The 60948-nt window shown below is 38.3% G+C and overlaps 2 protein-coding genes across 3 annotated transcripts; one reads left to right on the top strand and one right to left on the bottom strand.

Moving 5' to 3' along the window:
• Positions 1–9961: 9961 nt before the first annotated feature.
• On the bottom strand, positions 9962–14828 carry LOC134497677 (microtubule nucleation factor SSNA1-like). 2 transcript variants are annotated; one of them, XM_063303492.1, is made up of 3 exons: positions 14669–14828; positions 13960–14058; positions 9962–10539 (listed from the first exon to the last, which is right to left on the bottom strand). In XM_063303492.1, the coding sequence occupies exons 2-3, from the start codon at positions 13983–13985 to the stop codon at positions 10119–10121; spliced, it is 447 nt and encodes a 148-aa protein (XP_063159562.1). In that variant the 5' UTR covers positions 13986–14058; positions 14669–14828; the 3' UTR covers positions 9962–10118. The 2 variants fall into 2 exon arrangements, with proteins under 2 accessions (XP_063159562.1, XP_063159563.1); XM_063303493.1 differs by having other exon boundaries at positions 14674–14828.
• On the top strand, positions 14225–55108 carry WAC (WW domain containing adaptor with coiled-coil). Its single transcript, XM_063303487.1, has 14 exons — positions 14225–14568; positions 14707–14743; positions 16404–16599; positions 30996–31102; positions 32463–32578; positions 32665–32777; positions 33346–33663; positions 39321–39566; positions 40917–41036; positions 45679–45827; positions 47341–47459; positions 49546–49720; positions 53545–53672; positions 54088–55108. The coding sequence occupies exons 1-14, from the start codon at positions 14528–14530 to the stop codon at positions 54155–54157; spliced, it is 1935 nt and encodes a 644-aa protein (XP_063159557.1). The 5' UTR covers positions 14225–14527; the 3' UTR covers positions 54158–55108.
• The last annotated feature ends 5840 nt before the right edge of the window (positions 55109–60948 follow it).

Here is a 60948-nt window from a genome sequence, read left to right as displayed (position 1 = left end):
TGTTTTCATCCAGGAGCTAAACCTAATTATCTCATGTGCCATTTATAAGCTGTTTAAATGGGATAACCCACAGAGATCACCCAAACCATGCATTACACAAACACAAATAATGAAGCAACATCTATGGTAAGCCACAAGGGTCTGGTTTCTGTCAGCTAAGATGAGACTCATCTGCTTCCAGATCCCTCCAGCTTTGTACCTACTGGCTACTGCAGGGTATATTCCAGTTTTATTCTTTGTTTCTTGCACACTGGGTGTGATTTTTTTGCCTTACATTTTGGTCTGCCTTACCTTTTAATAGATTGCCACATAATCTTCATGTGGGCTCAGCATCACACGAAAAGTTGCTTTTCAAAGACTAAACCACAGGAAAATATTAATGAGAATGCAGGTACCAACATCTTTTTCCTCATCATGCCCAACTTGTTAATCAGCATTGGAGGCTCCTCTGAAAGTTAATGTGTCATCTGTACACGGAGTGGTGACAATTTTGAATGTGTAGAAACTGAACTTGTCATAGATTTTACCTATCGCTTTTGCAAATACGAAATGGAGGCTACCCAAATGTCTTTGGGCTTAACATCTTATGCGTGTACAAGTTTAGGATTGCTTGTGACAAATGTTGTTGGTGGGAGCTGCTGAGAATTGTAGATCAACTTTTCTGGAGAAGGCTAGAGTGGAGGGACATAATAAGAGAGCCAGAATAAGAGAGCCAGTGGGAAGTATTGGCTAAGATGCTGGACTAGGAACAGGCAAACCCAGGTTCTAGTCCTCCCTTTGGCATGGAAGCTGGTTGGGTGACTTTGGGCTAGTTACTTTTTCTCAGCTCTAGACTGGAAGTCAAAATACATTCTGACCAGTGTGGTAGTTTATGGTCCATAACATTCAACAAAGAGGTCTTTATCCTGCAGTAGATTGATTCAGGGTGGTGATGGTGATGAATGGTGATAATGCAGAATATCTTATGAGTCTCTCCCTAGAATCATGAAGCATTTGTCAGTCTTTCATGCCATCCAGAATTAGCTACTTGAGGCATCCATCTAATTCTGCTTATGAATATGGCCAGAGTTGTGTTTATTTCTTTCCTCTATAGTTCTGTAGCCCCTTGGATCAGATCTCTTTTGTATATTGTACAGAACAGCCTCTCTGAATTTTACTGAAGTTTGATCTAAAGAATTCTGTCCAATAATAACAATAACAATAATAATAATAGCTCCAATTCACATATCAACTCTAAAATATTGTGTAAGATGTACCAAAAAAACCCTCCCAAAAGAGACTGATCAATTATGTGCCATCAAGTTGGTGTTGACACTTAGTGACCACACAGCTAGGTTTTCTCCATGTCGATCTGTCCCTAACTTGGTCCTACACGTCTTCCAACAACAACCAAACAATTTCTTCTGTATTTTAACATTGGTAAGTCAATTGAACAAAATTCCAGCTCCTGATCACATTCACTCAAAATGCAAAACTCCAGCAATATGGTACCAGTGTGATTTTCCTCCGCCTCTTCGTTTTTTTGGGAGAAGGAATTCCAGCAGCTGTTTCTTTCCTTCGGATCCTCGTCTGCAAGCCAGCAAGAGCTGAGCTGCAGTAACTGCCAGAGGAATTAGTTTGATATATGAGAAGAGGAAAAGAAAGGAACAGTACATTTCAGCAGTGCTTAGCATTGGAGCCTATGGACTGACCTCACCCAAGTGTCAACTCTGAAGGGACAGGCCAGGATGTCATCATGAACTTCTGACGCAGCAGTACAGTATGCAACAATACTGGAGTGATCATCCCTGTCTAATTAAGCATCCATTCATTTCATTGGGAAAATGTTACGGTTGTGCCTCTCTTGTTTAAATTGGAAAAGAATGTCTCCCTCCTCTCTCCCTTCATTTTGCCCAACAAGCCATCAGCACTGAGTGGTTGCTACTCCCATCCTAAATAAATACTGCTTATTGCTTATTGTTAACTGTACTCCGTAATATACTGCTGATTTCCATCTACAGACTAAAAATCAGCCCAGAACAACCTTGGCTGATTTTTTTGGAACATCACTTTCTGATACAAATACCAGAACACTAAGAATCATGCAGTAACAAAACAGGCTCTACTTTTAAACACTGGTATTTGTATCAGTAATCAGGGCCTTTCTGTACAATCGTATTTTCAGCATAAACTGCACTTATTCTCATGTGGTTGCAATACCATGACTTAACTGAAGTTGCATTTCAAACATGTAGCTGTCAGCACAGCCTGATTCGGTCATGCATGAATAGCATTCACAGAAGATCAATAGCGTCTATCTTTTTTCACAGAATCCAGTCGCAGAATTTGTGGGAAAGAAGGGATCCTAGTTCACTGGCAGAACTGATGATGCATGTGGTAGAAGATTGCTGCTATCTCCAGGCTGGGCTGAGAAAAGCTGAAAAGTTTGCTTAGACCAGTGTTTCTCACCCTCAGCAGCTTTAAGATGTGTGGACTTCGACTCCCAGAATCCCCCAGTCAGCATGGCTGGCTGGGGAATTCTGGGAGTCAAAGTCCACACATCTTAAGGTTGCTGAGGGTGAGAAACACTGGCTTAGCTAATATTGAGCTGAATAGGTCATGAGTTTGATTCACGCTTCAAACATGTTAAGCCATAAAAGCTGAGCTTATTATATCATATGAAGCAGAAAACAAAGAAATAATCTCTATAGCACAAATGCACACCCTGAAGCCCCAGGGCCATATTTATCTCTGAAAGCCTTGTTATGGTCTGTGAAGTCCTCTAAAAGTTGTTCCTGAAAATTTAATACAGTAGATGGGAAAACACTAAAATACATGATTGGAGAATAGTAATGTTATCTATTATCAATTTACATTTAAAAGAATGACATTCAATTCAGTTTTTATCTCGGCTACACTCTTTGCTTTTTGGAATGCAATCTGTATTTGCCATTCGAAGGTCAAGAGTAGCTCTTAGACTGGAAAAATGTGAACATCCTGAGTTGGGATGTGAGAACCAGCCTTAGAGTAAGAAGTTCTCATAGGAGCCATGCAATCATTCTGACAGTTCTGTGGTTTCCTTGTTCCCACGTTTCTAAGAGGTTGCAGAGTTGGCCCTACCATTAGGCAGAGCAAAGCACTGGCCCCAGATAGTAGGTATTGGTGGGTGGGGGTAGGAAAATAATGCAGCCTTCTAGTTATGTATTCTGAATGCTGTCCCCCCTTTACATACCCTTTATCAGAGCATAGAATTGTGCGCGCAATACTATGTCAACCTTGTCACCCAACCTACTCTTATCAAAATAGGCCAGCTTCTCCTAAGGTGCAGTGAACAATGTTTTCTGTTGCCACTTGCAAAGATTCAGTGGCCAGAGGGCCTAGATTCGTATTCTCAGGCAACAAAATGTTTTGAAAAGGGCTGCAATGTCCTCTTCCATTCTAATAAGTTTGCTGTGTGCCCTGGATAAACTCTGCACCATCATACTCTTATGAAAAAATGACATTGTGACCATTCCTTTATACAGTAGTTGTCTGAAAACTTTTGGATTTGATGCCTTATTGTCAGTTTTCCCAAAGCTGATGTCCTCCAGATGTGCTGGAATTCTACAAGCTGAACGACAACAACAGAATGAACGGTTTTCAAAAGAGGAATTTTATTTTGAGCACAGTAGCTGTTTGAGCCACAGTTGAACAATCCCTATAGTATAGATGGGGAGGAATAGGTTTATTCCATGATTGTATTATTCCAACAGAGGAATATATAGGCAGCAAGGAAAATCTTAATACTCCCCATTTTCCTGAATAGGAAGATGTTCCAGGATTCCTTTTTACTTGTGTGGAAAGATGATGCATATCACATTTACTTTTTTCCAGTAACTTTCTAGAGAGCCTTAATCCAATGGAACATGACTCTGTCCCTGAATAATAAGCCCAATTCATGTGTGTTGTCAAAGTTCCCTGTCACTCTCTTACAATCTGATCTCATACCGACCATATTTCCCACATCAACTTCTGCACTTCCTCCCCTCCTTTCTTTTTTTTTCTAATCTACTTGCCTATTGAAGAATCCCTGATGCTCAAAAGCTTCTGGGGATTTTGTACAACCGAATTTGGTTTAATAAAGATACTGCTTTGAAATCTGGATTTTTTTCCCAACTTGTAGTCAACTGTTGCTTTTGTATGGTGCACAGCATCCAATAACGTCGAAGCCATATTTGAGCAGAAGATAGATCAGACATTCCTAGTTTTGGTTTGGTTATTTTGGGTCTGCAAGAATCTCTGATTCTTGTTTGTGCAATAATATCTGCAACCGAAAGGTCCCCACCATTTATATTAGGTTATATATTATATTTATATTAGCTTTCTGAAATGAAGACAAAAGGCAGGGAGAAGTGCGCTGTAGACAAGGGCAGGACCATGGCTGAGTGCTAAGTAATTTTAGGTCACAGATTGCAGGGCTTTGGTGAGAGTTGTCTCTGAATGCCCATGGGCTTTCCTTGGGAACGAACACCATTTGTTGCTTTTGAGCATCTGTTTCTGTCTGCCCTTCTGACTGCCCATCCCTCTCTCTGAATGCTAGGTCCTCAGGGTATCCCAGAAAGCAAACCGAAACAAAACAGCTTTCAGGGGCCTGAGAATTTATATCCCACAATAAATGTGTCAAGTCCTTGAAGAAATACAGGACTCTTATTTTTGTGATAACAGACAAATATGACAAGCCTTTGGAAATTACGATCATTTTAAAAATCTGGTTTCTTATAAATGTAACTGTTAATACAAGGGAATGCCAGCCCCTTCATTTGCTTCCTATTTCCAAAGTTCAGACTCTGAGCATCGCAGTTTATGGAGCTAAATTGGCACCTCTGACACATTCCATCTGCAGATTTGAGGGAATGCCTGCAGAAGTACAGAAATTCATGTACTGCAAGAGACAGGAAAAAAAAAACCCTGAAAAAGACTCAATGTTTATTTACTGCATTAGTTATTTATCCCTTTTGTATGGGAGCCCAAGGCGCTCTCTCCTGTTTTTCCCAACAACAACCCTGAGAGGTACGTTGGGCTAGGAGAAAGTCACCCAGTGAGCTTCTGTGGCTGAGGGTGGACCAGAACCTGTGCCTCCCCATGCTTTAACCACTGTACCACACTGGCTCATTGAAACAACAACGTTGGTTGTTTTACTCCAGCAGCTAGTCCAGTTAAAGCCCCCAACATTAAATGCACCGGAAAGAATGCAAGGGCAGAAAAAAAAAAGATCTTTTACAAGAACTCACATTCCTTACAAGATATACACACAATCGTTTCTGATTCTCAGAGACTGCTTGGGAAAGTCCCTGCAGTTTTCTTGGCAAGGTTTTTCAGAAGTGATTTGCCATTGGCCCCTTCCAAGGGCTGAGAGAAGGTGACTGGCCCAAGGTCACCCAGCTGGCTTTGTGCCTAAGGCAGGACTAGAACTCACAGTCTCCCCATTTTTAGCCTCATGCCTTAACCACTACACCAGACTGACTCTAAAACAAGGTATGTATGTATGCCTGCAATTGTTAACTACCTGGACTAGCTAAGATGTGGTAAAGGCAACAGGACTTTGCGGCCTACTATGATCAGAACAGGATTCATCCTGGACATGTCTTTATCAGTGACTCAGAGAGACGCCTTCAGGGCATCAGTGCCACAAATGCTCCAGTTCTATAAATCAACATTCTCTAACCTAGATCCCCCCTCAATGTTGCAGCTGTTGTAATTCCCAGCCAGCATTACGTGATCATTACCTGATACTTTTAATCTCTGGAGGCGGTTTTCAGCACTAACAAGGCTAAGCTGGACATCCCGGCCACAAGACTCAGGGATTTCTTGTTTTTGAGGACCTCGCCTTCTGACCCTACTTTCTGTCTCCCTAGCTTGTTTGCTTCTTCAGTTGAGAAAAAGATCCACCAGAACAACACTGCTGAAGTCCTCTCCCAATATGCACTATAACTTTGGTACATGTCCCATTGATATTGGGCAAAGCAGGGCATTCCAGAGGCATGTTAGGGATAGCCAAAGGTCTCGCATGCTGGCTAGGGAATTCTGGGAGTTGAAGTCCACACATCTTATAGTGGCCAAAGTTGAGAAATACTGGTCTAGAAGATGCAAAGCCCTCTCGGTTCCTTGTAAGAGAAAGATAGATCTCCTTGGAAGGAGCTCAACTTCTGGTGACTTCAGGAAGATGGACATGTAGTTTTCTTGGTTCTAAAGGAAAATGGTTTACCACTGCCTTTTTCTGACAAGTTTTTTTTTTTCAACTTCCCAGTGTGGCTAAAATCCAAGGATTTCCTGGTGGTCTCCCATCCAAGTACTACCCAGGTTGTTTTTTAAAGATCAGCCAAGGGCTGCCCTAACATGCTCACAGTCTGCTCCATAATGGCATAGTTCTCTCTCTCCCACTGGAGACACACTTAGGGCCTTCCATCTCCTTCTCTGGCCATGGCAAGCAAGCAGGGCTATGTATTTGATTCATCCTACCCTACAGAACCTCCTGCTTTTTGACCCAAAATAGGGCTGCACAACCTGATCATTTTGTTTTGTAGCATACGCACAAACACTGAAACAATGTGAGAAGGACATTAAAATCTGAATCACTGGAACTGTTCATTCCCCAAAATTCTTAATCATTCTGGATTCTTTCAGAAAATGGTTGATATTGGACAGGAAAACAGTTTGATTTATAATCTCTCCATGTCCGACAGAATCATTATTCAAGCTAAATGTTGTCTTCAGGTTTCAAGGTCATTCTAGTGTAATAATTTAAAGTTTCAAAAATAGTTCTTCCTGATCTGCATAGAGGATTTATGATTAGTTCTTTCAGTATCTCAAATTCTACCTAAACTAGAGAAGCTGTTTGGGTAGAATTTACTACCTGCCCATCTCAGCTCTGGGCAGCTCACAACAATAATACCAAGAAACAATAAAAGTCATAAATCAAACCCCCAAAAACTGGCACCTCAGCCATCCTCCTTGGATGCCTCCAACAAAGCCACCCACAGGCTCCCATCAGAGCCTGGGGGAAGAGCCATCTCTTTACAACCTTCTGCAGGCAGGTCGTAAAGGATGGATGCCTGTCAGATCCCCAGCAGATGGGTGTTCCACAGGGCAGGGGCTGCCACGGAAAAGGCACCATCTCATTAGCTGGTAACATTTAAAGGAAGGGACCTGGAGCATGCCTGCTTTGACCAACCTGGTGGGATGGGCAAATACCTTCAGAGGTGTTCCTGCAAATAACCTGGTCCCATGCCATGAAGGGCCTTAAAGGTTACTTGTAAGTTATTTTGTCTTATTCATTTCAGCACATTGCACTTTCCCCTACTAAACTTTGCTATTTATATCCTAGCAATTCTATAATGCATGGATTGGGACTAGGATTTTTTTTAAAAAACATCTCTTTTACGTTGAAGTGCCATAATCCACCATGTTACCCCTGCACAAGCGGAAGCCAGAAACAGAGCCTAATTCCTGAGCAAGAAAACTTTGCAAAAATTAGCATATACTTGGGGAAATGTGTTAACTATTAAAACAAAGTTAGAGTCAATTTGTATTTAAATAGAATATATCTAAGGGAAGTCTCAAAAGATACCACATTAAGGAAGATTTTTATTTTTTAAAAAAATCCTAGGATAGTCTTATATATTACATAGAAAAATATACAGTTGCAGGAAAACCATACAAAACTTGCAGAACTAATGGACATTAAAAACGGTTAAAGCAATTAGCTGGAACAATACTATATGGAGGTATAAGCAGCATGCATGTAGAATCGTTTCCACTGATCTTTATATTCCCTATAAGAACCTACTTGGTCATTAAGATCTATAGAAGAAGCCCTTCTGAAGATGTTCCTGCTCACTGAGATCTGGCCTGGGGAAAGAGCCTTATCCTGTATTATTCCCAGGCTATGGAATGTACCTGGTCTGTGCAAAAAGTGGTCTTTCGCAATGTGTGGGACTGTGAACAAAGCATCTCTTTGGACTATTAAAGCAACTGCACCTTTTTAAGGGTACATAACTCTTTCCAAAGCTGATCCCAGCTGTCTCCTGCAATAATTGTATTTTTTTAAACTTTATAATTATTTGGGCCTATGTTGTTTTAACTGCAAGTTGCACAGAGTGTTCTTTCCCCCAGAAAGGTGGCATGTAAATCTCCTATGTACAGATGCACATTCTTATGCGCGAAGGAAAAGAACTGTGAAAAAAAGGGAAATACTTTCAGGTAATATTCTAAAATCCACGACTGCAATATAATCCCTTCCTATTTAAAAGCAGACTTCATTTAACACAACAGGGACATCATTCCAAGAAGTGGACCTCAGAACAGCTGCCAGTTAGGTCTGCTGAAATAACCTTTCTTCTTTTGAATCTGGCCACTCTATTGCTAATTAAACATATACAGATCAAAACATTTGTCTTTGAAAAGAGCTGTGATGGGAAATACACATTCATAATCTATTAAAAAACATTTTTTCAAGAAGTGAGGGAATAGCAGTTGTATGGAAACTTTCCTCTCCGGACGTTCAAGGGATGTTCAACAGCTGCTATAATCAAATGAAGCGACTTCTACATGACCTTGTTTTGTTGATAAATTAACCCAATTTTTCCAGACTTCCAGAAGAGAGCACCAGAATACTTCTGAGTAAGCACATTTTATTCCCCAGAGTTATATAAACAGCATATTCTGAGAGTGTATTTACAGTATGGACAAATTTGGCTTAACCACTTTTGCACCTTCCTTCAAATAATATCTGGAATTATCACATTCGTTTTATAAGCTGATACGAGTGAAACTGACAGATTTAAATCCTAAAGGCTCGGATGCTTTAATATTATTCTAAAATGCAGCTCAAGCAACCATTTTCAGATTGGCGTTACAGGATTCTTAATTATGTGCTACGGCATTTTGTTGTAAGCAGAGTTTTAGAAATGGAAAATAAAATAAAGTTATTTTCATTTGTAAACCGCCCAGAGTTGTTGCTACGAGGTGGGTGGTAAAGAAATACGAGAAACAAATAAATAAATATTTAACGGCTTCATTTTATCTCTACAGTAAGTTGGTGTTTCGAAGGCAAAAGAGTCAGACTGGTGTAGGGGTTAAGTCCTGGACTAGAAATGGGGAGCCTGTGAGTTTTAGTCCTCCCTTAGGCACAAAAGCCAGCCAAGTAGGAGTTGTACAAAATAAAGGCAGGATATAAATCTAACAAATAAATAAAATGTGTTTTACTTATTAAACTGTTGCACATCCAGGCACTGACCATATTCACACATTACAGTAAACCATTAACTATGGCTTACAACTAGAAACAGCTTAGTTCACATAACACACTAAACAAAACCTAATTGGCCACAGTGAACACACTTAGACAACACACTAAACATGGCCTTGCATTATCCAAACTAAGAAAGTTACCTTCCCAGTCCTGCTTTGCCAACCCTTCTCTACAAGCCAGCCAGCATTTGGGGTTTTCTTTTTCATAGTACAAAAAGTCAGCAGTGATCCACCAAAGGTAAGATAAATCAAATGTGGAAAGAGAAAAATGGGGTGCTCTCCCACTTCCTCTACATTCTCAGTTTACACCTCTGCACGTTTACTGGGAACAAGTGGGGGAAGGCTGACCATAAAAGGGTTAAATACCTTGCCTCTTCCTGGGGAACTATTGAGGAAGACTTCTGGCACATCATCCCTCAAAAGCAATCCTATGGGAACGACAAGCCTTTATACACTAAATGCTGCTTTCACTTCCAAAAACTGGGTTGGATATCCCCAAACTACTGTCTTCCCCAAACTACTTTCCAGAATTAATGCAGTAATTCATAGCATTAGCACCTGAATTACATCTTATTTTAACTAAAATAAAAACATTTGGGCTTCACCTTTTTATTTGGTTTTGTTAGCACAACAAATAATAGATTCTAGAACTTCGGATTTGAAGACTTTAATTTTCAGTAGCTTGTCCTTAGCAAGTTCTCAGAAGCTTTATTTCTACTTATTACTTTAAGAAGTACTTTCCATTCACATGGATAAACATCATTTAGTAAAGCAACTAATAGAAAAACAGAAGATGGCATTTCTCATATAATTTTGTGCCAACTCTAATGTTGGTTTAGAGTCCAAATATCTCATGGTAATTCACTGCACTGCTTTTTCAGTGCTATCATTTTGTCTAAATTATCTGTTTCTGTTTTCAAAACACTCAGCAACATTCTAGAACTGTCCAAAATCTTTTCATATGCGAGTCCTGTTTCAGCAAGAATTTTATCAAGCCTCTTTTGTGTGGCATTTTTCCAAGCCAAACTTTTACATACATATTCCAGTTGTTTGGATAACATCTCAATTTCATCCTGAATCTTAGTCTTGTCTTCTACCAGTTGTCCAATTTGCTGGTCTACTTCTTCTCTCTGAACGCATAAGTCCTCCATATACTTCACAAGTTCATTATTGTAGCCCTGGAGAACAGCTCCCTGGTGGGTCATCCTGTGGACTCTGCCCTCCTGGGGAGACAGTGTCCTTTCTTCTACTGGCTGTATCCTCACCAATTTCCTATATTCATTTAAGGAAGGAAGGAAAGAAAAACTGCTAACTATCTTTTAGCAACCCTACATTGTACACATAAGTTTAATGTGAAGACAAATAATCCAGAGAACTAAAAGATGATTAATGAAATCAGGTTTAGGAATTTCCAAGGATCCCATTTCTGCTTTAAGTCTGACATCCAAGATGTTTCCACAACTTAATTTAGTAATTCATATTATTTTAAGTCTGCAATCTGAACTGTTACAAGTGTACAAATAACTGATTCTGCATGAGAAAAAGAATGCAATTAAGTGCTTGTTGACATGCAATAGAGAAACTAACATAGAAGATAATTTAAACAGGCAAAGCAATGAAAATATACATTTTCTCCCATTATTTGCTCTCTTGCCCCATAAAGCCCCTATGAGTTTTCATGAAGTCACCCATCTCTGCAGATTAATATGGTCACTAAGTCGTTCTGTAGCTTTATACAGGCTATTAAATACAACCATGCCCTCAAATCTCTGGAAAACAAATTTAGTTTGAAACCAAACTATACACCATAAACCTGAGACTCCCAGGCAGGGCAGGCCTGGGAAGTTTGAGTGGTGGGAGGCAGCAGGACATGACACGTTGGTAGATGTTGAGGGGAAGAGGTGAGAGATCCACACCATCGTACCCTACTTAAAACTGCCTGGCTTTTATTTCACTTAAACCCCCAATAGCCAAAATAGTCCAAGGTTCATGGCCAGTCTAAAGCAGCACAGCAGAATGTCCCAAAGAAAGTGATTTGTTCTGGGGTTAAACAATTTCCCCCCACCTATAGTGTGCACACCTATAGTGCCTGGGGAACTGAGTCTTTCAAAGCCATCTTTTCCCATCAAGCGCTCTCCAGGTGGTTGATATGGCTGGCCAATAGGTTCCCCGAGATTCAAACAGCCCCCATCCTCTACAGCGCTGGTGTTTCCAAGGGCCCTGAAGATGCGGCTCTTTGTCCAGGCCTTTGGTGAGTGCGAATGAAGCCCCTTTTCTTTGTTCCCATCTGGGTATGTTTTCTCTGCCATTTCTGCTTCTTTGGCTGGGTTGCTTTTGCATTTTTCGTGTTTTTTTTTTAAAAAGTTTTTAAAATGTTTTTAACAATTTGTAAACTACCCAAGGTCACTGGCAGTTGGGGGGGGGGGTATATAAATTTAATAAATTATTATTGTTGCTATGGAAGATTGGTCTAAGCCTCTGCTTCTGTATCCTCACAACACCAGTCTATCTCTACAGATATACATGAGGTAAACAACTTTAAAATTACAATCCAAAACATGCTTCCTAGCAACTCAACTGAACTTTACTTCTGACGTTTCATAAACTTCACAAGTTTATGTTTGTTAGCCTCCAGTGTGCTAATCTAAAGGGAAACAAGAATAGAATGGGAAATAAATTTGTACTCTGGCTTCTGGCCCAACGTTTCAGCTACTTGGACTAGAAGACCAAAGAATGCTGTGCTGTCTACAGCACAAAAAAGACGGCACTTTTCCTTACATCTACACCCTGTACAATAGCCAATGAGACTAGCAGATGAATCAGGTCATAGCTTTGCCCATGGCAACTGACTGCAGAAAGGCAGCATTAAAAACCCAAGCCAGACCAAGTGGCAGATACAGTTCTGCTCTTCAGTATCTTAATGTTGCTCTCTGCCATCTGAGGCAGTTGCTCTCTAAATAGATGGGCAGTGAACCTGAGATGGCCAGACACTATTGAACTACAACTCCCAGCATCCCACACCATTGCCATGCTGGCTGAGGTTTCTGGGAGTATTAGTTCAACAAAACTAAAGAGCTACACAACTCACCTGAGCTAGAATCGTATTGTCCACAGCTTCAGGTATTGAAGTATTGTCCACATCTTGAGGTATTGCTACTTTTAAAATAAAAGCCTAATATTTGCCATGCTTTTACTGAACTGCCACGGAGGAGCCACTTTTAATTTTGCCTATTTTTCTGACTTATTTATTTCTGAGGCAAGGAGAAGCAAACGGGGGGGGAAAAAAGGGTTGGGCTTTGGGAGGCGCAGTCAATTTGGCAAGTTCAGGAGAACTTCATGAGAAATGTCATGTCTCTTCTTTTCCGGCCACTGACAAAAGTGAGGAAGGGCCCGCAAGCACCCTTTCCCCTTTTTCCTCTCTGCCAAGACAGCCAAAGGCAGACATGGGGCACGATGTTGCAGTCAGCCGCAAATGCCCACAAGGCCGAGCCGCCGCCTCCGCGCTCTTGGACCCAGAAGACGCCGCCGGCCTCCCAAAACAGCCTGGTTTCCAGCCTCGGGGGCGGCGCTGCGGCGGATCCTTCGGAGGCGCCTCCCGAACTGGCCACTGGGCACTTCGGGGGCAGGGAGAGAGGCCTCGCGCGAGCATCGGTGCCAAGCGCGGCTCGGAAACTCCGTCTCCGCGCCTGCGCCCTGCTGAAACTGACGGCGCCGCGAACTTTTGGGGGCGCCGCTTTTTCCCCAAGCAAACCCCCAGCAAGCCGGACCCAGCAGTTTTCGGAGCGAGGTGCACGGTTCACCCCCCACACTCCCACCCCTTATGCGCGGGGCGGCCAGCGTACAGCGCCACCTTATGGGCGTTTGGCCAGAAGCCCCGCTGGAATTCAGGAGCGCCGATGCTTGAAATATTCGTGCATCGAAGGCTCCTTCCAGACGGGCTGGATTACAACTCCCACCTGCACAGACATCCAGGTGGCTCAGGATAATGAGCTGCAGTCCAACGAGTGAAAAGCGCGCAGAGTTATGACCCACTTTTCGAACAGGACTGCGCTGTAGCGGGCATCGTTTATTTCAATTCAATCTGTATAGACCCCCCATCTCAAGCCAGTGACTCTGGGCGGCGAACAATCATAAATGAATCGTCCCGGACTCCGTTTTAGTCTCGTCCCAGACGGCTTTCGCAGAGGCTACAAAAGGGTGAGAACCGACCGCAGAGAAGCGGTCCTGGGTTAGAACGAACGAGAAAATAAATAAAGCCAGATTCATACCAAAGGCGTCACTGCTTTGCCATCCTCAGCCCTGCTGCAAGTGTCTCTGGCCCCGGTAAGTGCCGCCTTTACCCTCGAGAGAAGGCAGCGCGTTTGAGTTAGGGAGCGAACGAGAGAAAAAGCTTCCTCAGCCAATCAGTGGGCCGGGATTGCTCTACCTCTACTGCCCGCCGCTCTCGGAGCATTCTTGGGAATTGGTTTTAGAAGAGTCACGAAAATTGCCGATCGGAGCCGCGATCCTCGTTTCACTTACGGAAACAACCGAAGCATCAGCGGATACGGAGGCCCGGCGGGAAACACGCAGCGTCGGGGAATACCGACGTCGCCTCAAAGCGAGGGCTGTCGGCCTGACGGAAATCGCCGATGTGTTCCGAAGGCGCGGTCTCTGAGTCGGGAACCGAGGGAGCGAGCGCGCAGGCTTTACCTTTCACGACAGGGGATTTCCGGCATTGAACGGAAACGGCCGATGCCTTTCGAAAGAGAGGCTCTCAGAATCTGGAGTGGAGGTAGGCGGGGCCTAGGCCTAAGAAAGAGGAAGGAGGTTGTTATTAAAAAAAAAATCAAAGGGGAGGAGTTTGGTCGGAAAGAGCCGACCACAGCCGACGTTAAGCGAAGGCGGTGGCGTCCCAGTTTCCCGGATGTAATCGGACGGCGGTAGTGTTGGGAGCAGTGGCTGAGGGAGGGGGGGGAGGCAGCGGCGGGCGAGCGAAGGCGGACCGCGGAGGCGGCGGGGACGTCGTCGTCTTCCGCGCTCCTCTGTGTGCGTGTTCTGCGGCGCTGCCTCTCCTCCTCGCGGGTGCGGAGAGGAGATGGGCCCGTGAGCGCCGCTTCCTCTCACAGCCGAGCTGCCTGAGCCGCCCCTCCTCCCTCCCTTCCCCTCCTCTTCCCCGTCCCCGGTCGGAGCGCTGCTTCCCCCTCCCCCCTCGGCGGCGCCCGTGGCCCGGCCGCGCCCTCCTGGTCCCCTCAGTCTCTCACACACAGGCCGGGCATTGATGGTAATGTATGCGAGGAAACAGCAAAGACTCAATGATGGGTAAATACCCCTTTCGCGTCCCGCCCTCCCCGACTGCGCCTCTGTCGCTCTCCCCCCCCCGCCCCTCGATGCCAACCGCCAGTAACGGTCGCTCGCTAACGTTACGTTTCTGTCCGTCTCTCTCTTTTTCTCTTCCAGCTGTCACGACCGCAAGGGGGACTCGCAGCCCTACCAGGTACCGACTTCTTCGCCCGCCGCAGTCCCCATATTGAGAGGCCCTGCGGCGGCAAAAACTAGAGTGTGGGAGGGCGAGCTAAACTACTCGAGCGCAGGCCTCGGCCGCCGCTGCAGGCCGCGCACGAGCCGCCCCTTCCCCTCGCTTCGCTTCGCCCCGCGCGCGGCCGGCCGGGGGAGGAGGGAGAGGGGGCGGCTGCGGCTGCGGCTGGTTTCCTTCACCGAGCGCGGCGCGCCTGAGGAGGCAGCCTGGCGGAGCAGGGAAACGAGGCCTAGGCCCGATGCGGGGCGGGAGGACGGCATTGTTTTTTTCTCCGGAGGAATCCGGTGGGATGGCGGTAAGGCAGCTCCGGTGGAGTCTAAAGAGGGCGGCTGTTTATAGCAACTCTTCCCTAAAACAATAAAGGGCCCTGGGCCCCTGACGCGCAGCGAATAAAGCCCGTGGGGAATTCTAGGCCTTCAAACCCCCTATTCGTACAGACCCTGTAAATTGGGGGTGGTGGAGGTATTCAGGCAGATGTTGGAGACTCCTAGGAGAGTGTGCCCCAACTTTAGCTTGTACTTGCCTTTTCTTGCCACTCTTACTCAACCCACTAACAGAGAATGGGAAGAATGGGATGAAAATAGATTACTTGACCCTTATGGTACTGTCAGGTATCAAGCAGTTCTTAATATTTGGAGGCTGTACTGGCTGACAGCCTACCCTGTGTAAACATCCACTAGGCAAAAGGTGTATACTCCAAAATAATTCAGATGAAGAACTGCTAACCAAGGCTTTCTGTGTTGTATTTGGTACACCACAAAGTGGTTTTGCTGTGAAAGTACAGGTGCAGCAGTTGCTACTTACCTACACTGTATTGCTTTCATAGTCTTCAAGAATGTATTGAATCTCTAGTCTCTCTGAATAAATTCCATTTTTGTAAGCTATATAACTGCTGTCTTCACAAATGAGATCTTATTGATTAAAATTAAGTATTTTTGTAGTTTGGGTAAACTATATAAATAAGCTTTTGATAGAGACAACTTATCTTAAAACCACCATGAAATGCCTCTTATCTTACTGCGGTATCATCTAGGATTTTTCTATAGCAATGAACAGTTATTTGTTAAACAGAGGTTTGTGTTGTAAGGGAAAGATCATGAATATATATTATATTTGTGTTACTGAAGTTTGCTCTCTTAAACAGCTAGATATACTCCAATGTGTTACTCTCTGTTAAAGAGGATGGCATACAGATTACTGTCTGATTTTATTAAGAATCAGAATTTTAAATGCATTATTTTGAATAGATCCCATTGATCAGTGATGGAGCTCATTCTCAATAGAAATAAGAATCAAACATCCAAAATCACTTGCTATGAAATTTTTAAAGCAGTCAAGTATTGGGTCACATTCTGGATAACTTGTTAAGTAGATCTACAGATTATTTTGGACAGCTGCAAGGCAAACTATTTTTGAATTGTTTTGAATTGAGTTGTTTGAAAAAGAAATTGCGATACAGTGTAGAGATTGTGTGTCAAATAATACTAACCTAGAATATGCCTACTTATATACTTTCAATGTCAGATAATACATTAAAAATCTGGATAATAAAAGCATCCATTCTAAATTCTAGGTATAATCCCACAATTTAGAAATCTCTTCTTGTCGTTTCTTACAGGCTCTTAAATACACATCGAAGAGTCACCCCAGTGGTGGTGATCACCGGCATGACAAGATGCGAGACGCCACAGACCCTTCACCGCCAAATAAAATGTTGCGGCGATCCGATAGTCCTGAAAACAAATACAGTGACAGTACTGGACACAATAAAGCTAAAACCATTCATACTCACAGAGTTAGAGAAAGGGATGGTGGTGAGTTCCTTTAACTTTTATTTAAATATTATAATAGTTGAATCAATTTGCCTCACCATTATTTCACCTTGGCACACCACCACATAAAATACATATGCACTACATAAAAATGACCGTTTTTTTAATAGGTTTTTCATGGTATTTTTATTTTCTTCATCTTTATCATAAGCAGATAATTGGCTTTTTATATATTAGAAATGTATGGTCTGGCAAGCTGAGGTGTTCCCTGTGACGTCTCCATCTTATTTTGTGTGTGTATGTTTAATGTTTTTAAGTTATTACTTTTATAGAATTCCTTTGACAATAAATTCAATAGCAAGATATATTAGCACATTACAGCTAATACCAGCCAATACGTAAAATAGCACTGGCTATCTGAAAAGCATAGCTTTTGACAGTGGAAGAGAATTCAGAAAGCATGCTCACCATTATTTTGGGAGCTATTTAAAAGTGTCCAATATTCTGATATTTTCCACTATAAAAGCAGGCTAGAGAGTTGCTAATTGCAGGTATGCTGCCTGAGAAATATGGTACATCCATTACATAGGATAGAATGGGCTCTTACCCTGATCAGTTCAGGCCTGCTGCTTTAACTGTTTGGAAGTAAATAAGGAGAAGTTTAACTACAGAGTTCTTTTAATCATTGGGCTTGGTTTAGTGTGTAGATATAAAGCAGCATTCTGTGCTGTATGCAGCAATCTGTGAATAGGGGGTTTTGTACTTAGTAGCAATCTCTTGGGTCATAAGCACTGGTAAAATCAGAAGATTTTTTTGAATTCTTCAGTAGATCTTTTAATTGCTATTTCTTAAACTTTACTTGCTGCTTCATTAAATCATTTATGCTATTTTATGCCTAAAGAAGCAATTTTCAACTCAAGTTGCTCATAGTATGTCATAAAATGCAGCTATTCACTGTTAATCAGAAAATTAGAAATATTTTACGTATACTTCATTTTATTATAATCTGTTGGCAATCTAAGATTTTGCTAATTTACTCTTAGAAAAAAATTGGTTAAATCTGAAATATTTTCAAATCTGCCTCAGTTCCCGTTTAAGATTACTGTAAAAATTGTATATACTATGAAAATACCTTGTACCATGTAAGATCAGCAATTGTTCTGAGTTAGGTAATAAGAGAGGAGGGCTGAGTTTGGGACTCTGTAAAGTAGTGGCTTTCGACTGGTGGTTGATCACTTAAACTAACGTGCGCTTAAGGTAACACAATTTTCCCTGTTTGTGTAAATAACTTTTTTTCCCCAGAGTAGGGAGAATTATGGATATGAATGAAGAGCAGGAAAATAAGAGTGAAAAAAAAAGCATATAGTTTTTTAATGAGTCTTATGTTGTAGGTTAGAATTTAAAATAGGTTCTAGGATTTAGGAACTCGAAGATGCTTTCAGTGGTATAAAATTAGATATTTTGCTATACAGTCTTCCTTGGAAATATTACTTTTTATTTATGTTTCTATTAGAAATATAAATAAAATCACACTTGTCAAAGAATGTGAATAGATTCCTACCCTGAGAGTTTTAGAACCTAGAAAATAAATACAAAGGCAACAAATTATAATAGGGAATTGAAATTGACTCAGGGTAGATTGGGCTGAGTATGAAGTTATTTATTACATGTATTTAGGCTGCACATAATATGGTATGGATTGTGCCTGAGACTTCATGAGAATAGTGTAATCAATGAAATATTTGATTTACATTTGGATTCTTTACACTGTTCAAATGAAAATTGAATAATTATCTTTGGGTTTGTTTGTTTATTTAGGTTGACCCACAGTAAGTAATGCACATCATAGGTAGCTTAATGAATCAATTTATGAAAATCAAAAATGTATTTCTATTTGTACTTTAAGTGGAGGCCACCTATCTTACATGAGAACATTTTGGGAAATCTCAGTTACAGAAATTCAACTGATGCTTGCTTCCATTCTGTGTCATCTACCACAGTAATATTGGAAAGGAATGAAATAAAATTTCATAGCTTCCAGGAAGGACTTAACATGCTGTACTTTTGTTTAAGTAATGTGAATTGTGGGGCACTGTTAACATTTGTTGTTGCAACTGCCTAATACATCTTCCTCCCCAGAAAAATTAGGAAAGACTTACTCAAGAGATCATGTAGTGTAGCTGAGAGGATATTGAAACTAGAGAGATTTGGTCTCAAAAACCCCACTCAGCCTTGAAGGAATTTATCTCATCTATATCCAAACATTCAGAGGTCTAGAGACATTAAGAATGGAGTTACATTGTCGCATGCTATATAGTGGGCTTTTATAAATTGGATAAATTAAAACAATCTTACACATTGGCTTGTTGGCATAGTTATTTGTGCTTTACAAATACAGAAATATTTCCACGAAGCCTTTGTTTATATACATAAATTTTTAGTTGTAATTTGATTATAGGGGTTCTTTTGCAATTGGGTTTGATGAGTATATTCTACATGTATTCAGGTAAGGGATATTTCAGATTATTTGTATTGTAAATAATTTGCAAAGATTGTAATATAGTTTGAGATTTAAAAGATATAGTTTGAACATACTCCCCAGGGATGGGATAAGCAATAGTTCGTTTGTGATCAGATGAGTTGGGTAAAAACAACCTGGGAAGTAACTGCTCACACTTTTCTGAAGACCCTGAAAATGCTGTGTGACTTAAAAACACAAGAACAACTAACTGAATGGCTGTCTAAAAAGAGAAAATAAACAAAATGTGTTGGTATTGTCTTTAGAGCATGGGTACCATCAAATGCATGGTGAAGTGCTACAAGAGGAAAAATCTTAAATAAGAATTTTTGTACAACTTTGCATAACCTAATTACTTTAATAAAAGCATTCCTTCCAGTGTCCTAAATAAATTTTTCACTAGTAGACAGCAATTTTAATATTGTATTAAATGTAATTATTTAAATAAGATAAATCAGGACATTTTTAATTGATAAGTCCTTTAGCTGGATAGCAGAACCTTTGTAATGATAATTTTAAGTATAAGTATGAACTAAAGTTGTAACCCTATACCTGACAAGCAACACTAGGATTTACCTGTCTAATTGAACCCTCATCAAAGCCAGGGTAAAAAGATAGTCGGGCTACCCATACATCTAGCACCTAGGTTGCAGATAGTAGTTAAATGATATTATCAGAGTTAATGCTGCTATTCATACTTTGTTTATGCAAGTTATACTGTGTGCTTATTGTTATACTCTGCCTCTAGTTTTTGAATCAATATCAGTGTTTTTCAATTCAGAAAGAAACCACATAATCTGTTAACCAATAAGTGCAAACTTTTGCTATTGTTTGAAATGAGCCTTGCTAAAAAATGAAGTGTTTAACTTGTCAGTTCAGCTAACCATAAGAATATTTCTGTTTTCCTTTACCATTTACCTTAACAATAGGAAGGGGCATATTTGAGTTTTTCTTCAAAGTTTTTTATGCATTCCCTCAGTTAACCTTTTGGGTGTTACATAGTGGGCATGGCTGAAGCAAGTAATGGATTGAATCAGAGATAACAGAGAGTGGGAATGCTCTTCTTCTCTTTTGGAACCCTCAGCGTCTTTCCCAGTCAGCACTCTACTGGGATAGGGACAGATACCTGTAATAATGTATTGTATGTGGTGTTGAATTTAGTCCAAAGGATACATGTACTTTATTTGTTTATTTATCATATTTATACCTCACCCTCTTTGTACTCTTCTATAGTTAGAAGTTGCTACTCTGTTTTGAAGTTAAAAACTTAAGTTACAGAACTTAAATATATTCAGCATTATAACACTTTCTTTAGTCATTAATATAGAGTATGTATACATTAAAATAGAAGTAAATGCTTAGTGACTTTTGAAAATTAAGTAATAACTTCTACAATGCCTTTCCTTAAACTGGGCTCCTCCAAATATGCCGGAATTCAATACTACGTGAATATGTCCTTACTTACTGGGGATAATGGAAATTTTAATTAATATCTTCCCTGTACTAAGTTTGGGAGGGCTATTCTAGAAGTTCAGGGCTGACTTGATAAAAGTGGATTGTCTGAGGTTTTAACGTAAGAGATACTGTATTGGAAGAGGATTTTAAAGGTCAAAAGGCACAATGCTGCAAATGTGTTTTTTAAACCCTAAAAAACTGCTTATAAAGCAGAGAGGTAACGGGCTCACTCTGAATCAGTAAAAGTTGTTAGAGGAAGGAGTCAGGGAATTTTGGCATCTGTTGTGAATTATTCCCATTGACATCAAGGGAGCAGTAGTAGTCCCTTGTTTAAAATATCAATCAGTTTAACATCACACTTTTCTCTGGGGAAAAGTTCTAGAAAACAAAGTGGTTGTATCCCAATTCCAGACAGTAACTAAAGAAATTATTGTTTTGATACATTACAATTCCCATTTTGATCTGGCTTCAGGAAAGAAATGCTTTGGAGTATTGTAGTAGAGGACTTTAATTGGAGGAGTATAGTCCTAATGGACATGCTGTGTTTTCAGGGACTCAAGAACAGAAGTGGACAATAGACTAGAGAAATAAAGTGATTAATATAATGGAGGACAGCAATGACTAATTTAGACAAAATCATGAAAAATAAGGATGTTCCAATTGCAAGAAAAAAATCAAAATAGTTTTCCCAGTGGTAATTTACAGCTGTGAAAGCTGGATATTGAGAAAAGTGAGAAAAAGAAGATAAGCACCTTCAAGTTAGAGTGGAGAAAGTATGACATGGGTTGTAAGAAGAACCAACCAGTTCCAGAGGGAAAAAAAAAGACTGATTGCTCCCTTGAGGTTGATGATCAGCAAGCAGAAACTCACATATTTTGGAAGTGTGAGACAAGAGATTAGGAACTGAAAATAGTTAGTTTGGCAGTGTTAAAGAAAGTTTTAAAAAATGCACAGATAAGGTATATAGCCAAATAGGGTTTTGGAATCTTCTTGGAAAAGCTATGGATTGTTACTGGAGGAAGATTGGGATGGCAAGCATTTGTCCTTGAGTTGAGCCCTGCTAGACTTCACTGAAATAATAGTGTAATTCTGGATTACTTATTCAGGTTTGGCTTAAAAGCCTTGTGTCTCAGTGGATCAGGCTTTGACAGGATTGGTCCACAAGGTGTTGCTGGTGATGTTTTATTTCACTTCTTCACTTTTAGAAAATGCCTTCAGGTTTCTATTTCTCTCCAGTGTTGTTTAGCAGCTACTGAAAACACTGGGGGAAGTTATGTGGAGATTTGTACTATTAATGTAACCTCAATGAAGGCCCCAGATCATGTAGGTTGCTTTGTTTTCCACATATTGTGGAATTTGGCGAACACTGAAACAATTTGGAGAACACTGAAATTTTAAATAGGTGTCCAGGGGTGGTTTGGAGATGCATAAAAATTAAGATCACGCAAGGATGCATTGGATTGTAAAGCTAGCTGATCAGGATGAAACTTTTGGTCCTCAGTGAAATTACATTCCCCTTGAAACGCTAGGTTTGCAATGATTATCTGTTTTGGTGCTTAGGAATCTTTTTTATTAGCTTAGATTTTTTTAGTTCTGCTTCTGCATAGAACTTGTTTTTGATGTGCTTGTTGAATCTGTACTTGATTGCATTAGATCCTGTTGCTGGGGCAGGGGAATATGACTATTATGTGGATAGCAGGAGACAGAACTTTAGTTTTAGATGTAGCATTAAATAAATCTTCCCCAATAGTTTTGGACTGCAAATCCATCATCTTTGATCTCTGACCATGTTAATTTTGGCCTATGGAAACTGTAGATAAAAATAATATAAAGAGAAAATACATCTCAAACTCATGGATTTCTTTTGCATGTATCTAACACTGATTTAAGCTAGCCAGAATTTATAGTAGCATCTAAATTGGGAGATCTCTAATTAATTTATTATGTAGCTTACTAATTCAGAAGAATATATGGATTGCTCAGTTCTGATTGGTAGAAAAAAGGTCCTTTAGGGCAGCCTTTCTCAACCTTTTGACCCTGGAGGAATCCTTGAAATATTTTTCAGGCCTTGGGGAACTCCTGCACATTCAGGCTCAAATATAGGCCAGAAGTTACAAAATTTACTATATTTGTTTCATATGTAGGCCTGTATATATGCATTAACAGTGTTCTTAAACTAAAAATAAAGAGTGAAACTTACCTCTTTAATGTGAAGTCCAAATCTGAAATAATTCTTTAAATAAATCATGATCTTCCAGGGAACCCCTAGTGACCTCTCGTGGAACCCTAGGCTTCCACAGAACTCTGTTTGAGAAACCCTGCTTTAGGGTGATGTGAAAGAGAAATGGCCTATATAAAGATTGAGATTGAGCTAGAATAAACTTGCAGAAAGTAGAAGCATGGGATATTTAGTTGTGGAAGTGGTTAATCTGAAATACTTGAAAACAAGTGGTGCCATATATTCTATTAGTCCCTTACAAAAGTGCATTGTCAAATGGAATACAAGGAGCATAAAACTATATGGATACTTGGAAAACATGCTCCTTGGCTTCTCTGACCTTAATATGTATGTTTCATATGCATGTGATTAAAGCACTAATTAAAATTCAGACACAGAATGGGTAAACATTTGTTCAAGTTCAATTCTGTGAATATTTAAGTAAATATATATTGGAAATCTGATCTCTGAAACAAAGAGATGGTTTTGACTGTCAATATGAGGGTTCCTGGGCCCTCTTATCTTACATGATAGAATTATTCTCAGAATTTGAAAATGATATGATGAAGCATTGGCCGAAACACAAGTGATGGAGAACTTAGCTAGATCCTCACATAGCCTTGAGCTTGTTTATGTGTTTATGGCAGTGATAGTGAAATGAGAAAAAAAAAAAATCCGTAGCAATCATTATTACTTGACAATAACACCGAGCTATGGTGTTCTGAGCTTCATATGATCTATGCATCTGGATAGTACCAGTTTGTTTTAAGTTTACTATAGCATACTATTTTTGTTGTAATTGTTTACAACAGATTAAGAGTTGAATAGTGCTTCAGATCTCAAGGCATGAAGGTGCTTCAAAGCGTGTGGTGTGTGAATATAATACCAGTGGTATCTCCTTAAAACAGCTGCATCTTTTTCCTACAAGTACTTCCTGCATATTCCTAGCACATCCAGAATGTTGATTAGCCCTGATACAAGTTTCAATTGAATTTTTTTAGCTTTCTGTTCTTCGTTGGTTGGTTTCTAATCCCTTTTTTATAACCTGTGCTTCCTATAAACATGTACAGACTAAAAAATGGGCAGCAGCTCTTGTAGCAGGAAGCTTCCTGTGTCCTCAAACAGCCATTTTGATTTTATTCTGTGTTCCGGAATAAAAGGTAACCTGATGCTCAGATAACTGTCATAGCATGGAAGCAGCACTATGGCTACCTGATATAGAACTTGAATATATACTGTGACTTCTCCCACAATAGTTCATCACTTTGGTATCAGCTCTTTGAAAAATGTGATTGATGTTGGGTGGGGGTTAGAAAACCTGGACTTTGAGGTATTAATAGCCCTACAAGAAGAGATGGTGCTGCTGTTGCTGCGTAAGTAATACATGCACAGTTTGATTGATTACATGCCATCAAGTCATTGTTGACTCCTAGCAACCACATAGATAGATTTTCTCCATGACGATCTGTCCCTAACCTTGTCCTCCATGTCTTCCAACAGTGTACTCATCCCCCCTGAAACTGAGTCCATCCACATTGCTGCTGGTCATCCTCTTTCCTTCACCTTTCCCAGTGTTAGATCTTCTGTAGAGGGCTAGGTCTTTGCATAATGTGTCTGAAGTTGGATAATTTGAGCCTGGTCATTTGTGCCTCAAGTGAAAACCCTGGGCTGATTTGTATGTTGATCCATTTGTTCATTTTCTTCGCTGAATAAGTGGCATTCTGTGTGGACAGATAAGCCTGAATTTAGTTGTACACTCATTCTCTGTCATGGAGTATACATCTGGGAGAGAGATGGCAGCCATAGTATTAAATGAAACACATCATTGTTGAGCTTGCACGTTTTTCCAAGAGAAAGTACTTGTATATAAATAATGTTATGGTTATCTTTATTCACTACTATTAACCTAAGCAAAAAGGAAAAGCAGTCCTTCAGGTTTCCATCTTTAATATTTTTTTCCATTTTAAAGCAGGTTAGTATTGATATCAGAATATTTTCAAGAGAATTCTTCATTAGTTTTGGCATTCTTGAGATGAATCAGTTGGACAGCTCTCATTCCTTTTACTAGGGTGCTCAGATGCTTGTTTCATAGTGTAAAAAACACAGCAGAATGGTCAGCAATGCAGCCCCTCTCCAGATGTCTTATATCTGATCCCAAAATTAAATGTTCTTTTTAATGTTAAACCCTTATCTCAAATCTTACGTTGTCAGAATCTCATGAGGTGTAGAAGAGAATTCTGAAATTTTGTGAGATTTGTCAGTCTCACAAATTTTCAGCTATTTTAAAATATTTTAGGAGGTTCTTGTACTATCTTGTACTATCACTTCTGGAATGTGTCAACTTCTGCAGTTTAAATTATGAGATAGAAATAAAATTAAAACTGAATAACTGAATTAATTTGTGAGATAAAACTGATAGTTTTACTCCAACTGCTATCATCTGACATTTTTAAACATTGATTTATATAACACATCTACAAAATATTCTTAATTTCAATCTCAGTACGAGTTGGAAGCTGAATAAGAGCAAAAAATACAGACAATACAAATAAATGCAAATAGCCATAACTGGAATATGAGCCTGAGTTTGTATTGGCTAACCAACATTCAGAATTGGATGGTGATATTTTAGTTGTTTGTATCACTTGACTGCTTTTGAAAACATTAACCATGGTATTTTTCTGGCCTGCCTTGCAGGGTTGGGGCAGATACTGCATAATATATTGATTGTTCTGGTCCGTTCTGTTGGGTTGCACCCATAAACAGATATAACAAGATCAGAAATAATCATTACCAAATCAGGGCTATCTTCTTTACATGAGAAGTTCATCCAGCTGAGAGTTAACCAGTACATTTAGGCAGTAATCTTTTGCCAGGATCTGTTCTGTCCCTTATGTTTATTAATTACATGAAATCATTGGGATGGGCCATCAGGACTTTTAGAGTGAGGTGTCAGTAATATGTTAATGACACTTGTTTCTCTTGCTCCAGTAGAGTCACCCATTGGCTGAGGAAGTGGCCAGTATTTTTCAGTATTATTAGTAATTGCTCCAATGTTTATGATATGATTGTTGGGTTCTTCTTAAATTTAAAGTGTACTGCTTTAATGGTTACATTTTTAGTAGAATCTGAGAACCCACATTTCATAAAAGCTCTTCCTGTTATCTATAATGGTTCTCAGACTTTGCTCATTTCAGGGTTGGTGCAAACAGAATTGCCTTGTGAATAAAATAATGCAAGTCTTTATTCTTGAAAGAAAAAAAGTTGATAGTAATCTATGAGGAATAACCTGGTTCTATACTGCGAATTAGAATTTAGCAACTTCAGCCAGATTCATACTTGGCAGTTTTAGGGCTAGTTATATTAGTATGGAAGTTGCTTGAGATGAATTCTGTCTGTAGTCAATTTTTTTGTGCCTGCAGTTTGATGATTTTGAAGAATTTGAGTGAGTGATCAAGACATCACATTCTAGGTTATAGAGAGTTCTACTTTTTCCTGAATACTGGAATTTTGAGCATATGCTCTTCAGGTAGAAGTGTGGTAACTGTTTACATAAAGGCTGTGCTTTTCCAGGCAGATCTCAGATACTAGATTTTATACTCCAAAGGAAAAGTTAAATGGGAAATGTTACTACTTGATGAAATTTGATACTATTTTACAAGGCTGATTTAATGCAGATGAAGCAGTGTTCTGTAGATAGTGGTTTTTAAATGTTTAAATCAGTGCTTCCCAAACTTTTTCCTTTATTATCCAAACTGCTTATCAGAAAGTTCTTTTACCCAATGTAGGTAAAACGCTCTAAGTCAATTTAAATGGTTCGTATGTTGTTACCCAAAGAAAAAACGCTTTTACCTAATTTTGGGTAATATACTCAGGTCTGGGAAGCACTGGCTTAAATGAATATGCCTGGCAAAGTTCTTTCCCAGTGCCTGGAGGCTGTGGATTTGGATGGGGGATAACAGGCTTCGGCTCAACCCTCCCAAAACAAAGTGGCTGTGGGTTTTGAGACATCCCCCCCCCCAAAAAAAACGTGGAGATTTTCTGTTTTTCATTCTACATGGGGCTACACTTCCCCAGGCAGAGTCAGTGCACAATGTGGGGGTCCTTCTGGACTCTCAACTCCTGCTGAAAGAGCAGGTAGCAGCCATGGCTAGGAAGACTTTTGAAAAGATTTGTCTTGTACAACAATTGTGCCTGTTCCTGGACCAAGAAGCTTTTCCCATGGTGACTTATGCCTCCTGTCTGGATTACTCTAAAGCACTTTACATGGGACTGCCCTTGAAGAGCATTTGGAAGCTGCAGCGCATTTGGAAGGCAGTGGCATGGGCAATTCTTGCGTTCCAAGCTATGCTCATGTAACATTGCTGCTCTTTGAGCTGCTCTGGCTCCCAGTGGGCTTCTAGATGCGATTCAGGGTGCTGGTTATCACCTCTAAAGCTGTACATAGGATTGGATCAAACTATTTTCAGAACTGCCTGCCTTTGCTTCCCCACCAGAACTGATAGGGTATGCTCTGCATCCCTTCTATCAAGCAGTGTCATCTTGCTGGACCCAGGAGTCATGCCTTCTCTGTTACAGTGCATGCTCTGTGGATCAGAATACCTTTAAAGATCTGAATAGGCCTATTAGCCTTTTGTAAGGCTTTAACAATGTGGCTGCTCCCCCAGGCATTTGGTCTCTGCTGGTTAGTTGGTCTTTATTCTTTTTTTGTAATTGGATTTTTTTCTGTGATCTTGGAAATTTGTTACTTGGATTGTTGATTTTTCTTGTTTTTAATCCTTGTATGCCACCCCAGTCATTGCCATGAGATGGGCAGCTACAAAAATTGTACAAATAAGTATGTACATAAATAATAGAAACACTAGAGAACAATATACCTGATGGAGAGTAATGTCATTGTGAGATTAAAATATTGCGGGACATATTCATACTAGTAGCAAACTAACATTATATTCAACTTGTGTTTAAATAGCGTGTTGCTGTTAAGCAGGACTCTTCCTTAATAGTCATGTTCCAAAAAAAACTTGATGCTTGTCCTTCAATCAGTGATTTCAGAATTGGTTGTTCAGAAGAGCTGTAAAATTGCATTTAGGATTAACTAGTGGCAAGAAAGTTCATAGTAATAAGATTTCTGAAAAGGAATGGGTTCTTTGGTATTCAAGGATTTTAATTCTAGATAAATCTATGATAAAAATCTATTTAAGGTGCCCAAGTACAATATATATTTAAAATCAAATCTAATTAAAATTGATCAATACCACAAGAAATAACTATCAAAACATTAGAAAATAAAATCTTGAACTCCGTAAGAGAAACTGTATTCGAATTATACTTTAGTATTTTGAAGAAATAATTCAGGATTAATTCTTAAATATGCTATAGAATTATGACAATTTTATTTACATATATATATATATATATATATATATAGTGTGTGTGTGTGTGTGTATAATTATGCAAACAGTAATATTAAAGTTAGTTTCAAACAATTCAAGATTCAGAAAAATTCATTGCTACTTGCTACTTCTCTATCTATCTATCTATCAGATTTTCTATCAACCGCCCATCTTTCCCAAAAAGGGGACTCTGGGCAGTTACCTAATCTTTATGTAACCACGTTGGTAGGTTCTGCCATCTTCTGCTTTTTCCTCATTGGAATGGTGTAAGTTGTGCTTTTGCTTTCTCTGTTGTTTAGGAATTCCCATCTATCATGAGCTTTTTTTTTTTTTACTTTAGCTTTTTTTGCCATGGAATGCTAGTTATTATAGTGAGTGCTGTTCTGGGTTGTCTCGTTTACTTTTTCTACTGAATGCCCAGATTCTGTTTCTTCTGCAAGACCTTTGAGTTTTTTTTCTGATTTCCAGCAGAGCAAAATATCTTCTGTATTGCTTTTTGGATGTCACTTTCATCTATTGGCCTTTCCTCTTTATCATCTTTATGTAGAGTTACTTTCCATATCATGTCATATTGTAGATCTCCTTTTGTCCAAATGGTAACTTTTCATCCTTTCTTGAGAGTGAATTGTGATTCCTTGCTGCTCTAGTTCTCTTGAGTTGTTTCTTCAAACACTGTTATGGGCTTGCACTTGCTACAGACATATGCAAGAATGTTTTCAAGCAAGAATACCAGTGCACCACGAACACTGCAAACACAACTGAGTTATATCCATGCATCTTTATTTCTGTTCCTTAAAGCACCAGCAATAGGAAGGCTTTTATTTCTCCAGTTAGCTGAGTATATATTATCTACTTACTGGAAGCATTTAATAGGGACATCCCCCTTACATTCCTGCCAAATGTTGCTGCCAAACTATTGTTATTGCTCTCTGACATTTGGGGCTTTGTCCCTGCCTCTGCTTTGTATTCAGTTCTTAGCCAAGTTTCTTATAACTAAATTTTATCCACTTCTGTGAATTGGATGCTGAAGCTGAAAATTATAGAGTCATGTATGGCTCTCAGACCATTTTTTGTGGGTCTGTGTGTGTGTGTGTTTTGTGTGCAGTTTTATTTGTCTTTTCTTCCTCCTCTTCCTCTTCCTCCTCCATCTCCTGTGTTTATTAACCATGCCAGCCATTTTGTGAATAAACAAGACTTCCATAGTGACATCCAGCAGCCAAAATAGTTGACAATTTCTATGCTTGGGAAAAGAATGTAGATACTTGCTTTATGCTGCAGAAACAAAAACAACTTGTGTTTTGAGAAAAAGTTTTAAAAATGAGCAACTTATATTTATAGTATATCTAAATAAAAACAATAAATGTAGATGTGCTACTCTGTCCTAGTAAATTCTATACTGAATGTCACAAACCTAAATTTAAGGTTTTTATTGTGGCAGAATGAATGCCTAGAAACTTCTATAACTCTTCCTATTACGAAATTGGATAAACAGATCCCTACAAAGATATAAACAGATATTAACTGCTATTTTAAGATCTCTGTTGAGAAAAAACGGAATGGGAGGCAGGTTGAAAGCAATTGAAACATAGAGGGTGGCCATATGGTTAGGGAAGTACCTGCCTTGAAGTTAAAAAACAAAAACTTTCAAGTCACATGGGCATGTTATAAGGAGCCAGGAGAGGCTAAAATGCAAGTTTAGTATTTTTCTTCATCTAAGACCTGGATGCAGTTATAGCACTTTATATCTTGGGTGGTTGGGAATCTCAGTAGAGCAACAGGAAAATAGGTTATTTTTCTATCTCCAATCTTCCTCTATTCTTGAAAATCCTGGCGACCATTATATGATTATGTGGGTATCTTGGTGACTAAAGTGTTTCACATTTTTTCTGGGAAGGATGCCAACTGGATCTAGTGTTGTAAGCAAGGTGTTTGAAGTTGTTGTGCCTGAGTAAATGGACAGGATTCTCTGCAGAATAAGCACTGCAACCTGTGTCTAGAACCCATGTCCTTCTTGACTCATTCAGGCAGCCAGGCAGGGTGTGGTGTTTGGATCAGGAAAATTGTCACTGCTTTTCTGAGGGATGGAATAGTTTAAAAGTGGATAGTTGTGTTCCCCGTCTTGAAGAAACTTCCTCTGGATCCAGCTGTTTTTGATAGTCTCCAACTTTTCCTTTTCTGGGAATGTTGTTGAGAAAGGGATGGTGATTCAACTTCAGAGAGTGCTAGAGGACACAGATTATCTAGATCTCTGCCAGTCAAGATTTAAATTAAATTTAAATAGGATGAAATGGCATTGGTCACTTCGGTGGATTATTTTCCTCAGGACCTGAGTGGGAGTAGTCGTCTCCTAATCTTAATAGGACCTCTCAGCAATTATCAATACCATCAAACATGGTATCTCATTGGACTGCCTGTGAGGGCTGGGAGTTGGGAGGGAGGGAGGGATGGATAGAAACTTTCACTGTGAACTTCATGGCTCTGTTATACTTTGGCATAGTTCTCAAATAATCTTTTAAAATGCTAGTTTTATTCACGTGGTAGAAATTTTGAACTCTGTTCTGACTGAACTTTTTTACTGGGGCAGTAAGCTAAACATTTTGCTAAACATTTTTTTACATACATAATATTTTATCAAATTGATCAATTTATATTTCAGTTCAAAAACTATTTTTTTCTTTAGAACATTCATAGCTGTATTTGTTTAGTGGAAAATTGGTGTTAAATAGTGTGTGCGTATGTGTGTATGCAAGAGAGCAAGAGAGAGATGGTGGGTTGGTCTATCTGAATCAAGATAAATCAAAGTATCTTGAACTTCAATAATTGAGAAATAATACAAACCATTGTTTTCTAGGGACCAGTTATTCTCCACAAGAGAACTCTCATAACCACAGTGCTCTTCATAGCTCAAATTCACATTCTTCTAATCCTAGCAATAATCCAAGCAAAACATCTGATGCAGTAAGTACTAATACTGAATTTGCCTAACTTAGTTTGTTTTTTTATATGTTTGCATACACTTTACTTCCCTTTTCAAGAAATCAGGTTGAAATTCTGGATAATTACAGTTAGTTGAAATCAAGCAAACAAAACTGTACATACTATGTTCTAGGGAACTTCTGTTCTAGATAAATTCACTATTTCAGTCCAAAACACATTATGCAAAGTTTTAAAATGGCAGATTGGATAGCATTGTATCTGCACTAATTCAATTCTCTCAAGTGAACCTAAATTCTCCTTTTACTATTTGAAAGCTGTTCAATTATGTTATTCTCCAGTTTCTAAATCTGTCCATCCATCCATCCTTCCATCCGATTTATATGGCCACCCATCTCAACAAGCTAAAATAAAACAATTATAAATGTTACAAAAGTTAAAATACACAGTGGCCAAGCAACATCAACCCAAATCACTAGCATAACTAAGAAACTAGCCCCTGAACACCCTTGGGGCCCCAGGCCCGGATATAGAACCAACTCTGCAGGGTATTACAAAAGGCCAGCAGAGTTGGGGCCATCCTGATCTCCAGAGGTAGGATGTTCCACATGCTGGGCGCTACAGCAGAAAAGGCATGTCTTCTAGGTCCTACCAACTGACTTTTTTTGGCCAACGGGACCTGAAGCATGCCCATCCTGCCTGACTGGATCAGATGGGTAGAATTAACTGGGGAGAGATGGTCCCTCAAGTAACCTGGTCCTAAGCCATGAAGGGCTTTAACAACCAGCACCTTAAATTGCACCTGGAAGCACACTGGCATGCAGTGCAGCTCACAGAGTAGTGGTGTTACATGTGCTGAATAACTGACGCAATTTACTGCCCATGCCGCTGCATTCTGCACCAGTTGAAGCTTCTGAATGCTCTTCGGGGGCATCCCCATGTAGATCGCATTACAGTAGTTCAGACGAGAGGTCACAAAAGCATGAATGACAGTGAATAGGGCCCCCTGGTCCAGGAATGGGCACAGCTGACGTACAACTGAAGGTGTGCAAAGGCCCTCCTAGTCACAGCTGCCACCTGCTCTTCAAGCAGGAGCTGTGAGTCCAGGAGGACCCCCAGATTACTCACTGGGTCTGTCGGAGGCAGTGCCACCCATTCAGGTCCAAAAATAGAAGGTTCCTGGCACCAGAAGGTCCAAACACCCAAAGCCACTCAGTCTTGCTTGGGTTGAGCCGAAACCTGTTAAAAGTTATAGTATAAAATACTTTGTGTTTTACTTACTTTTTTTAAAGGAATATTTTCAGTGAAATGTATGTTAATGTTCAAAACTGAAAAGATGCTATTTCTATAATCCATCAGGTTGATTGCAATTTTTCTTTTTAAGTCTTATGATTCTGCAGATGACTGGTCTGAGCACATTAGTTCTTCTGGCAAAAAATATTACTATAACTGCCGAACAGAAGTTTCACAGTGGGAAAAACCAAAAGAATGGCTTGAAAGGTAAATAATTAATATAGATGTAAATTGTAAAATAGTAAACTTACCATGATGTTTAATTTTGATTAATTTATTTATTTTTACACCAGAGAGCAGAGACAAAAAGAAGCAAGCAAAATGTCTGTCAACAGTTTTCCAAAAGATAGAGATTACAGAAGAGAGGTGATGCAAGCGACTGCTGCTAGCGGGTTTGCTAGTGGAAGTATGTCTGTTTAATTAATTACAGTAATATTCCTGTGCATGTTTGCTTTGAAAAGTTTTTTCTTCAGTTGACCACATCTTATAAATACGTCAAGCTTTAATTTGTGTGTCTTCCCCCTGCCCCAACATTTAATCTAATACAGGCAGTGAAATAGTTTAGGTGATTAATTTGATGACTATACATATATGTATATCAACTAAAGAAAACAAAGCTTTTTTATTTCATTTGTATTACTTTACTATGATAGTAGTGACAGATACATTCAGTTCCAATACAAATTATATAGATTTTTAAAAGTTGAAATACTGAATTTCAGGTTCTCAGAAATATTCATAGAGATGCAGTCTTGTGCTGAAATTTCTTCAGTGTTTGTTGACAATGAAGATGATGCAAAAGTTCATTTTGATTTAAAGCATTGCATTTAATTACTTTTTTAAAAACGGTATTGCAGTTGTACACGAATATCTGTTGGTGCTGGAATAGGAAAAAAATGAGTAAATGCAGTATGTTAACTAGAGCTCTAACTTGGTATTTTCTGTTTCTCATTTCAACATTGTGAATGATAAAGTGGAAGAGAAGCATTCCAGTGATGCCGCTAATATGCTCCCACAGAATATTTTGTCTCAGACAAGCAGACATAATGACAGAGACTACAGACTGCCAAGAACAGAGACTCACAGTAGTTCTACCCCAGTACAACACCCCATCAAAACAGTGGTTCACCCTTCTACTACTCCAAGTTCTGTTCCTCCTAGTCCATTTTCTCTACAGTCAGATCATCAGCCAAAGAAATCATTTGATGCAAATGGGGCATCTTCCTTATCAAAACTGCCTACGCCCACTTCTTCCATCCCTTCACAAAAAACAGAGAGAAAAAGTTTGTCAGGTGTGTATTAATCTTCTTATTTTGTGTTGAGTATGGGGACTGGAACATGTATCTTTAAAACAATAGTCTGCTCTGTCAAGAAACCTGAAGTTTTCTGTTTACAACAAACTGTGCTTCTGTGTGTGTGTTCTAGCTCAGAGTGTAGTAGTAAAGCTCATATTGCTGAATTCATTAACTTCTAGAGGTTTCAATATAGAGGTGTTTTGTATGAGCAAACTACTTCTGTGCATTCCATTTCCCCAGTCTGTTCATGTGCTATCATACGATGTTTCAAAGGATATCTTAGTTTTCAAGACACATCTTTAGGTATATGGAGTTTTGTGGAAGGGTGATTAAGAAAAATCATATAATTGGAGTCTCTGTCCCTAGATCATGATACTTTGAGTTTGCTATTACGAATTTCATGTGCTGCATTGATTTACTGGCCGAGTGATTATTACAGTTTTAGTGTTACTAAAATAATGAAAAAGATTTAGGCTGGTATTGCACATATTTCAGTTCCTAAATTTTGTCCCCCTTTCATTCTCTGGGATATCAACATTTCCGGAAACTGTAATTCCAGTTTTGTATCGTAAACTTGTGGAATAGTGCAAAAGCTCACTAATAGAGTATATTCTTTGGTTGCAGAAAGTTCCAGATTCTTTTCCTTCCATCTTTAGACCCACAACTGAAACCTTGGGTTGATACTGCAAGTTGGGGAGGACAGTCCAGAGCTAAATAGACTTAATAGTCTGACTTTGTATAAGACCGTTCATAGTTCCTATCTCCAAAGCCAAAATCTTTTGTTTCTGCATTACGTCCTGCTAGACAACCCTGTGACCTGTTGGGTCATCCTTTGAGAGAAAGGTAGTGCAGTCTGATGTGACCAGGATGAACATTAAATTTTAGGTTAACCGTATGTTTTTTTACCCCAATGCTGGAGAGTCCCATGATCATCTAAGAAGAGTTTATATCTTAAACAGAAAAATAATTATAGTGGCAAACAAACTTCAATAATAAGTCACTATTTACTTACCTAAACAGATAAACAAAATGACCATGGGCAGGCAGAAAAGCAGAGGGAGTGGGAGTGACTTCCAACTTCCTGCTGGCTTCTCCATTGATTTTGCTTGTGGGCAGCTGGCAGGGAGTGTCGGAAAACATGATCACCTGACTGTGGGGATGCAGCAGCAGCCACAACTTTGCAAATAAAACTGGTCTGAACATCGTGGAAATTTCAATTCCACAGGAGTAATGGGTCCAGAATTTTTTTCACATTCTTTAAATTAGCAGATTTTAGGTACCTTGATTCAAAAATTGTTGCAGTATAATGCACCATTTGGGCTAACTTAAGGGGACAAATAGATAAACACAATGAGAGTTTTAGTAATATATAGATAGATATGTTCGTAACTGAGAACTTTGTCTCGTATTATCTTGGTTCTATTTTGAAAACTTGTTTTTAAATATGTTAGATGATTCTAGTAAATGGAAGTTGTCTGTGTTTTGACATTTGTAAATGTGTTGAAGTTTCAGCTGTTTCTAATAATGATAGTATTTTTACATTATCATGTAAACTGCAACTTGTTTTCCAGTAGAGAGTACATGAGAACAAGGAGTTCAGATTTACTATCTCTTGAATATACCAAGATATGAAGCCATTGTTAATGATTGGCTTCATATCCTGCCTTGTTCAGAAACCATTAATCTTACTTTTCTGTTTGTAGCAGGAAACTAGTTAACTGAAGCCTTCACTGCTAAGTGAGTGGCTCTCATGTAGTGGAAATAAGGTGGCTAAATGCAGAGGGACAATATGACAGGTTTTTGTCTATGCGTTTCTGTAATTAGTTTGTAACAGAATTATAAAGTGAGGTGAAAGGTCTCCTGTGCAAGCACCGAGTCATGTCTGACCCTTTGGGGGGATGCTGCTTTCGCAACGTTTTCTTGGCAGACTATAGTGGGTGGTTCGCCATTGCCTTCCTCAGTCGTCACCTTCCCCAGCAAGCTGGGTGCTCATTTTACTGACCTCAGAAGGATGGAAGGCTGAGTTGACCTGAGCCGGCTACCTGAGAATCCAGCTTCCGCTGGGATCGAATTCGGTCGTGGGGAGAGTTTCGGTTTCAATACTGATGCCTACCACTTTGCGCTACACAAGGCTCTGTTTCAAGCTTTAGAGTGTTTATTGTCTTTAGCAATTTCTTTCCCCAGAGGAATAGTTTTATCCCGTGACTGTGAGGCCACAAGTGGATCTTAAAAAAGTTTTGCCCTTTTTAGTTCTGAGGAACAATCTGGCAGCTTGTTGAGTAGAGGGAGTAGGGACAAACCTGTGTGCTTCAGAAAAAAAAGGGGGGGGGGAATTGGAATATTGAAAAGAAGAAAAGGGGGTGGGTCAGAAAGAAAGGGAATGGTGGCATCATCTGCTTTGTGTTCTTATCCTGCCCACCATTCGTTTCAACCCTATCTATCATTGGTACTCTGCCAATGTATTTCCCCCAATAAGGCTCTTGACAGCAGAATGATATGCCTTTCCCTGATTGGTTGGAGTTCCAGGATAAAGTTGCTATTTCTGTGCATTACCCATATTTATTAACAGGTTATTGAACAATTCTATTAAGTAATTTGATTTTACAATAAGCCTAAGCACCAACCTTGTATCTTTTTATTTTGATAAAATTTGTTATGGGCATTTTTTACTACCTGTATTTCTGGAGCCTCAGCAGTTCGTTACTTTGCTCTTAATGATTAACTTCCCTTTCCTGATACCTGAGCCTGAGTATTGAAATCGTAAAAAAAAAAAATTAAAGATCTTAACAATAGTAAAAGATAATACAAAATAAGATTAAGAGAAAAAAGCAAAATAAAGAGAAGAGAAATAGAAAAAAATAGAAAGTGCAGAAAATAGAAAAGAAAAGAAAAAGATATTTAAGGAAGTGACTATCTTCTTTGCAGCAGTTACAAACAGACTTAATATTACTCCTCCCCCTTTGAAATTACATTACATAGATCTATCTATTCTTCCCATATCCAACCCTTTTCAATCAGTAAATCCCAAAACTATTAACTCAGTTCTATCCTTTTCCAGCAAAAAGTCTAATTATTAGTTTCCAGTATTTTGTAAAAGTACTTACTGTCTTATCCGTGATCAAACAAGTCAATTTTGTATTCCTTTCTCTTAACGTAGTATTCTGGCATTATTAATCCTTAACTTGACATTAAGATGTTGTCGAAGAACCTGATCACCATCCATCCTCCCATCCTAATGTTTTTCAAAGGTTTCAACAGGCCTCTCCTTACTATTTTCACCAAGTTGTTCTATAAATACTTTTGGTCTCAAACAAGATTCTTTCTTTTGTAAATCCAGTAGTAATCCATTATCTGCATAATTTTTCATCTCTTAATATTTGTATTTCCTCTCTGTTGATTATTTCTATTTTATTTTCTAAAATTTCCACCTTGAGTTTAATTTGTTTTACCTCTCCACTCAGTTGTCCTGCAGATTCTTCAAAATCATTTTTATCTCTTATCTCTTTTAAATGATGCATTCACAGAGGCAGTTATTGATGCTGTTATTGTAGCTGTAACATTCTTTCCCAATTCCTCAAAGATCCTTTGGAATGCTTCAATTTCACTACTTTTCTAATGGCCATTTCAATTCACAAAGAGAAAATAAAGGAGGGACTTCACTCCCTTTCTGTAAATCGTTAAGTCTTTAGCCCCATTCAGCACACCCTAGTTCTGTAGTCAGATAGTCTTTAGCAACTTTCCCTTACCTTTTATTTTGTAAAGCTGTCAGTCATTCCCAATTAGTCCAAATAAAACTCTTTCCCATGGAGGTGTATATTAGCTGTTTACTTGTTTTAAAAATACTTTAAAATCAGTTACTCAAAATTCAACTGTCCCATCAGTCTTTCTCAAACTTTCTTAATTTAAACTCTTGGCAAGTTTTTTGCTTTTAATTAGTTTTCAATCCTTTAAAGTGTTCCTTTGCTCTTATCTTTAATCTAGGATAAAGGATCGCTCATTGATGGCTTGATTGCTCTGCTGATTGAAGATCTTTCTTTAACTTTGAAAAAATTGTCTTCCAAATGTGTTTAAGAAAGTGGGGCTTTTGCAAACCCAATGTCCTTGCTGTCTCTCCCATGGCCCCTGGTGCTCAGACTCACAAGAAGCCCACAGAACTTCAGATCTTGTGAGTCTTGTGAGAAGCAGACTTTCAGAGCACAACTGGGCAATCTCCTGGCCTCTCCTTATCCAGAGAGGTGCCGTTGACCCGGGCTTAACGCCGGCCGCCCATGGAGGCACATCAGTCTGCCATTTTTCCCCTACCCAGCCTGAGTATACCGAAAGTGATACAGAACTTTTGAGGCCAGATTGTTAATGCAGGAGTGCTCTTCTAGCCTTAGAGTAAGGGGATATTGGTTCTGTCCTGTGAAATTAGAACATAAAAATTCCTGGGATTATAGGATTGCAGTCTTTTTTCTTTTCTTTTCGCCAAACAGTGCCACTAGCTTAATTTCTGATTTATGTAGGCCTCATCCAATCAGTGTCCATTTTCAGGCAAATAAATGTTTATACTAGAAATACTTCCATAATTAACTTGAAAACTGACTGATGTTTGTATAGTACTAAGTTGATTTTTAGAGATTATGTTTTAAGTATCAGTACTGCTTGATCATTGATTGGATATTTTTAAAATTCCAGCATTGTGACAACAGTAATACTAAGAATTAAATTTATTTATTTATTTCTATCTGCCTTTATTATTTTTACAAATTTAATAAATTTATTATTGGTTTTTAAAGAGCCTTGACCCTTTGTAACTGTTTAATTTAGTGCCATTTTTATCCTATACAGCACAGACATGAAATGCATTGGATATTTACTTCCTTTAAGCATGTTTTTAAAAAGACACAGTATTAATCATAGTTTGATACGTTTGCCGCCCATATCATTTTTATATGATTAATGTTTTCTGTATTTACTCACTATTGTGGAGTCATGCTTAGAGATTTTAAAAAAAAACTTTTAATGTAAGCAGATACTCTTTTATAACAAGCATTACATCTGAATAAAACCAAGAAGTTTATGTTTTCAAAACAGGCAAAAGAGCAAAATATTCACCCAATAAAATAAAGATTTGTTCATATCTTTATGTATTCTGAAAGCTTTGATACTATCTGATCAAACTTCTGTTCTGAATCAGTTGGTGATTCTGTGTATGGATGTTGCTCTTCCTTGATGCTACCATTCAAATTACATTGTTGTTGCTTTCTGCTTGTATAATTCACTGTCATCCAATGGGTGTTGCATGTTAAATTTTACCCTGTAGCATTATTCTCTTCAGTCAACTACTTTGGGAAATGGAAGTTCAGTTATATAATAATTTTAGAATAAGTAGAAAGAAAACTGATAATCTGTCAAAATATTTTTATATACCTGCTCCCCCCAGAGCATTATTTCCTTTCACAGTGTTCAGATGAGATGCTCAAGAGGGAGCAGAAGACACACAAATGGTGGCAGGAGGTCATGTTTCAAGGAAGCAATTTTATTTCCTTAAAGCCCATCTCCTGATGATATCTTAGGAAGGGGTGGGATTCAATTTCCAGTCTTCCTGTAACTGATGTATGGTATGTGACAGCAGTGTCTTGGGAAAAAGCAACTTTTTTTTTCGTCTTCAGAATCTTTGTCCATGGACAAGTCTCTATCCCACTCATGTACAACTCCGTCTACATCATCTGCTTCTGGATTAAATCTACCTTCTGCACCAGCTTCATCTGCTTCTACTGTTCCTGTTTCACCTGTCTCACAATCACCAGTTCCTCCATTACTTCAGGACCCCAGTCTCCTTCGACAGTTACTACCTGCTCTTCAAGCTACCTTGCAGCTTAATAATTCTAGCGTAGATATATCCAAAATAAATGAAGGTAGGTCATTTTTTAAAAGTAATTATTCAAATGTATTGATTGGGAAATTCCACTTTTATAAGAAGATACGGTATTAAAAATGGAGTAAGGTTAGTATATTGTAAGAAATTTGTAAAAGACAGTTTATATTTAATTATATTCTGTATTTATTTCTTAAGGTAGAGCTCTCTATAATAACTGGAAACAGGTGCTGAACCCAGTATCTCCAAAGAAATTGTGGGAAAGGGAGCAGAAACTTGTAGTTGAATCCTACTTTTGATTCACTTGCAGAAAACACCTCTTCCTGTTTTTTCCTTCTTAAAGATTTACTGTCCATCTTAGAACATAAGAATGGGCAAGGGTCTATGTATAGCCACTATTTTGTTTCTCACAGTTGCTAACCAGATGCTTCCAGTAAAGCTGTACTGCTCTCCCACTTTTGTACCCCACAACTGGTATTTGGAGGCATGGTGTCACTAACTTAGTCGTAACATTGAGTCCTCAAGACTATTAGCTTCTTGATAGGCCTGTCTCTATGAACCTATCTAATAACTTTTTAAAGCCATCCAAGCTGGTAGCCCTCACCATGTATTTTAATGAATTCAGTAGATTAACTAATACATTGTGTGCTTAATTAATGTGTTGCACATTATTTGCCTGTTTTGCATATCCTTCTGATCAATGTCATTGGATGAACCTAGATGACAGAAAAAAATTATTCCTGTCCATTTTATGCATGCATGATTTTTTACACCTTGATCATTTTCTCTTTGGTCACCTTTTTTCCAAGCTAAAAGATTCCCAAATGTTTTTTTTTCCTCATAGGGTGTTGGGATTATTTTGTTAATTGATTTCTGTACTCAGAGTATGACTGAGAGCATATGGCTTTAAGATAGTCCAGAGAGAAGCATTTGTAACTGAGACTCAGGAAGTGTGGAAATACTACCTATGTATTATTTTCTTTCTTTACAAACACCCTATTCCTTCACTGATGTTACAAGGCAAATATAGGGGTAGGAGCCTCATGTCTCTGATGTGTGGATCTGTCTTTGCTAAAACCAGGTCTAGTTTTTTAAACTTGGAGTTACAGAATGCTCTGTGCACTTCCTTTATACAGTGGGTTGTTTGAAATCAGTTTAATAGAAAGCTTGGTCATGAAATAGAATTTTAGATAATGAAAAGTTGATACCAATATTTTTATTTCATAAATTAAGAGATTGCAATTATACTGTAATTGAATTGAATTCATTGAATTCAGTAGGGCTTATTTCTGAGAACAGATATAGGTAGTCCTCAGTTAACAAATGTATAAAACACTAACGTGCTTCAGTTTAGGGAACAATGCTCTGATAATCTCTATTTGTATATTAGTTCTTACAGCTGCTGTGACACAAGCTTCTCTGCAGTCTATACTTCATAAAATTCTCACTGCCGGACCATCTTTTAATATAAGTTCCCTGATTACTCAAGCAACACAGCTTTCCACGCAAGGTAATTTGGAAGCTTCTTGTTGCGTCTTTGTGAAGGTGCCTTGTATTTCATGAGAGTTTGACTAATGAACTATAACTAGCAAAATAATGAAAAGTTACTTTCCAAAGAAACTGTGCTTGTGTCTGTGTATGTTCATCTGAGGCAAGTTGTGGGAGGTGATAAATCTGAATGCTTGTATGCCATCCAGTATAAATATATTCAGTCATGGAAAGGATGAAATTGTAAGAATTTGTGAGATGATTTTGTCCAGTGATTGCCCTGCTAATTATCTACTGACAGCTAAATTGCCATTTGCTAAATTGTTTGGCTAGATTTGCATTTGTGGTTATATTATTACCTTTTAACATATTTTAGTTGTTTCACATAGTATTTTGATAGGGGACACTTATAATAAAACTAATAATAAGCAGAGCGTCAGCTTGGTGTAAAGGTCCAGGCTAGAAACCAGGAGACTGAATTCTAGTCCTGCCTTAGGCACAAAGCCAGCCGGGTGACTTGGGCTAGTCATATGTTCTTAGCCCTAGGAAGAAGGTAGTAGCAAACTACTTCTGAAAATGTTGCCAAGAAAACTTCATGGACTTGCCCAGATGATTGCCAGGAATCAAGACTGACTCAAAGGCATACAATGTTGTTGTTGTTTTTAACCCAAGATCAGTAGTTCTGCTTTGTGCTAAAGTACTTCAAGTTTCATGTAACTTCCCATTTGTCTTGTTGAATGTTTAACAATTAGGAGTAAAATAAATGCAAGGAATTAAGCAGGCCACAAGATGGCTCTGGTTCGCTACAAATGCCTCGTTCTTTGTCCCCAAATTACCTTTAAAGAGAGTTGTTAGGTATTTCAAATTAACGTTACCAAGTACAAGACAATTTCTAGAGAAGACCATGTCCTCATACACTTTATTCACGAATAAAAGAAACTTCCATAATTTTGGGTAAGAAATAATAATAAGATAAGAATAAGAACATTAGACTTCAAAGCTTGACTTAGCACCACGTGGAAAACATATTAATCCTCGTGCAATTTCCTGGTTATTTGTTTTGCCTATTTCTACTAGAAATAGGGTACTCTGGAAACAGGTGTTCCTTTTGCTTCAGTTACCTGGACTATTCCAACTGTTAATTGGAGGCTGTAGAATACTGCCCCCCTGCTTTTCTCAGCCTCAATTCACAGCTTCTGAAGTTCTGCCTCTAGTTTTAAAAGGACCAGACTTTTTCTAAGAGGGAAGGGTTGAGTAATCTCTGTGTGTCCAACAGCCATACCTGCTTGCGAGGATGTGGATCGCCTGACTTGGGTCTGCATAATAGGTGTATTCTTGGCTATCATTAGAAATCCACTTAACATTCAAATCAAGGCTTGCTCTGTAGGTGTAATGGGCTGTGTGAGTAACCATGAGAGACAGGAGGAAGAGCCGCAGCCTAGACAACAGTCTGATAAACAAAATCTGAGTCTAAAGCAGGAATGTAATTTGAGTAAGCATCTCAGATTTGACCCTCTGTAGTTTTCTGGAATGTAAAAGACAGGGAGGGGAGAAGCGCATTCCGACTTGCAATATTCTGTTACTGTAACCTTATAATAGTAGTACTAGCATTCATAATTTTGGTGTCTTGGTCTGGATTACCTTGAAGGGCTGACAGTATGTGAAAAGATACCTATTCAGTCATATATGCAACCTGGTGATTGCCACTTAAAGTAAAGTTACTGTTTATGCACTACAGAAAATACATATGTATTTTCAGATTCATCTAGTACATTGGATTGGGTAGCTTTTATTACATTAATCTATAATCTATAACAACATACAGGTAGTCCTTGCTTAATGATGGCAATCCCAGCAGTCCCTGTTGCCATCATTAAGTGAGGATCACCAGTTGTTAAGCTAGGACCTCACATGACCACAACTTGTGACTTCCTGCTCGCTTCCCACAAGCAGAGTTAATTGGGAAGCTGGCAGGAAGTTGCAGATCTTGGGCAGCTTGCAGACAGGCTGGTGGGCACATGAATACCATGGAGTGAGGCAGGATGTGGGGGAGTTGCTGCAGCAAGTGTGTGCAGGGAGGGGTTGTTCCTGTGCCGGCTGGGGAGGGAGTGCTGTGGAATGAGCACATGCAACGGAGTACGAGATCCCTGGAAACTGTGAGCTCCTTGGGAGAAAAAGCGTCAGGAGCGACTTGCAACCTTCCCTGTCAGCTTCCCCATTGACTTTGCTTGTGGGAAGCTGGCAAGGAAGGTTGCAGATGGTGATCATGTGACTGCAGGGTGCTGTGACCATTGCAAGTGTGAGCCGGTTGCCAAGCGTGATCATGTGACTGGTGGTGCTGCAACGGCTGGAACTTTGAGGACCAGTTGTAAGTACCACTCGTTCAGCACCATCACACCTTTGAACAGTTGCTGGATGATTGTTCATTAACTAAGGACTACCTGTATACTATATGCAACAGTATTAACAATATAATATAACCTCAAGATTAGTAACCATGATAGTAAAAAATAAAGAGTTCTGGAAAGTCACATTATAAATAGGATAACTCCAAAATATTTTGACTTTATTGTTTAAAGGTTTCCTCCTTGCTATTTTGGCAAAAGAAGCACATACGCCCCTCCCCAAAGTGTAATTCAAATGTGGACAAACACAACAATGATCTATTGCTGCAAATCAGTTGTAGATTTATCCTTCTAGTGTTGTATGACCATTCTTTTACTCAGCCCCTATGCCTGAAAAATCCATAATTCTGCATGTTTTCATAGATACAAATACTAGGAATATAGCCATTTTTAACACAGAAAAATTGATTCAGAGTCTTATCTATCCTATTTATTTCAATCCTGAGTGTGGCAGCAGTAGGTTCAACCATGTGAATTAATGTTTCAACTGCTAAGTAACATGTCCATCTTTTAGGCAATTACACTAGCATATATAAAAGATTGTATCTGATTTATGTTAAGTAATTTTCTTTGCATTAATCTCATTTTAAGATAATAAAAAATTAATTATTATAAAGTGATTCTCCACAGGTTTGCCAGGGCATTCAAGCTCATTGCTCCAGAGATCACATAATTACTATTAGTTTCATCAACTTCCTTAAAAAGACTTAACTTTAGAAGTCATAATTAATTTCTCCAAAATTACAAACTATTGTGAGACTTAAGGAGCAATAATAACATCTGCACAAATTAGACCAAATAACAAATTCTTCAGTTCAATAAAATGGTAAGAAGCACTCTGAGAGGTAAATCAGATTTGTTCAATTTGACAAGAATGTTAAAATAGCTTCCACAGAGCTGGGTTGATGCATAGTAGTAGTAATATGAGAGGTCCATCTTAATCCCCCATAAAAAAAATCCACTCTAGTTAAACCTGGATTATCCAATAGCGTAAGATTTTTATAAATAAATGGGTCAGTATTTTCCATATATATCTTGTAGCATTAAGTACAGGAATCCCAGTACTTGCCAGGATTTCAGGGGGTCAAATAATAACTGAAGTGGAGCCCAAAGAGCTGAATTCTGAGGTCCCTTATTCCAGCTAGTGATCAAAGACAAAATGTGATAAGCCTGAAAGTATGGAAGTTAAATCTGCCTTCCCAGCAGGTAATTGTAATTTGCACAGTGAAAATCTGACAGAAAACTTGCCAAATAAATGTATTCTGTTTCCTGTAAGTGTGTTTACAATAATGTGATGGAATAAATACAGGAAAGCTTCTCAAAAGCCTTGGAATTAAATACATCTTAATCACATTTATCTCACCCCAAATGGTGTATTTTATAGTGATTTTATAATTTTGTGGTAATTTTAATAATCATTTTATCTTTTATAATGATCTTATTTAATCATTGTTTTTACCTCGTTGTATGCCGCCCAGTCGCCTTGTGTGAGATGGGCAGCCATATAAATGTGGGAAATAAATAAATACTCAACAGTAATGTTTGGTTTGCATCAGAACTAGAGATAAATTCAGATTTACCAGTTGAGAAGGGTTCCTGAAAATTCTTAGATTAAGATAAACAGAGGAGGCAGAATGCAACCTAAAGCCCCCATTTTAACACCTCCCCTCAGCCCCATGCTGAGCTGACCATGATCTTGCCTTTTTTCCACTCTCCTCTCCAGCTCTTCTGCCCAGAACATACATATTTCAAGTCTGTGCCCAGATTTAACATACTCTTTGGTCTTGGCACAGACTGCTTATGGCTCACTGTTTTGGACACAGAATGTTTTGTGTGTCTGTACTTTCTATATATGGTTAGTTAACTTACAGTATGTATGCAAGGAGAAGTTTGATATTTATATATTGTGTGTGGTATTTAGTTTTTTAGGTTAAAGCTATGGAATTGGCTCCCATAGAAAGCTAATCATAGATCAGAGCATGCGTTTGTTTGCTTATTTATTTATTTGCTGCAATTTATGTGCTTAAAGGAATATATTATTCCTAGATATTACTTAATATACTGCACAAAAAGCTGTTGTGTGCCTTGTCAATGTAAGATTTTCATTCTTTAATTCAGTAATACCTGCTTGGACCTCATTCATTTTAGTGACAGTAGTAACTTTATTTATAAGCTTGCCAGACTTAGCTGTCATAAAAATACTGTTCCTTTAAAAATACTCAATAGGCTTTTGTAATGCTGTCATGATTTTATTCACAGCTCAGCCATCTAATCAGTCCCCAATGTCTTTAACATCGGATGCTTCATCACCAAGATCATATGTGTCTCCAAGAATAAGCACGCCTCAGACTAACACAGTTCCTTTGAAACCTTTGATTAGTACACCTCCTGTATCATCACAGCCAAAGGTAAGTTTTTAATGAGCTGTGAGAATGAAACTACATGTTTATTGCCAGTCTCCAGTGTTTCCATAGAATCATAGAATTGAAAGGTCAATGCAGGATCCACTAGAGCATCTCTGAGAGGTGATCATCCAGCCTTTCTTGTGAAAACTTCCATCAAAGGAGAAGCCACCATTTCATGTAGCACTTTTCCATTGGCTAACAGCTTACTGTACATGCAGGAAATTCCTCCTGATATCTAACCTAAACCTTCTAGTTTTGATCCATTGGTTCTGGTCCTACCCTCCGAGGGAAATAGGGAAGAAATCTACTCCTTCTTCTGTGTGACAGCCCTTCATATAGTTGAAGTCTGCTATCCTCTCAGAATTTTCTTTTGTAATCTAAACATACCACATCCTTTAACTGTGCCTCAGAGTAGCTCTCCTCCAAATATGTTCCAATTTGTAACTGTTCTTTTTGAACTATGGTTCCCAGAATTGGACACGGTAAGCCAAGTGTGTCTGACCAGAGTAAAGTAGAACGGAATAATTACTTCCCATAATCAGAACTCTGTGCTCTGGTTAATGAACTCCAAGATAGCATTTCTCTTTTTGCGGCTGCATCACGTGCTGGCTCACACGTTGTGGTTGAAAAGAACACCCAGAACCCTGTGTACTACTGCCAAGCTAGGTCTTCCACATTGTATACTTGTGCCTTTAATTTTCTCTACCCCAATGCAGGACTTTACATTTCTCTCTGTTAAATTACATCCTGTTCATTTCAGCCCATTGTGTCCAGATTTTTGAAGTCTCTCCCTTCCCAATAAAGTCTCACCATTATATCATCTGCAAATTTTAAGCATTCTCTCAACATTCAGTTGATAACCATTTTAGTGCTTTCAATATTGTAATGTTTCTTGTATCAAATCAAAGACTTGAATGTTTTAAGGGATTTCCCCCTCCCCAGGTAATCTTAAATGTGTTAATTGGTTTCTGAAGGAAGAAAAAACTAGCTTTATTAATTCTTGTGTGTGTTCCTATGTGTGTGTTATTGGTTTGATTTTTAACACCAGTAACAAAATATGTAGTCCTGTGTCTGGCATTTGAATAGCTGACCTGTTGGCAAGGTTGTTATATATACTCCTGCTGGCTGGTTTTTGTGTTCATGGAGGTTCCCTAGCTGGGATTGACTCACCGATGATTCAGACCAAATAGAAGGTTTTAATTGGTGATTGAATATTCACAAGATCCTAAGGCCCTTGTATTCCCAGTATACCCCAAAAGGGACCTAAATAGATACCTTGCCATAGCAAAGCAAGAGGTCATAGTGATAAAAATTCAGCCTTAGAATCTTGCTGTATTTCTTACGATTGCTTTATAAGAATGTGAGGGAGAACATCTCTATATGTTTTGTGCTTGTTATTCATTTAGCTAATAGTCACAGTATCATATAACAGTAGGGTTTATTTTATTCTGGCATAAGTATTGATGAGGGACAGCCTGTTGGTTATAGCTATTTGAACAAATGTTTTGAACTTCAGGTTACTACTTCAGGTATTAAGCAAGGACCAGTTTTACAGTCAGCATCTCAACAGCCTGTGATTGCTGACAAACCACAAGGTCATGAACCTGCTTCTCCTCGAAGTCTTCAGCGTTCAAGGTAAATTTAAATTAGTTAAGTATTGATTTCATTGGGCATTGTTCTAGAAATATTGATTATATTTTATACTCGTTTTGAACATCATGCTTTTGCATCTTCACATATCTTATGCAGGGCTTTTAAATTAAAATTTGGATTATACATTACAAAGAATAACTGTGGATCTCATATTTCCTTATTTTAACTGGGTCACTCTGTTTATTAGAAGAAATATCTCTTCTGCAAACTACAAATTTGATTGCTAAATTTGCAATTTAACCACCAGTATCTCTTAATGTTTTTCTTAGATAGTGGAAGTTGGCTGGAAGAACACAAGGGTTTTAGTAAGCTGGGCCTGAACAAATGCATTTGCCTAAGTGCTGTGCACAGTTGTGTATTAGACATTTGGATTCTTTTGAACCAGAAACATTTTCAGCTTTGAGAACAAATATTGCTGATTGTTAAATACAGATTGAAAGCACACAGTATTTGAGTTACTGAATTTATAAGAACAATTACAAGAATCATTTCAGTTGTTTCCAAGTTATAGAATAAATTAAATGTTCAGATTCCACTTTTATTGGAACAACTACATAGCTGGAGATACCAGGGAGCTATGTAAGACTTGAAACATGCTAGAAGAAGGGTTTTTCCCCCATTCCCTCGATTTTTATGAAAATAATTCCCATCACCTTCATTCTATAGTAAACTGGGTCTAAAGTAACTCATGAACACAAACTTTGTTGTACAACCTAGGAGACAATTTGACTTAAATACATTTCAGAGAAGCTGAAAATCTCTAAGCCACAAGTTTTACCTTCTCCCACCTCTTTCTCAGAGGGAGAAGGTGGATGCTGGAGTTAACAATGGTAAATCTGTTTCTCCAGATTCCCAGATGCATTATTCCAAACTGCTTGTGCTTGCAAACCAAGGTATGACATTAAACTGAACAATCCCAATCAAATATATGGAAGCCACTCTCCCTACATCATTTAAAAGTTTTGAACATTTTGGTTAGTAGTCAGATAATCCCTAGCCCAAGGGGAGCAACCTTTTTGTGGATGAGATACAATGCTTAATGATTTGGGGGGACCACGGGATATAGTAGACAGGGCAGTGATACAAACGGTGGGCCCTGTTATGCATGAAGATTACATTGGCCATTAGGGGGTCATCTTTTCTCTGCAGTACATATTACCCCTGTTTTAAATAGCCTTCAGCAGACTTTTGTTTACTCTTAAACAGAAACAGCTCAACTCAGCATTGGTTTGAAAGAAAGAAAAGACATCTAATCTCTTGTATGCCTTACAATTTTTAAAACTTTTTAATAATGACTTTTTTTTATATGTTTATCGTTTTATATCCTTGTTGTATACGGCCCAGAGTCACTTTTTTTGTGAGGTGGGCGGCCATATAAATTTGATAAATAATTAGTAATATCTAATGATTGTCTATAGTGCATATGTTCTTCAGTTGTAGCACCATTTTATCTGCAGCTGTTTTAATGTTCATTGCAGTTTACTGGTATTTTTTGGTATTTTAAATGGATGACGATTTTGTGATCTAGCTTGAAGGAATAATTTAATTTGAAAGAAACAGCAGTTTGATAGTTGGTAATTATCTTTTCCTTACATGTAAATGTAAGCCCAGATATTTTTCTATAACTGCTTTTCTTAGCTGCTGTTTCTGTTTCTGTTTCTGATTATTTTATTTTCCACATTTCTATGCCATTCCACTTCAGAAAGCTCTGAATGGAGTACAACAAAAAACTGTTCTTCAACTGTACAAACTAAAGATTTGTGGAAAGCAGTGAATATAGTCTAATAACTCATTGTTTTTTATATGATTCTCTAAGAACAACCAGTGTTTAAAATCAACATATTACTAAAATTGTATCAATGATTATTAAAATAATTTTGTGTAATCTGCATACATCTAAGAAAATATATTTATTTATGTAAGTATACATTTCACATTTTAATATAAATGCATATTCCATTAATGGCTGGCAAAGTAGCAGGAAACAAGAGAAGTATATTACAGATAGAAGATTTGAAAATTGTATGAATTAATATGACAGTGACACAGTTCATTCTTTTTCTGATAGCAGTCCATCTCCTGGTCCAAATCATACCTCCAGTACAAGTGCTTCAAATACAACAGCACCACAGAACGCATCTGGACGGCCTACATGTTCATTAACTCCTACACTAGCAGGCCATTTCAATGAGAATCTTATAAAACATGTCCAAGGATGGCCTGCAGATCATGCAGAAAAGCAGGTGACTGTATATTCAGTGTTTTCTTGTGTATTGTAGATCAGGTCTATTAGAACTTCTGTGTATCTGATAACATTTAGTAAGTATTCTTTGCTAATGTTTTTCATAACTTTCCACTCTCCATTTTGGAGATGGGGAGAGATTAGAATCATTCTTTTGGGTGGGAAAAAACAGGTTGTAGAACCAGCAGAGATAGTTTTCTTAATATTATATAACTTACAGTTGTTAACTCTTAATTGTTTTCTATCCTATTCACATAGGCATTTATTAAATTAGATACATAATTTTCAGTTACCTGATATATCAGCAACAGTTGTGTGGCCTGGAAATTCAGTGAGTTTTCTCTGTAGCTTGAAAAATTCTAGGTCTTTAAAGCAGAAATAGTAGTAAAAGAGTGCTGTGCCTATGATCCAGGTAACACTGTACTGTATTTCCAGGTCTTCTGACCATGGATCTCTGCTTCCACATTGTGAGGCTGTGGGAAAGTTTGATCTTGATAACAGATCTGTAATTTCATGTGGACCTAATGCTAAGCAGTCCATGTATGGTTTGGGGAATCTTTTTCACTGGCAGGAGAAACCAAGCAGGATTGAACAAGCAGCATGTGTTGTCAGCACAGTAGCTCAGTTGGAGTAATCCAGATATACAATAAACATTGATTAATATTTAGGCCCATACTGGGCCACTGATATAAGATCATATAATAGCAGGGCTCATTTGTAATGCTAAGTCATAATTTGCTTAATTATTACTGATTAAATAGTGATTGGCCAAACTTCCATAGGCCAGAAGCAAACAAATCACATTTTGACTTAGTATGATATATGAACCCATCACATTTTGACTTAGTATGATATATGAACCCAGTCAGTATATTTCATGGCTTAATCTATTATAAGTCTATTATGCAGCTGAATCTAACCATTTTTTTTTAGTATTTATCAAACTCTGAACAGGAACATGTCATGTACCAGCATTTTTACCACTGGGAAATACTTGCCCTAAATTGGTCCGTCACTTCACTAACAGGTTAGAGAAGCGGACTGAAAATAACAGTAAAATTTAACAGAGGCAGATGTACTTCACTTGAGAAATAAAAGTCAGATGCCTAGTAATGTGATCAAAGCTATCTGGCTTGATAATGGTATTTGCGAAAAAGAACTTGGAATAGCTGTTGATGGCAAACTGAACATAAATCAGTGTGATATGGCTCCCCAAAAAGCAAATACAGTTTTGGAAATATAATTTCCAAACCATAGGTAGTAATTCCATTCTGTTCTGCAAATCAGGTCCCACTTCAAGTACTTGTCCAGTTTTAGTAATCGCATAATAAGATTCAGACAATTGGACATGATTCAGAGAAGAGCAATGAGGGTGATCAGGAGACTGGAACCTATATCACCTGCCATCACACACAAGTCTCCCACCACCACCACCACACACCCTGGGTACACCTTATAAGATTTATTTATTTTTGATTTCTATAGCCGCCCAGAGTCACTTGTTGAGATGGGCAGCTATAGAAATCGAATCAATGAATGAATGAATGAATGAATGAATATGTTACAAGGGGTACCCAGGGTGTGTTGGGGGGAACTTGGTATGTGATGACTTGAATAGTTATGCCTTCTCTTTCTTTTCTCTTTGTTATTTTGTCATTTCCTTTGAGCAGTTGATACACTGATTCTTAGGTTTATTTCAAATATACCTGAGGAAGCCCTTGACGTTGTTGTTAACAACTTTAGCCAAGTTCTCTTTCATTTTAAGCTTTAGCCAGACACCATCTTTACAGTTCTGGGCTATCTGCATGTACCCTTCCTCGCTGACCTGGTGAAAGCCACGTTTTCCTTCTTACATAAGTCTTACCTTGTTTTTTTTTTAGATTTTTCAGTAAGCACCATGGTCTTTTTCTTTTTTTCTCAGCTAGAATGGATTAAATTGTGCTTTTTAGTTAGATGTGCGAACTCTTCCCAGAATATTTCAGGAAATACTGATTTGGAAGTTCTGATGTTGATTTGCTGTATCATGGGTCCAGACTTTGTCTGGATCATAACAAATTACTTACTGTTCTGAAAGATTTACTTTTGCAAATGTGTGAACCACATCTGGAATGCCCAAATTGCTATCTTTTGGGGAAAAATAGATTCTGAGGACAGATCAAGTAATTTTACATATCCCAAATTTTAGCTTCTCATTTCTTAGGAACTCCTTCCTATCTAAGCTGCTTCTTCTTTAAGAGTGTTTTAATAGTAGATCCAGTTATTAAAGAAAGTGGTAAGCTCCCCTTCACTGAATATATTCAAGTAGAGGATGGGCAGTCATCTGTCAGTGATCCTTTAATTTGGATTTATGCACTGAGCAAGGGATTGAATTGAAAGGTATAAATACTCTGTGATAATCCCAAATTACAAAGAATTGAAAAAAATTGTGTTGTGAGAGGCCTTTCCCCCTTGCTAGAATTCAGAAGGGATGGGAGAGAGATTTTACTCTCTCTGGCAGTAGGACTTGACAGTTATGGAGGAGGTTGTCTTGGAAAAAGGTAAGGTAGGTTATTGGGTTTAAACCTGTCTTTGCAATATGTAGTTGTCCTATCATTAATTCTAGGAATTTATATAGTAGAAATTGCGAATTTGTTAGGTTTCTGTTTATATTCTGTATATCCATTCTTGATTTCCAACTATTTGACCTTTGTGCATGTTTTATTTTTATTTTAATCCTTCCTTTGTTTTGTACAATTGAAGCTCTTTCCTCCTATTTTCCCCACAACAACAACCCAATGAGGTGGGCTGGGCTGAGATAGAATGCCTGGCCCAAAACTCACTCAGCTAGCTTCATTTCAGTTATCTTATCTTATCAGAGTCTGTCTTTGTACTCTTCCTCGTGATGACCTTACCTTGACTCTGCCTGTTAAGTTCAGAGTTTGAAAATTTAAGATTACTTCATGTCAGCCAAGTAAATGTAATAAAACAGTGATTGCAGCAATCCTACATTTTATTTATTTATCACATTTTTGTCACCGCCCATCTCCCCAAAAGGAGGGACTCTTATTCCTTAACACCGAAGAATGCTTGGCTGATAGGAAAAGTATTAGAGGATGCTTTCTGTCAGTAAGTTAATCAAGTTTTTTAATAGTCCCAGAGCCTACCCCCATCGGCAGAGTCAGAGTTACATCACAGTACAGCAGGATAACTATCCTTAACCTGGCATTTTATAGCTTCATATGCTCTTGTCCATTTTTAGGATTCTAGTTCTCATTCAGCTTTGCAGATGTAATTGGTATGGAAGGAGGGTCTTACATACTCAGACTTTAAGGGAAGGACATTTATTTTAGTAAATGAAAACTTGTAATAGAGTTATCAGATTTTCACCTTTTTCTTGTAAGAAATTCAGAATGTGAAAGATATTTTGAAATAACAGTTCTCATTATTAGACTCTGAATTACTTGTAGGTATAATTACCAATAGTGAATTGAAATATTGAAACAGTTTTCCATTGTTATGACCACTGATACCCCCACTTTAGTTTTGTTATGATTGGAAGTTAAATGTTTTGGCTGGAGAAAAGCCAAACTTTTTCAGTGCTATGTAAAACTTCATGAAAAAAATAGGCTGAAGACTAGGTTGCTGTAATATAGTAAAGTTGATAATTGTTACCATTTTATGGATGACAGGAAACAGTGCTTTTTATTTTCCCACACTGCAGTTCATGTTGTTAAACACATAGACATTTTTTCACTAATACTGTACACTTTTATAGGCATTTGTTTACATCAAGTAAGTTGTCTAAGAAATAGAACACATTTATGAATAGTTGCTTTAATTCTTTAGGCATCAAGATTGCGTGAAGAAGCTCATAATACAGGAAGTGTCCATATGTCTGAAATTTGTACTGAATTAAAAAACTTAAGATCTTTAGTTCGAGTATGTGAAATTCAAGCAACTTTGCGCGAGCAAAGGTAATTATTTATTTTGGGTGCATTTTTCTGATTTGCTAAATTTTCGGTTATGTCTGCTTTTACAACTTCTATATAAATTTAAGAGCTACTGAGCTGCATTCCCTAGTGCACAGTGAAGGGCTAGGAACTGTTAGAATTTAACACCAGAATGATGCTGACTGAAACAGGCATAATACCTCCCTCCACAGCCATTGAACTACTGAAGGTACCCTTGTGTGCTCCGGATCTTGAACAATAATTTAGTCCATTATGTGTACCATTAAGGTAGGTCAACCATTTCCAGGCCCAAGAATTTTATCCTTTTTTTTTTAAAGTTAAAAAAGCATATAAACTAGTTGTATTTATCACAGTATAACTGCCTACTGAAGAATCAGTTTGGTATCTCAGGTGCTAATTGTATTATTTTCTTTTATAGGATACTCTTTTTGAGACAACAAATTAAAGAACTTGAAAAACTAAAGAATCAGAATTCCTTCATGGTGTGAAACATTGTGAATAATTGCACATGGGTTTTGAGTACAAGACTGTAAAACTGGTTGCCCAGTCTTAACTATTTTGAGCTGCATTTGAGTAGACTTTGGACCGTTGAGTTGGGCAATACAAAATAACATGGGAAAGTGGAAAGGAGGGAAGTCATTCAGGGGGAGAGATACAAGGATGATTTGTAAAACCCTTGAAATGTAGATTTCTTGTAGATGTATTCTTCACGTTGTAAATATGTTTTGTAGAGTGAAGCCATGGGAAGCCATGTGTATCAGAGCTTAGACATCCAAAACTAATCAATGCTGAGATGGCTAAATACCTAGCCTTTTACATGTAAACCTGTCTGCAAAATTAGCTCTCTTTTTTAGTTAATTTATCGTTCAGAGATCTTGCATTTCCTGAAATTCAATGCAAGCGCCAGGTGGATCTGTGTCTCAAAGCTGCAACAGTTTGAAACAGTTAGGGTAATGTACAAAATATCATGAAACAACTGTTTCCACACTTGCACCTAATCAAGAGCAGTGCTTTTCCATTTCTGTTTTACAGAGCAGTGTTTTTCATTTTCTGTGTTCATTTTGCTTTTGAATTCCTAGATCTGATTTTAATCAGTTTTTTAATTCTTCTAATTTCTTCCTTTCATAAGGCACTGTTGCTATGGCACTTTTCTATAATCTTTTCATTCCTGTGTACAGTAGCTTAAAATTGCAGTGATTGAGCATAACCCACTTGTTTGTATAAATTATTGAAATGTATTTCCATTTGCACCCTGAAAGAATGGACTGATAGTACTGCTGGGCACATGTGTTTGAAAGTACATCCCTTTCTCAGATTATAAGGAAACAGCCCAATGAATATGTCAACATGGTTGTGGGCGGGAAAGAAGGAAAAAGCTAGTCAGATGTGAATTGTATCTGTTGTAATAAACATGTTTCAAACAAACAAACAAACAAAAACCACTGGTTTTCTTTTCCTTTGGTCGATAACATATTACAATTTGGACTGTTTGGGGATTCTTCATCAAAGCTATTCTTGTTGAATACTTTTGTACTTAATTAAAAATAAGTCCTCAAGGGAGGTTTTGTTTAAAAAATTGTAATTGTGTATAAAATATTTAATGACATTCAACAAGGATCAGTGACACCTCCCAACAGTTGTCATATGTTAACTCCTGGTTTTTACCTGTCTTGCTATTATGACATTTCATTTCAAAGGATGTTTGTGTTGTAGCTAACTGTTCAAGTCTGGTGCTGACCGCTGTTCTTAGCCATCACAAAACGCTGACTTTGTGTAATTGGAGTGTCTCACTGTTTGAAAATGGTGGGAAAGCTCAGCTTTGTATATTGTTTCCTAAAGTATATTAAAAAATAAAAAAGAAACTATTGCTACTACAAAATAAATTTGGGTTTTTTTTCCAAAAAACTGTTAGTAATAACTGTTATTTAAGTCTTCATACATTCCTAAAAACTGTGTATTTAGAAATTTAGATCATGCTGAAAAATGGCCAACTTGCAAACCAGCTGTGCCACCGTTGATGTATTGACCTAAATTCATTCAAAGATGCAACTGTCTCAGAAAAAAAACAATCCTGCTTATTTATGTATACCTCCTAATTTGCCTGTAAATCTGTTGTCTTACCTTTTTGTCTTCTTGATAACACACTATAAAATGACAACATTCTATAAAATGACTTCTCTTGATAGAGACCTCAAAAAAGATGTAATATTTCCAGATGTTTTAAAGCCAGAAAAGAAAAGTTATTTTTGTAAAAAAAACAAAAAAAAAACTTTTTTAGCACCATTTACTAATCTCCAATCACTTTCTTATTTTAAGAGCATAAATTGTATTATGTATAACCTGGTCTGCTCATGAAATCATGTTTGCTTTATGAAAATTGAAAGTGGTTGATTTAAACAATTGAAAGTGTAACTAGGTGGGTGATAATGATATACCAGATTAGTAAGAAATAATAATTTATGTAAGTTATGGAAATATATTAATGTAGTTAAAATAGAGTTTAATACACTGGATTCTGGTGTTTCAATAAAGAAGTGTACAGTGTTTATGGGTCAGCTTCTTTGTGCTATTCTGTTCTTTGTGGATCTCAAGGGTAGATTCACAGGGCAAAGAGGAGTTTTCCCATTCTAAAGCGGTTAGACTTGTTCTGTTCTCCTGAACAAGCAGGGCAATCAAAACTTCATGTAATTGATATTAACTAGAAAAACACTAACTAGTTTTTCGTTCTTAAAAAGACAGTCCACCCAGCGGCAGGAATACATCATGTTCAGGAAAAGCTGTTCTATTTCATAATCTTAAAAATGTTATTTCTTACACTAAAATATTTTCAGGGGAAAAACTGGTAGAAAAAAGTACTGCATTTTTTTCCCATCCTTTTAGACCTCTACTGACCACAAATTGGGAGCTTCCTGTCCCTGTTTGTCAAGGCAGCAATCCTTATTTCCTTTAAGTTTAGTGCCATTTTGTGATTGTGGGTTTGGTCAGTGACGTGCCAAATAAAGCCTCGTGTAGCTCTCAAGCTGAAGGAAGCTGCATGTCCCTGCACTGTCTTGTACTATGGGCACCCTTTTTTAATACTTACAAATGCTCAAAATCTCAGGTGATCGCTGCATCTCACAAATTAGTGTTCCTGTCCAAAATCTCTCATTGCATGTGGGGACAAAATTTCATGAGACTTGGCAATTTTCTCAGTTTACAACTATTGTTTTTTATTTAATGTTGGCCATCTTAGCAGAGAAAATGGGATAGTTATTGCATGTGCCGTGATGTCAATCCCTAGTTTCTCTTGACAGTTTTTGAAAAAATTTTTGATGACAATGATAGTTGACATAATGGTTGGTTACACATCAGCAGGCACTGGAGGAGAATGTTTGTACTATTCATAACCAACTTCATTTAAAAATAACTCCATTCCCTTCTAGAAATGTCAATTTAAACAAGGCCAGGCTATTGAATGTTTTCCTTGCTGCTCACCAGAACTAGGCTCATAATAGACTAGAGGAATTTTGGCACTAATGAAGATACTCTTGTACTGAGAAATACTGTTTATAAGCCCTTCAATATTTATTTAAAATATTTTACCCCACTTTTTTCCCCCACTTAAAAAACACCACCTCTCCCCTATACTGAACTGCTTCTTGAGATCAGTTTTTGCAAATTTGCAGTTTTAAGAGGTTTTAATTTGGTTTTAATCTGGTTTTAAAGGGGTTATTTTTATTGATGTTTGTACTGGATTCTGTTCATTGGTTTTTTGCTCGGTGGTTTAATTATGTGAGCTGCCCAGAGCCACAAATATGACATGGGTGGCTATACAAATCAAATAAGTAAAATCTGGACAAACTGGGTATTTCTGGAAAAAGCAAACATGACTTTGCCTAGAAAACTTGAAATATCTCCATGTTTTTATGTAAGCTGCCTTGAGCTCTTGCAAGAAAGGTGGGATTGCCATCTAACAAATCTTAACTTCTATCAGACTCTTGAACTTGGGCTGAGAACAGAGTAATGCTTAAAAATCTGTTTCCTGCCTAATAAGCTGCTCTGGTGGGGAAAGGCCATTTTGGTAAGAGGGTGGGTGTTCCCCTTTGTTCAACTAAACAGAACTAATAGTATTAAAAAACAGTATTTCTTTAAAAGGGGTCAGTGCTTTTCTTAGGTGTCTATTAAATATTGCATCACGCCAGCGTCTTTCACAACAGCTTATTCCTGCCTGACCAAATTGTTCTTTGAAACAAACGAGTTGGTGGATCTGCTTAAGTGAGCCAAATTTGCTTCAGTGACTTTAAGCAGCTTCAATGTTTTGTACACTTCTTCCTTTCTCAATCATTTTGCAGTATTGCATAACACCCCTTTATGTATGCTAGATGAACATTTCTCAATCTTAGCAACTTTATGATGTATAGACTTCAACTCCCAGAATTCCACAGCCATCATGCTGGCTGGGGAATTCTGGGAGTTGAAGTTTACACATCATAAAGTTGCTAAGATTGAGAAACATAGTGCTAGATGAAGATTTGTTTGTTTGTTTTAACTTCCATTTTACTTGGATTATTGCACTGGTATTAATTTTCATCCTTTTCATTAATAACCCTAATTATTTCCAGCAGTGTTGCCAAGTTTGCATTGTTTCTGGTAAAGACAAACTAATGTGCTCCGGTATGGTAATGAATTGCATATTTATCATTTTAAAGATAAACCTTGGGTACTGGTTATGCAAATCCTTGAGCATTTTTGTAAGCAAATTTATGACTGATGTTCTTTATGAGTGTAAAAAAAATTACATGTCCATTGATTTCAGTGTGAGATCTGGCATGTCTATAATTTCAAGATTTCCAATTTAGCTAGCTTAACATTTCCAGGCCCAAGTGTCCTTAAGACATCAAGCGTGCCCAATCAAAGGAAACCCTTCCACCATCTTAAATTATTATAATTATGTTATACATTATGTGAACACCCAGCTCCCTGGGGAAGGCTTTAATACTGGGAAGGTGGAAGGAAAGAAGAGGGTGACCTGCAGCAAGAGGAATGGACTCAGTTACAGTGGCAACAGGTGCACCATTGGGAGACCCGAAGAACCAGGTTAAGGACAGATTGTCATGGAGAAAATCTATGTGGTTGCTAAGAGTCAATGACTTGACAGCACATAATCACCATCTTATAAGCAGTAAAAAAAAGTGTCACATGCTGTGAGTGTTGATTTTGAAGGCAAGGTTCAATTTTGTCTCAATAAATTCTGAGTTGTCTGCACAGGCTTGTTCAAGATACAGGAATTGTTAGATAGCTTTTTTAAAAAAATCTAAATCTAACCCTAACCCTGGGGAGGTAGACCAGACAGGAAACACAACCAGATGAGCTAATTCTACTGTACTGTAAGGCTACATTAACAGGATCTTGGGAGTTGGAAACTACAAATCTCCTGCCATCTCCTCTACAGCCTGAGAAGTTAGGGAGGATCCCCTCTGAGCCTCTTTCTCTGGCCATTATGCAGCTGTGGGCTATGCCATCTCTTATCTGACTGTTCCCTAGGCAGCATCTCTTCCCCCTGTTTCTCAAGGTCTTTCTCACAAACCATTACAGGTTTGGGTGTTAATGGCCAACACTCCTTCTTTAAATATTGCCTTGGTCTGGCTGAGAGCAGGTATTGTGTTGATAGGCCAAGCTGTAAGATGATTTTGAGAAGTGGATTCATCCATACGTAGCTACCAATTTTGAGCTCTTTCATGGGCTTGGATGTACTGTAACACCTATTGCAGAAAGTGTATGCCAGTGTTTCTCAACCTTGGTGACTTCAAGATGTGTGGACTTCAACTCCCAGAATTCCCCAGCCAGACTTGCTGAAGTCCATGCATCTTGTTGAAGTCCATGCATCTTGAAGTCGCCAAGGTTGAGAAATGCTGGTGTACAGTCTCTCTTCTTTCTTATCCCCATGATGATCAGTGATGTCCCAGAGCTTTTCTCTATTCTTTCTATACGTTGAGGGTTCCAGCAGGGCAGCAGAAGGCTGTCATGCTAGAAACAAATGTGAAGGGGTGGGTAAAAGTAATATAAAACAGGCTGGTATTTAAAACAAGATGAAAAAAGTAAGCCTTTAGGAGCTGCTCTTTACAGCAATTGCTGTCTTGTTGTCATCTTGGTTTCTCCTCCTCCTCCTCCTCCAGAATCCACTAGATGGTGGTAGTGCTCCAGAGATTTCCATTTCTCTGGCTAGAGAGCTATTCCTTCCTTTCCTCCTTTACAGTGTTTTGGTAGATGCTCTATTGACTCACAAAGAGTGTTCTCTCCAAGTAAGCGATAGAACAAAGCAATTGTTTCACTGTATGACTGCAGATTCCCCAAGGAGAAGTCGCATTACATTTATTTATTTATTTATTCTTCAAATTTCTATCACCGCCCATCTCTCCCGAAAAGGGGACTCTGGGCGGTCATATATTTTAGTTGTGATGCTTATGCATGTTCACTCCTTCAGTGAGATTCCCATTAGATCGGAATTCCCCCACAATTAACCTGTTGATTAAGCCCTTCAAACTCCAGATAATTAAATCCTGGTGCAAGACCACCTTTCCCTTCCCTCTTTTTAAAAGTTTGCTGGAGGCTTATTCTCCTTTGTTCTTTCTCCAGGAACAGGGGCTGGCTGTGAGGAAGCAATGCAAAGGGCCTCACTTGTCCCCCAGTTATGGGATGAAATATTGAGGGGTAAAGAAAAAAAATTAACCCAACCATGTTTCTGGGTACATTGAGTAACCTGATAACATTGCACTAGGGTTGTTTTATTTTGTATGTGCTCAAGTCAAACTTTGCCCAGTTTCCTTCAAAACTAGTCTTAGACTGGGTCATGCCACCCATCAAGTTCCTTGACTAACTGAGGTGCTGTGTGCCTGTGGTCCAGTCAGAACATGGTCTAGCACCCTTCTGAAAGTTTAGGAGACTTTCAACAGTGCCCTAGAAATAGCCCTGTTAATAGACTGTTGGTGGGGGTAGAGTGAAGCCAGAGGGACTGATGAATCACAAGAGCCCATTGGAGTTGGGTGGCTTATAAATTAAAACAAATAATAATAAAATAATAAGTAAGCCCCATCCTTGACTAACACTGCAAGGAAATGTCAGTGTTTACAGTGAATGACCAGGGACTGCAGTTCTGACATTGTGAATGGCAGCATCCAGAAGTAGCCAGTGAACGCAATTGTCATACTGGGCTTAAGGTGTTCTTATGGTCTTAGCAAAAAAGGGAAAGCTTTTTCCTTCTTCTTTTGGCCTTGCTGTTATAATCCTCATTGAAAGATTA

This window comes from Candoia aspera, chromosome 4, assembly GCF_035149785.1.
Source record: "Candoia aspera isolate rCanAsp1 chromosome 4, rCanAsp1.hap2, whole genome shotgun sequence".
In the NCBI taxonomy this organism is placed as follows: domain Eukaryota; kingdom Metazoa; phylum Chordata; class Lepidosauria; order Squamata; family Boidae; genus Candoia; species Candoia aspera.
Note: the sequence above shows the minus strand (reverse complement) of the source record. Positions and strands in the feature narration are given on the sequence as shown.

Coding starts and splice junctions, on each gene's coding strand:
- LOC134497677 (XM_063303492.1), bottom strand. CDS start 13,985: ATGCCGGAAATCCCCTGTCGTGAAAG. Junction 10,540..13,959: donor GAAATCCCCTGTCGTGAAAG/GTAAAGCCTGCG, acceptor AAATGAATATAG/GAAATTGGTGAGGATACAGC.
- WAC (XM_063303487.1), top strand. CDS start 14,528: ATGGTAATGTATGCGAGGAAACAGCAAAGACTCAATGATGG. Junction 14,569..14,706: donor CAGCAAAGACTCAATGATGG/GTAAATACCCCT, acceptor TTTCTCTTCCAG/CTGTCACGACCGCAAGGGGG. Junction 33,664..39,320: donor AGAGAGAAAAAGTTTGTCAG/GTGTGTATTAAT, acceptor TTTCGTCTTCAG/AATCTTTGTCCATGGACAAG.